The following is a 72,089-nucleotide window of genomic DNA, read 5'->3' on the forward strand; positions in this document are numbered from 1 at the left end:
ATCACTCCTCCTCCACCGAACCCAGCCTCACCGGCGACCACTCCCGACGGCCACCCACTCGTAAACCCAACCCACCGCTGTAGCCCTCATTTTCTCTGCTTCGCGAACCATAGCTCGACCGCGACCACCATCGGCTGTAGAGAAGGAATTTGTTGACGATAACGTGGGCTTTCAGGCCATAGATGAACCAGGTTCGTCCTCCAAACGCTGAAATAAAAAAGTTAGGGTTGTGATTCACAAAATATATTTGAAAATTACTGTTATGCAGATAGATAAATGGTATGCTTGAAAAATGCGGCACATATTGTGACGAACATTTATGCATTTACCTTTTAGAGTTAAAGTATAAATTTTGCAGAACGTAGTATGAATACGCAGAAACTGATCCAACATAAAATGAAAGGATCACATCTTTGCAGAACATAGTATGATTATGCAGATTGATAATTAGTTGAACGAATGCATATAGTTGTGTAATTTTCAATGTGTGATTGATAATGTGATTTTGCTGAATTTGTTGTCAATCACGCATGAATTGTTGTAATGAACTGCTATCAACTAATGTGTTAGCTGCGTGACTTGAATTAACTATTATCAACATTGGTAACTATTATCAAACTGAACTTAAATGTTCATAACTATTACTGATTTGTTGATAAGTATTTCAGTGTGCTTTGTTGAAAATCACATGTGTCATTTGTTGATAACTATTTCAGTTTGATAACTACTGAATCACAGTCTCCAACAATCTGCCCCTAATCATTTCACTTCAGCATGATTTGTTGATAATAGTTGTTTAACATGTGTGATTGATAATTTACTTGACATTGACCTGATATGTTTGTAAAACTGCCATGTTTGTTCAGATTGAAAATGCTATGTGTGTAACATGTCTGTAATTAATCACAAATGCTATGTTTGAAACTGCTGTATTTGTTCAGTTTCAAAATGCTACGTGTGTACATTGAGCTGCGATGTTTGTTCAAATGCTATTAACAGTTTAGTCTGTGTAACCTCTGTGCAAATGCTATTAAACATGGCAGTTTGAACAAATAGATGTTTTCAGTAAAGACACACTCTGTCCCTCAAATTAACCTAGACCTGCTATTAACCCCATCAAACAGAAGCATAGCAGACCACTACAAATTTCTCATGTATGCGGATTTTAAAAATGGCTTCTTCTTCTAACATTAGCAACATAAGATTACAAACGAGGCTGTGCAATTGTGGAAGAACCGCTGCCATACGTATTGTCAGAACAATAAGAATGGAAATGAAGGGCATTTGTGCTTTGTTTGCCCATCAAAATATGTAAGTATGTATTGGAAATTTTAATCCTTTAGTAGTCACAGTAATATTTGTCGTATTCAACTAACTGATTGTCATGCATTGTAGAGTACCACTCCCACTCCCCATTGCAATTACTTCAACTTCGTGGCTGAAGATGATGAAGGCGTTATGTCCACAATCCCTTCCAACACTAGAGCTGGTGATGCTTTAACAGTAGAACACTTCAACGATGTAAGGACGAGGCTTCATGACTTGGGAAATGACCATGGTCGAAGGCTTGAAAGGATAGAAAATATAATCAAAGCGATGGTGTATTTCATTATTTTTTCTAGGGCCTTGCTACATGCCCCTAATTTTTGGCCCCCTAATCCCCCTAAATTTCAAACCAAGGCAAAAAAAAAAAAAAAACGGTAAAAAAAAAAAAAAAAAAAAAAATTTGCCCAAAACCACGTCGTTTGGGGCATTAGGGGGATTAGGGGGCGGCATTTTTAGGGGGACAAATCATTTTGCTATTTTCTATCATTGAGAAATGATTTGTCCCCCTAAAAATGCCCCCCCTAATCCCCCTAATGCCCAAAGCAACGTCGTTTTGGGCATGTTTTTTTTTTTGCCTTGTTCTGATTTTTCGGGGGATTAGGGGCCCCCAAATTCGGGGGATGTAGCACAGCCCTTCTATCATTTTGTACTTGATCATGTAACTTTCGTACTTGTTTGTATTTTGGGAAATTGAATGGAAGTTTGTACCAGTTTTTGTTGTATTGTACTTCATTATGTAAGTAATGTTTATGGAATGAATTTTATTATGATGTAACTTATGTAACTTAATAGCTTTGTGGAATGAATTTTATTATGGAATGAATGTACGGAATGAATTTTATAAGTTATTATGATGTGACTTATAATGTTAGTCTGTAATGAATTTTGGGAAACATTGGTGTCATTGTAAGAGCTTTGTGGATGCTATTTGGCAGATCTGTGGACGAATTTTGTGGATGGTATGTGGATTCATTTTTGTGGATGCTCTGTGGATGAATTTTGTGGATGCTTTGTGGATGACTGAATTTTTTCGGTGCATTGTCACTTATCTGTGGCCTGTTTTCTGTTGCAGGTTCTCTTATCTGGGTGCATCAATTTTGGTTGTAATGAACAACTTCTGTTATGTGTTGCAGGTTTGTTTGTAATTAACAGATTTGGCAAATCTGTTATCTGTCAACTAGTATCTGTTTGTCACTTATCTGTGGCCTCAACTATTATCTGTTAGCAAGTTGAAAGCAGATGTAGGATGCGTGGTACATTTCTTCACCATCGTGCTGACTTCTTCATTAATGAATATCAATACTCTGTTTCTGCATGGTCTATTGTATATTTTTTTGTTTGAAGGGGAGCTGATTAGTTCATAACAATGCACAATGGGAGAAAAATTGGTAATGCACAGGTTGACCCCATGGGGTATGCTTCCACACAACCGTCGTCTTTGAAAAAACAAAACATTTTGTGCCCATATTGATGGTAAGAGTGTATGAGACCGTTGGCTGGTTGTGCACAATTTTTGTTTGCAATTACAGCTTGTGATTCCAGGCAATGATTCCGACACTTAAACATTGTTGTCCATATTGAACGATTCACAAACATGAAGTAATCAACAAAACGTAGGTTAATGATAGTTTCTGATATCGGTCATTGACATTACAAAAATATTACCTTGTCATCGTACCAACAAAAATCATAAGACAGATTTTAGTCGAGGACGGTGAGCCAAAAAAATACCTTCAACAAATCATTTTGATGAAGACGTTAATGCATGCACCGTTGCAATGGTTAGCAGAGTATGACGGTCTGTTAGTTTCTAAGTCGTTTATTTTCGCGCGACGATGCCATCTCACAAGACTACGCTTACTATGTCATACACATGTCGAGGTCTGCTAATCCTCGCTCAAATCAACAACTTCGGAGTCTGAGTAATCTGAAAGGTCAGGGTCCGACACCAGTGCAGGATCCTCCATTATAGCCTTTATCGCAGATGCCGGGTTCGATCCATGTATCTTCAACTCTGCCTTTGCGTCCTCTATCTGTGAGTTCCTAATGAGTCGACGAGTCATTTGATCAACCTCACTTTGCAAACGATGCCTAAGTTGGGAGTCGCTGACATGAGGGAATTGCCGCTGCATTTCAACCGATCGGGCTTTTGTGACCTTCAGGAAAGCACATCGACAGTGGTGTTCACACTGAACTCGTTTGGCAAACAGTGAAACTGGAATTCCAAAATACTTCCCCAGGCAAGCATCTTGTATTGGGGTGCAGTTGTAATCCCGTAGAGGTTCAAAACTCCACAGTGGGAACCCTGTTTCAAAGAAACGTCGATCACCGAAGGAATCAATATACCCACCTGCATAATCCAATTCTGGTGACTTCGGTCGGGAGCTGCCAGCCGTTGCAAGTGATTGTCCACGACCACGTTTACCGTGGTGTGCATCCATAGGTGTGAAGCTTCTTGATTGAGTCCAACTTTGTTTTCGCAGGTTCACGAAGAATATATGGACGCAAAAACAAACCCAAATGCAAAGGAAACAACACTGGTTGCAACCTTTTTGTGGTTGGTTGTAAATGTTAAATTACCTTCAACCCATAGTCATTAATACGTTGGTGGTAGGTTTAAAGACGTGAACACACTTATTGTTGTTTGGTGGCAACAACTACCCAAACTGCGTAAAAGCAACTTAATGACTGCGGGTATTGCATTTAAAGGTTCGGTGCAATTGGAACGGCATATGTATCTGATAAGAGCAATTTTGCTAACCTTTATGGATGAGTAGACATGTAATTGGCTTGGGGCACAAATACAAATGACGAATGTGACTGTATGATGAACTGTGGGTGTGGAAATCAATGACAGTGGGCTAGTACTGATGGAAGGTACAATGCATGTGTGTTGGAAATGCCAAATAATGGACGATCAGGGGTACTGAACGGATGACTTGGTGCATGCAAGAAGGAACGAATTTTTGCAAGATGAATTCGGCCAGTTTGAGAAATTAATACGATGTATGTCACAATGCATGAGGTCTTCTGCAAACATACAAGTCATGTACCATATATTACAAATACTTACAGCATAGTGTTGTGTAATATTATGAATCTGTACATTCCTTTAAAAAGGTAGTCAGTAAAATAAACCATACACATATTCCTACAAAATGTCCGATTCGAACAAGATTGAAGCTATTGTTGAAGCTCATGTTGCTTCTGTATTCCAGCAGTTGCAAGCTATCTACGAAAGGCTGAATGAAGTGGACACACGGTTGTCAAGTTTGGAGCGGCAAGTCGGCGCTATCAAGCAGAACGTTGATTGGCTGACCGATGACAAATTGGCGGCGGACGAAGCGAAGTCTGATAAGACAATGGATGAGGACAGTCAGTCAGACAGTACGGACAACTCTTCAGAAGACGCTGCTGATGATGCAGCAGATATGTAGATTTGATTTATTTTTTTTTTATCCTTCCCTGTAAGCCATGAAAGTTTTTTTTTTGCTGGAGTCATATGTGCTAATGGGCTGATATATAACTTACCTACGAAGAGTATTGAGTTTTCATTTATAATGTGGTTTCTTTCATTTTTGAAAATTAATTTTGCCTTTTTTGTAATTAAATTATAAATTAACTTCGGTAACAAAAGCAGCCGTAAATTATATACAGTTACAGTCGCATTCATCCGAACAAGAAACATGCGTAAACAAAACAGTACTAAGTCAGCAGCCACGTCGACATGTTTGATCCATGTTTACATCGACATGTTTGATCCATGTTTACAGTTGGTCCATATTTACATCGTCCAGCAAAAACAATACTGGGGACCCATAATTAACATCCATATTGAAATCAAAGAATAAAAAATTAGTTAAAGTCCTATTGCCACCCAAATTAGTGGCGTACTGGCAGCCCATTCCCATCACTGGCCTAGCTTGTGGCATTGCTCATATGAAGGCAGTCCCGGTACTCTGCGATCTTTGCATTATTGACATCCATAACGATGTCAACCAACAACTTATGACGCACAGAGGGAGCGAACTTTGTCCACAAAAATCGTAAGACAAATCAGTTAAAATTGGAGGACGTACGAGGAAGGATTTGATTGACAAATGGAAATTAAGCGGTAGAATGTACCTTGTGTGGACCGGGGCTTAAATCAGGTTGCTGCATGAATTTGATGACGAACATCCCACAGTCAAACGTGCTACAAAAATAATTTCACATTAAAGTTGTCGTCAATACGTAATAGGTTCATTAAGTCAGTCATGCAGCTTAGACATTAATGTGAGGGAGGGATTGTGGATTACTCATCCAGTTGTTGTACTGGCCTCTCGTCTAACATGCAGCGGTGGAAGGTACGCACGTCTGTAACATAATCATTTCCAAAGTGTAGTTGCAGCAAGTCGTGCATAGTTTCAACCTGTTCCACAAGGTTGAAGTTGGTTTACGTAAAGGATGTTCAAGTTTTTTGTAGTGTTCAGAAATGCACCAGAAGGACATACCAAAATTTTAGCTGCATTTAGCTTCCTTTTGTTCGGTCGGTTGGATGGGACTGAGTCGAATAGGTAGGCTACACGGTCCACCATATCAATTTTAACGCACAACCAATGCACTCCTCTGTAATTGAAAGGCACGTAAATCTACACGAAAACACAACGGCAGACCTTGTTTAGAGGCCATGCAAACATGTAATGGCTTTCATATTTTCGTTTTAATATAACGGGATGAACATTGATATTACCCTCTGGCATGCATCAATCGCACCAGTGTATCTGTCATGTCCGAAAAATGATGTGACGATATGTTCATGGTCCAGAGGTTGCATATCTTTATTTAGAATCATAGTCTGCATGTGTAATGCGTAAAGGTCATTGACGGAAACATTTGTCAAAATATGTCATACACAATACACAACGTAGCTTTAAACACTTACTTACCGACAGATATACGGGAAAGAACCAATCAGTGTGCCTCCCGTCATTGTGTAAATCCCTCTGTCGATTAGTCAATTGCACCACCACCAAGTTGATTGGCTGGAACATTGTATGCAAGACACAAGGCAAGTTGATTAGAAAGGTTTCTGAGTTAGGGGTACTGAAAAACGCAGATTCATATTTGTGCAGCCAACACTTACAGTGTCGGATAGCCACGACCCTGGTTTGAGCGTGCGCATGTCACGCCGGGTGCCAACTTCACATGCCCGTCCATGAAGATTCATGGAAACAACAATGTCCCTACAAGCAATAAATGATCCTTAGAACGATAGTTATTTCACAGTGGACTGTCATTGAAAATTTGCAAGTAGTAAATGAAACAATACATTTCATTTTTGCTATCGTCAAATACATAGTGAAGAAGTTTTAGTTCCTCCGCCGATAACAACCCTTCGCTGTCCAACATCGTCAACGAGTCCTACAAAAATAAACAGCCAACTAACAGTACACATTTCATAAAAGTATTGAAGCTTATATTACAAGGTCTGTAGTCATAAAAAAAACGTGAAATGATGTAAAAACTGTGAGCCCCAGAGTTTTCCCAACTTGTGATGTTTGGTGCGGAGTTTGTTAGAAATGTGTACTAACATATGGCAGCAGTCATAACTGCAAACATGCAATTCTTTGACAACTAGTACAATACAACACAGATGATTGTAAAATTACTGATTCACATTATTGATGTGGGCATGAATTGGGTATTCACAACTTGTGGGGCATTAAAGGCAGTATTTGTACCTTGTTCACGTTGTCCACACCATCAACATCCACAGGTGAACTGCTGTCGTCAACTCCACTATTTGTTTTGCTATCGATGCACAATTGCATATCCCCGATCTCAGTGGCTTGAACTCCACTTCCGCACATTTTTCCTTTTCCTTTTCCTTTTCGTCTTCCCTTTGCACTTCTTCTAACGATTCCAGTTGCTCCCAATGGTTTGCCAAGCTTAGTAGGAGAAGTATGCACATCGCACGCCACGTTCTTCACGCCCACTGACTGAAGGTCAGGACTGTATTTATCTTCAGTTTCATATGTTTCCCCTGACTGAAGGCCTCCCTTCTTGTTGTTGTCGCCACCTTCTTCGATGTTCAGCTTGTGCCCATCATGCAAATGACTTTTGTCCCTTGCCAAGGTTCCCTTCAAAATATGTTGTTGGTGATCCACCCCTTGTACATCTGAAATATTACACTCCATTGGGTTAACTTCGTCCGATGGTTTGACCACGCCATCCTCATGCGCCTCGACTCCAACAGCAGGGTCCACACCCTGTTTGGCCACGCCTGCCGGTTGCGGTGTAGAGAATATACCTTCGATGAGGTGGTGTAGCATTTGCTTCAGTTCACGTAAATTGGTTTGTTCAGTGAACGGTTCGTTGCAGCCCAAACTGAAACGTTGAAGCAGTTGCTTCAGCATGTCCTTCAGTTGAGCAACATTGGAGGAGAGGTTAATGATACACACATCATTGCCTTCCACCTAATTATACATACACATTCGTGAACTTAGTCTTACAAACCATCTTCAAATGATGTGGCTCAACTGTGTGAAAATTGCGTAATGCTTGGATGGATTACCTTGTCATTGCGAACAACTTGCTTGCCTTCGAAATGTCGCAACATCTCCATTAAATCTGTTTGGTTGTGGAGAACTTGCTTCATCATTTCCTTCAGTTCACGAATGTCGGACTCCAAATTGCTCATACGGACTTCATTGTACTGTCCTGTTTGTTGGTTCTCGACATGGCATGCATCCATGTCAGCATCATCGGCGTTACTATAATCAAACTCCACCTAATCATAGAAACGCATAAATGAAGTCTGACATTGTATGTTGAAGACAAGTGGGTCGATGGTGTGAAATGTGCACAGTGGTAGGAGTGCTTACCGCAATTGTTGGGAAATTTTGCTTCCTTCTGATACGTCGCAGCGTCTCCCGTATTTGGGTATCACCCCAATAATGAAGCCGAGGTGTGGACCGCGTCGTAGTCGAGCTCAGACAAACACAATCAAGGTACAATAGCTGTGGACATTAAGGGGCATACCATAATTAAGTTGTTCTTCCCACAGAAATGAACTATATTCAGTAACAATGACATTCATTATTCTCAATTTTGCAGTGGAACGTACATAGCATACCGATTTTGTTGAGGATGCTGTCAACTTTATAGGCACATATCATGCAATGTTTTTTGGGGAAAAAATTGTACAGCACACCAAGGACTTTATTGATGAAACCAAGAAAAATTTTTTATGTACATGTTCCCCTCTTCGCAACGTAGTTTTAATTGGTTCCTCCATTGAGGTTCAGCATACTTTTTGCCCTGTACTCTTTGTTCTTAAATTCATGACGGTAGTCACACAAAATTTATTTCTGCAAGTACCATACTTGGTCAGGAAGAGTGCTGTTTGTCGTACTCACAAAGCAGGTACCATTGTATGTCCCAATCAAGGCCAATTTGTTGAACCATGACAGAACAATGCATGAAACACATGAAGGGGGGAATGGAAAAAAAAAATTCAAGGTATTGGCATACCATTAGCAGGAAAACACATCCAGTTGCACCGCGATGACCTTTATACTTGCGAACACCGTTGTGAAGGAATTGCAGTGTCAACTTTGCCCAATTACAAGCTCGCATACGATTCACGTCCTTCACGGCATGAATGAACGATGGCTTCAACCCGGTCATTGTGGTAGGACACAACATGGCCCCCAACACGTACAGCGCAAATTTCCGCCGAAACTCGTCCTCCGCACCAGCAGTCTCAGTCAGATAAAGTCTCAACTTGTTCAAAGGAATGACTCCGTTAACAACTCCAACCTCATCGTAGATATTGGGATATGCTTCCAATGACCCAGCCAACTGCACGTCATCGCCTTCACACCGTATTCCCAATAAAACATTAACTGCCTTACACGTGAGCCTCACTTGACAACCATGGACATTCAATGAACTACTGTCAGGATCGAAGTTCTGTACCAACCATGCGCACAAGTCGTGATCTATACGTGTACACTTCATCCCCAGGAGGCCAGCAAACCCAATGTCAATGACTGCCTGCTTTTGTGCTTCGTTGAACCGGTTAACTAGCTCAACAATTGACTTCAATGATATGCGGAGTTGTCTTTTACCCTGCACATTTTTTACCCTTAAATTAATAAAAAAATACAACCAACAATGTCAGCAAAGCAGGACCTAGGCAAATGCATTTACGAAAACATGAAGTACGTAATGACCTTTTCAGACTTCGGTGCACATGGTACTACTTTGGCGTGTTCCTCAGCGCTCGCCTTAGCCATTTCGACAAACCTCTTTTTCTCATCAGAGGGGAGTGCCTTCCACCTTTCCCCAATCTCCTTTCTAGTCTTTAACCAAGAAAATGACAGACGTACAAGACAAGTAACAACTATGAGTCCGAAATTACTGTAACTACAACTTTATGCCAAACGCAATCCGCGTGCATTGTTGCTAATTAAATAAGATTGCAAATACAAATAACAGTTGCAGCAAAAAGTCAGCGACGAAACGTAGCTGGACTTTTACAACGAATTGAAATTTACAAAAACAATAGGAAGGTGACATTATTACATGCTACAATCCTACAAACGCGAAACAATCACAAGCCCACTACGACCATTCAATACAACGTGTGGATAGCAACCCAGCGATGTGTTTCCATCATACTGTATTATAGAGAATACAGATTTCAACACTCACCATTTTTCGTCGAGTGTTGTCTGGCCCTTGCATTTCCTTGAATTGTTGCTGGCTGCATGCAAGCATCGTCAAGCTTATCATCACTAAATGTGAAATATGAATACATATATATATATATATATGCAAGTTTTTATGTCACGCTGGCCCTGAAATCGGCATAAGACAGCTTTCGTACATCCGGGACTGAATCGACACCAAGTTAAACATTTTCAGACATGCGGAACAAAACCAATTTGAAACATCACAAACTGAACTTCGACGAGGCGCGTAATTTCAGTACGAAATATGTAATTCCAGATTGTCAAAATAAAGAACTAGTACCTGTAACAAATGAATGGTGCAACTGGCCGCTTTCGACAAGAGCCAGCGATAGTGTCAGACATTTGGATATGTTGTTCGGCAATTGTCTTCAATCTTTTCCTTCCCCTTATGAAAGAGCAAATCATACAAATTAGATTGAAGGGAAAATTACAGGGGTGGTGTACACATTTTGTCCGTCGTCTAATTTCGATCGATGCACTTTAAACTACCTAAATTGTGACAGTCCATTTCAAATTTCGTGGACATTTTCGGTCAAATTGCTAATGCCGTTTGTCATTTTTAAAACAAAGATTGTAATGTCAATTGATTCAGATTATGTAAGTTCAGTAAAGTTATAAGTTGACTACAACAAAAAATACAGTTGCCACGTATATGCATATTTTCTGATACAAAACAGTGAAGAGTTGAAATCAAATGGACGTAATTGAAACAAAAGTTCAAAATTGATGGTGCAAAGCGAGGCCATTCAAAATTTCCTACTGCAAAACAAATAACACAAACACAAAAGTACAAGGGCTGCTGTAAGAATTGATCCGGAAAAAAATCAGCGTATTCCTTGGTGATGGATTTCGTTTGTTTACAAACATATGTACCAAACCAACTGGTAGCAAGTCTTTAAGGAGAAAACTAACATTGTTGGTGCGAGGTGACCAATATCCATCAGATGCAATGACGACAACTCCTGCAAAGTATTGCAATCAATATTTACAGGAACACAAACAAACGGCTGCAACATGTGGCTGTTAACCTTAAAATTTTGCGTAAACACAGACAACAACACGCAGAATTTCCCAACACATACAGATTTTGAAACAGACAAAAGAAAGGGCACACATGGAAATTTTGCATTTCTTTCACACAGCTTACAATTAAAACAATTATGTGTAGAAGCGATAAATGCATAATTTCACAAATATTCAAGAGGAAGGACTACATTGTGTTTTTCATTTAGGGCTGAAGGACTACACGCACATACTTTTATGAAGGCCCGCCTACAAATGACAAAGAAGCAACTGAACTATTTCATGACGGGGTTAAACAATCAGGACACGATTCTTCTGTGACAGAAATTGGTGCTCATCCTAGGCACAAAAACCAGATGAAACCCCATCCATCAAGTTGAGGGCTTCAATTTCCTACTGAGCAACTTGGTTGCAGAGAATCGAGGTGGCTGCATCGTGGCCCGTGCTCCATTACCTTTGGGTGGTCAGACAGTGGGCAGATCAGAGAAGAATACTTTTCTGTGGTTGACGTGTCTGTAGGTGAAATCTTTAGGAGGGATCTCAACTATGCGTGCACATACAGTGTGCTCCCATCGTAGGTGATGTTCAACTGCTTAACGAAGTTGTTCAGTTCTTCAACTTCACGAACTGTCGTAAGGGTGAGGTGAAGAAATTCAGAGAAGTCAACAAGCCCAGGCAATTCACGAAGAAAATCTAATTTCTAGAAATGGACAACCTTGCCTGTCATTGCACGCAACTTTTGAATGACGGTTACCTTTCTGTTGAAGTTATCATCTTGCATATATATACAGCAGTTACATTTGAAGAGGAAGGTAGCTGTCATTCATGAGTTGCGGGCTGGTTAAACTTCATTGAGCGTAGAAATGAAATGCGTACTCTCATTTGTCTTTTTTATGACCTTCGTGCAGAATGAGAATGGATGGGTACGTTAGTAATATTTTTTGGCAGGCAGTGGCAGTCTTGCTTGTTTCATTGTCGCATACAATTGATGAAACTTGTTTGTCAACCACAGAAAAGTATTCTTCTCTGATCTGCCCACTGTCTGAGCACCCGAAGGTAAAGGAGCATGGGCCAGGATGCAGCCACCTCGATTCTCTGCAACCAAGTTGCTCAGTAGGAAATTGAAGCCCTCAACTTGATGGCTGGCCTTGCCAACAACTTAAGCGGCCGGAGAGTGCGTGCACACTGTATGTGCACGCACAGTTTAGATCCCTCCTAAAGAGTTCACCTACAGACACGTCAACCACGGAAACAGAGGGCATTGACGATGCCCGGATGGACCACATCTTAGAAAAGTTGGATATTAGACAAGGACTGAAGGCAAACTTCTTCCTTAATCTGTTAGGGTTCTCCGACTCAGATGGGGAGAAGGTATTGGTTTTCAGCCATCGTCTCCGGCCACTTAAGTTGTTGGCAAGGCCAGCCATCAAGTTGAGGGCTTCAATTTCCTACTGAGCAACTTGGTTGCAGAGAATCGAGGTGGCTGCATCGTGGCCCGTGCTCCATTACCTTTGGGTGGTCAGACAGTGGGCACGATGCAGCCACCTCGATTCTCTGCAACCAAGTTGCTCAGTAGGAAATTGAAGCCCTCAACTTGATAGTTGGCCTATCCAACAACTTAAGTGGCCGGAGACGATGGCTGAAAACCAATACCTTCTCCCCACCTGAGTCGGAGAACCCTAACAGATTAAGGAAGAAGTTTGCCTTCAGTCCTTGTCTAATATCCAACTTTTCTAAGATGTGGTCCATCCGGGCATCGTCAATGCCCTCTGTTTCCGTGGTTGACGTGTCTGTAGGTGAACTCTTTAGGAGGGATCTAAACTGTGCGTGCACATACAGTGTGCACGCACTCTCCGGCCGCTTAAGTTGTTGGCAAGGCCAGCCATCAAGTTGAGGGCTTCAATTTCCTACTGAGCAACTTGGTTGCAGAGAATCGAGGTGGCTGCATCCTGGCCCGTGCTCCATTACCTTCGGGTGCTCAGACAGTGGGCAGATCAGAGAAGAATACTTTTCTGTGGTTGACAAACAAGTTTCATCAATTGTATGCGACAATGAAACAAGCAAGACTGCCACTGCCTGCCAAAAAATATTACTAACGTACCCATCCATTCTCATTCTGCACGAAGGTCATAAAAAAGACAAATGAGAGTACGCATTTCATTTCTACGCTCAATGAAGTTCAAACAGCCCGCAACTCATGAATGACAGCTACCTTCCTCTTCAAATGTAACTGCTGTATATATATGCAAGATGATAACTTCAACAGAAAGGTAACCGTCATTCAAAAGTTGCGTGCAATGACAGGCAAGGTTGTCCATTTCTACAAATTAGATTTTCTTCGTGAATTGCCTGGGCTTGTTGACTTCTCTGAATTTCTTCACCTCACCCTTACGACAGTTCGTGAAGTTGAAGAACTGAACAACTTCGTTAAGCAGTTGAACATCACTTGCGATGGGAGCACACTGTATGTGCACGCACAGTTGAGATCCCTCCTAAAGATTTCACCTACAGACACGTCAACCACAGAAACAGAGGGCATTGACGATGCCCGGATGGACCACATCTTAGAAAAGTTGGATATTAGACAAGGACTGAAGGCAAACTTCTTCCTTAATCTGTTAGGGTTCTCCGACTCAGGTGGGGAGAAGGTATTGGTTTTCAGCCATCATCTCCGGCCACTTAAGTTGTTGGAAAGGCTAGCCATGAAAGTGAATGCTTCAACTCTTGATTCAGAATTGGGTGTGGGAACGAATAGCTCTCTACAAAATTTGGAAATCGTCATCCTCATTTCAACTCTTTCAATTGGCTTTCCTATGTTTTAAGTTGAATACCGTCAACTATGCATGAACTTCAGCACTGAAAGAAAGAGTTGTTTACTGTGTTACACGGACTCGGGTACGGGTCCCAGGTGCGGTATGCATGTACAGGTCCGACTCATTATATCTTAACCCTACATTCAATGGTACACGGTGTGGGGAAAAAATATCATATTTTTAATCTAATATGTGCCATAAAATGGTACTATATGTAACTCATGGTGTCAAAATCACATTTATAGTAATTTCACAATAATTTGCACATATAATAATTGTGTTTTATACAATTATATAAGAAGTGTCCGTTGAAAAGTATCCGACACATATCCCATACCCTTGTCCGACTCTCAGGTGTCCGACACGGGTATTTGATCTATTTTGAAGAGTCCGTGTACCACAGATTGTTTCTAAACATAAGTTCCGGCAATATAAAATCACCGAGTACAGCAAAATTTAAAGCACAATTCAACCGAGTGTGCTACCTGTTGCGGAAACAAGATTAGTCATTGTTTGTTTATCGAGTTTCTTATTTTTGCTTTTTTGGCTACTCGAAAAGAAAAAAAAAATTTGTTTTTCCCGTGCCAACATTACACAAATTTCTTTTAAAGTCTTCTTTCGTTATATATAACCCAACATAACAAGTTCGCCATGTAAATGCAGAACACCTTTTATTCTTGTTGCTAACTACTATCATACCTATGTTCAACTTGCAGCACTGATAGCAGAGGGAAGACTTCCTATTCGGAAGGGAGAAAATACAAAAAATCGAGTACAGAACAGTTCCTATTGGGTTCATTTCGGTTAGCAGAGGGAAGAGTTCCTATTCGAATAGCACAAAATACCAAAATGGAGTACAGAACAGTTCCTATTGGGTCGATTTCGGGTTGGGTGTGAAGGTATATGCGAATGATAGAAGACAAACAAGGAGACAGATAATGTACCAGCACGAAATAAAGGAAATACCAACCGGATCAGACGAACCGACGGTGGTGCTCGATTAACCCTTGCGGTTGTGCTCCACCGACAAAAATCAACTCAAAAAAAGTATTTACGCATCCACTTCCATGGCTAGCCTTCCCAAGAACTTAAGCTCAGCACTCAAATATTGTTCTCTGTAAAACCCTACAGCTACGGGGAAATGGAACAACGGAGAGACGGGCAGACAGAAAGACAAACAAAGAGAGAGGTCCGAGATGGAAGAGAGACGGACGGGCCGACGGAACTTACACCTCTTCTGAACACTTCGGCAATTTTTTAAGTTTTATACTTGTTCTGACAACCTACACCTTTTAATGAAAACTTACATCATTTATAAATTAATTTTCTTCATAAAAGTTACACCTTGGAACTTTATCTTTACATTACATTAATTTTCTTAGTAAAAGTTACACCTTGGATCTTTTCCAAAAACGAAACATTCAGCTTTAATTCGGATTGGTCTTCTTTGGGAACTTATATCTTTTGTAAAAACGAAACATTCAGCTTCGATGGTTGCTCTTATTTGGGAACTTGTACCTTTTGTAAAAAATCACAAAGTTTACAACTATTCCTAAAGTTTACACCTTTCCTAAAAATTTACACCTCCTCTCGGAAATATTTACAACTTCTTGAAAAATGACACATTTTGTGGAAAAACCTTTTTCGTAAAATTTACACTTATTATTTCAAGTTACACCTTTAGTGAAAAACAAAACTTACATCTTTTCTATGGTCATTTACACCTTCTACGGACAAACATACACCATATTTGAAAAGGTTATACCTTTTGTCAAATAATTTCTTGGTGTGTTTGGTAACGTTTACGTTTTCAGTTTATATTTACAAAAAATTTATAAACTAGTTTTTGTTTATTTTTTGAAAAACATAAACTACAAACGCGTTTCGTAATTGACAAAATGTTTTAAAAAAATTTAAAATATAAAAAAGAGTGAGAAATGGCGAGTGGTGGCAAGTGGCAGCGGAAGACGGTGGTGGAAAGTGGTGACGGTGAGTGGTGGGTGGTGGTGGTGGTGGTGGTGGTGGGTGGGTGATGGTGGCAGGTGGTAGCGAGTGGGTGGTGGTGGTGGTGGTGGTGGTGGCGGGTGGTGGGTGGTGGTAGCGGGTAGGTGACGGGTGGTGGTGGTGAGTGGATGGGTAACGGTGACGGGTGGTGGGTGGTAGCAAGTGGGTGGTGGTGGCAGGTGGGTGGCGGATGGCGGGTGGTGGTAGGTGCTAGGTGGTGGCGAGTGGTGATGGTGGGTGGGTGGGTGGGTGGGTGGGTGGGTGGGTGACAGCGGCGGGTGGTGGGTAGTAACGAATAGGTGGTGGTGGTGATGGTGGCGGGTGGTGGTGGCAGGTGGGTGGCGGATAGCGAGTGGTGGCGGGTGGTGATGGTGGGTGGGTGGGTGACGGTGGCGGGTGGTGGTGGCGGCGGGTGGTGGTGGCATGTGGGTGGCGGATGGCGGGTGGTGGTGGGTGGTGGCGGGTAGGTGACGGATGGTGGTGGTGGTGGTGGTGGTGGTGGTGGGTGACGGTGGCGGGTGATAGGTGGTAACGACTGGGTGGTGGTGGTGGCGGGTGGCGGGTGGTGGTGGCAGGTGGGTGATAGGTGATGGTGGTGGTGGGTGGTGGGCGGTGGTGGTGGCAGGTGAGTGGCAGGTGGTGGTGGGTGGCTAGTGGTGGCAGGTGGTGGTGGCAGGTGGGTGGTGGCAAGTACGTGGTGGTGGCGAGCGGTGGATGGTAATGGCAAGTGGTGGGTGGTGGCGGTTGGATGGCAAGTGGGTGGTGGGTGGTGGGCAGTAGTGGTGGTGGTGGGGGTGGGGTGGGGGTGGGTGGTGGTGGCGGAGGCGGAAGACGGTGGTGGAAAATGGTGGCGGGTGGTGGCTAGTGTTGGGTGGTAAAAAAAAAAAAAACTGAAAGCTCAAAATGGAAACACATTTTTTGTGTTTTTATTTTTTGGCCAAATCTATAAACTGAGACCACTGATTTATAAATCAAAAATTTTGCCAAACAAGTTTTTAATTGAGTTTTTTAAATTTTTGTAAATATAAACAGAAATTTTACTCCTTCTGTGTTTACGAATATTTTGAAATGAACGCTTTGTTACTCCATTTGTGGTTTTGAACACTTTGAAATGTTACTCCTTCATACTTTTCGTGAAAATACTTACACCATTTTTGAAAAGTTACTCCTTTAAGTTTGTGAGCGGCAACTTAAAGCTTCGTCAGAAGTCACTTATAGCATTTGTGATAAAAAAAAACAAAAAATTTACACATTTAGCTTGTGCTTACACCTTTTCGTGGCAGGGCTTACACCATTTTTGAAAAGTTACTCCTTTTGTGTAAGAATTTTTTTCATAACATTTATACTTTAACTTCCAACTTACACCTTTTGTGAAACCCCAACTTAAAGCTTTATTCGGAAGTCACTTACACCTTTTGGGAAAAAAAAAATCATCAAATTTACACCTTTTTCTTAAGCTTACACCTTTTCGAGAAAATACTTACACCATTTTTGAAAACGTACTCCTTTTGTGTAAGAATTTTCGGCATAACATTTATACTTTTTCTTCCAACTTACACCTTCTGTGAAAGATTGTATAAGCACAGAGTAAATGTTATGACAAAAATTCTTACACAAAAGGAGTACATTTTCAAAAATGGTGTAACTATCTTCCCAAAAAGGTGTAAGCTTAAGCAAAAGGTGTAAATTTCATTAATTTTGTTTTTCACAAAAGGTATAAGTGACTTCCGAAGATGCTTTAACTTGGTCTTTCACAAAAGGTGTAAGTTGGAAGAAAAAGTATAAGTGACTTCCGAAGATGCTTTAACTTGGTCTTTCACAAAAGGTGTAAGTTGGAAGAAAAAGTATAAGTGTTATGCCAAAAATTATTACACAAAAGGAGTACCTTTTCAAAAATGGTGTAAATATGTTCCCAAAAAGGTGTAAGCTTAAGCAAAATGTCTAAATTTTATGAATTTTTTTTTTCACAAATGGTATAAGTGACTTCCGACGAAGCTCTAAGTTGGGCTTTCCCATAAGGTGTAAGTTCGAAGACAAAGTATAAATGTTATGCCAAAAGTTATTACACCAACTGAGTAACTTTTGAAAAATGGTGTAAGCACTTCCACGAAAAGGTGAAAGCTTAAGGAAAATGTGTAAATTTGATGAATTTTTTTTTCCACAAAAGGTGTAACTTCGGAGCAAAAGTATAAATCTTATGAAAAAAATTGTTACACAAAAGGTTTAAGTTGGGCTTTCACAAACGGTGTAAGTTCGAAGAAAAAGTATAAATCTTATGCCACAAAGAAATGTCAGTAACTTCGCAAAACGTCTAAGTTCGGTTTTTTCCCCCGAAAACCTGTAAGTTCCTAAAATCGAATCACACTGTATTTGTCTTGTTCAGATAATGGCAATGTGAGAGAGAAGGGCATTTCGGAGGGCTTGGCCTTTCTCCCAGTAGAACTCCGTTTCATACAAGACGAGTCTGGGAAGGATTCCAATAGCGACTCCGAGTCCAAATCCAACCAAGTATGTCAATGTAAAAGAGAACCGTTGATAGACTGAGGTCAACAGACATAGAGACCTAGATGGACACTTATCGACAGAGGGACCGAAATCGACAGAGATCGACAGAGAAGAGACCCACGCTGGAGACAGACCGAGATAAACAGGGATCGACAGAGACAGACCGACATCGACACAGAGAGTCCAAGATCGATAGGCAATCTTTCAAAAAATCTTTGCTTTGCGGCGGCGGTGCAAGTGGAGTTGCCGATCTCAGAAGGCTGTGAGGACCGGAGCCCACCGACGCTTGGGTGGTCAGCGGGGGTCACGAACCCTTTGATTTGTTCAGTGGTTGTCTCAATTGGGTTTATGAACACTTCGAAATGTTACTCCTTTTGTGTTTACTACTTTGAGATGAACATATGTTACTCCTTCTGTGTTTACGAACATTTTGAAATGAACCCTTTGTTACTCCTTTTCTGGTTATCAACACTTTGAAAAGTAACTCCTTCGTTAATATATTTACACCATTTTGGAAAAGTTACTCCTTTTGTGTAAGAATTGTTGGCATAAGATTTATACTTTTTCTTCGAACTGACAGTTTTTCTGAAAGCCGAACTTAAACCTATTTCGGAAGTCACTTATACCTTTTGTGAAAAAAAAAATTCATTAATTTTGCACCTTTTGCTTATGCTTACACTTTTTCCTGAAAATACTTACACAATTTTTGAAAAGTTACTCCTTTTGTGTAAGAATTTTTGGCATAACATTTATACTTTTGGGCTTATATACTCTTTCACAGAAGGTGTAAGTTTGAAGAAAAAGTATAAATCTTATGAGAAAAATTATTTCATAAAGGAGTAACTTTTCAAGAAAAATATAAGCAGTTTCATGAAAAGGTATAAGCCGATGCAAAAGGTGTAAATTTGATGAATTTATTTTTTCACAAAAGGTATAACTGACTTGCGAAAAAGCTTTAAGTTGGGCATCCACAAAGGTGTAAGTTCGAAGAAAAGCTATAAAAGTTATGCCAAATATTTTTACAGAAAAGGAGTAACTTTTTAAAATAAATATATGCACTTCCACGAAAAGGTATAAGTGACTTGCGAAAAAGGTTTAAGTTGGCCTTCCACAAACGGTGTAAGTTCGAAAAAAGGTATAAATCCTATGCCAAAAATTCTTACACAAAAGGAGTAACTTTTCAAAAAAAATTATAAGCACTTCCACGAAAAGGTATAAGCTTCGGCAAAAGGTGTAAATTTCATGATTTTATTTTTCCACAAACGGTATAACTGAATTCCGAAAAACCTTTAAGTTGGGCTTCCACAAAAGGTGTAAGTTCGAAGAAAAGGTATAAATCTTATGCCAAAAATTCTTACACAGAAGGAGTAACTTTTCGAAAAAAATATAAGCACTTCCACGAAAGGTGTAAGCTTAACCAAAAGGTGTATATTTGATGAATTTATCTTCTCACAAAAGGTATAAGTGACTTCCGAAAAGGGTTTAAGTTGGCCTTTCACAAACGGTGTAAGTTCGAAGAAAAGATATAAATCTTATGCCAAAAATTCTTACACAAAAGGAGTAACTTTTCCAAAAAAATATAAGCACTTCCACGAAAAGGTATAAGCTTAAGCAAAAGGTGTAAATTTGATGAATTTATTTTTTCAGAAATGGTATAACTGACTTCCAAAAAAGCTTTAAGTTGGACTTTCACAAAAGGTGTAAGTTCGGAGAAAACGTATAGATCTATGCCACAAAGAGATGTAAGTAACTTCGCAAAACGTCCAAGTTCCGTTTTTTTTGTAAGTTCCTAAAATCCAATCACACTGTATTTGTCTTGTTCAGATAATGGCAATGTGAGAGACAAGGGCGTTTCGGAGGGCTTGGCCTTTGTCCCAGTAGAACTCCGTTTCAGAGAAGACGAGTCTGTGAGGGCTTGGAATAGCGACTCCGACCCCAAATCCAACCAAGTATGTCAATGTAAAAGAGAACCGTTTTTAATATAGCGCAACGGACAGAGAGAGAGAGAGAGAGAGAGAGAGAGATAGACTGAGATCGACAGACATAGAGACCTACATGGACACTGATCGACAGAGGGACCGAGATCGACAGAGATCGACAGAGAAGAGACCCACATGGACACCGACAGACCAAGATCGCTGGAGACAGACCGAGATAAAAAGGGATCGACAGAGAGAGACCGACATCGACACAGAGAGACCAAGATCGATAGCCAATCTTTCAAAAAACCTTTGATTTGCGGCGGCGGTGCCAGTGGAGGTGCCGATCTCAGAAGGCTGTGAGCACCGGAGCCCACCGACGCTTGTGTGGTCAGCGGTGGTGACGACCCTTTCATTTGTTCAGTGGTTGTCTCAATTGGGTTTATGAACACTTCGAAATGTTACTCCTTCTGTGTTTACTACTCTGACATGAACATATGTTACTCCTTCTGTGTTTACGAACATTTTGAAATGAACCCTTTGTTACTCCTTTTCTGGTTATCAACGCTTTGAAATGTTACTCCTTCATACTTTTCGTGAAAATGTTTACACCATTTTTGAAATGTTACTGCTTTTGTGTAAGAATTGTTGGCATGAGATTTATACTTTTTCTTCGAACTTACACCTTTTGTGAAAGGCCAACTTAAACCTATTTCGGAAGTCACTTATACCTTTTGTGGAAAAAAATAATCATCAAATTTACACCTTTTTCTTAACCTTATACCTTTTCGTGGAAGTGCTTATATTTTTTTTTAAAAGTTACTCCTTTTGTGTAAGAATTTGTGGCATCAAGTTTATACTTTTCTGGTTATATACTCTTTCACAAGAGGTGTAAGTTTGAAAAAAAGTATAAATCTTATGACAAAAATTATTTCACAAAAGGAGTAACTTTTCAAAAAAAATATAAGCACTTCCACGAGAGGGTCAAAATGTGTAAATTTGATGAATTTATCTTTTCACAAAAGGTATAAGTGACTTCAGACAAAGCTTTAAGTTGGCCTTCCACAAACGGTGTAAGTTCGAACAAAAGGTATAAAAGTTATGCCAAAAATTGTTACACAAAAGGAGTAACTTTTCAAAAAATTATAAGCACTTCCACGAAAAGGTATAAGCTTAAGCAAAAGGTGTAAATTTGATGAATTTATCTTTTCACAAAAGGTATAATTGACTTCCGAAAAAGGTTTAAGTTGGCCTTACACAAACGGTGTAAGTTCGAAGAAAAGGTATAAATCTTATGCCAAAAATTCTTACACAAAAGGAGTAACTTTTCAAAAAAAATATAAGCACTTCCACGAAAAGGTATAAGCTTAGGCAAAAGGTGTAAATTTGATGAATTTATTTTTTCACAAAGGGTATAACTGACTTCCGAAAAACCTTTAAGTTGTGCTTCCACAAAAGGTGTAAGTTCGAAGAAAAGGTATAAATCTTATGCCAAAAATTCTTACACAGAAGGAGTAACTTTTCGAAAAATATATAAGCACTTCCACGAAAGGTGTAAGCTTAACCAAAAGGTGTATATTTGATGAATTTATCTTCTCACAAAAGGTATAAGTGACTTCCGAAAAGGGTTTAAGTTGGCCTTTCACAAACGGTGTAAGTTCGAAGAAAAGATATAAATCTTATGCCAAAAATTCTTACACAAAAGGAGTAACTTTTCCAAAAAAATATAAGCACTTCCACGAAAAGGTATAAGCTTAAGCAAAAGGTGTAAATTTGATGAATTTATTTTTTCAGAAATGGTATAACTGACTTCCAAAAAAGCTTTAAGTTGGACTTTCACAAAAGGTGTAAGTTCGGAGAAAACGTATAGATCTATGCCACAAAGAGATGTAAGTAACTTCGCAAAACGTCCAAGTTCCGTTTTTTTTGTAAGTTCCTAAAATCCAATCACACTGTATTTGTCTTGTTCAGATAATGGCAATGTGAGAGACAAGGGCGTTTCGGAGGGCTTGGCCTTTGTCCCAGTAGAACTCCGTTTCAGAGAAGACGAGTCTGTGAGGGCTTGGAATAGCGACTCCGACCCCAAATCCAACCAAGTATGTCAATGTAAAAGAGAACCGTTTTTAATATAGCGCAACGGACAGAGAGAGAGAGAGAGATAGACTGAGATCCACAGACATAGAGACCTAGATGGACACTGATCGACAGAGGGACCGAGATCGACAGAGATCGACAGAGAAGAGACCCACATGGACACCGACAGACCAAGATCGCTGGAGACAGACCGAGATAAACAGGGATCGACAGAGAGAGACCGACATCGACACAGAGAGACCAAGATCGATAGCCAATCTTTCAAAAAACCTTTGATTTGCGGCGGCGGTGCCAGTGGAGGTGCCGATCTCAGAAGGCTGTGAGCACCGGAGCCCACCGACGCTTGGGTGGTCAGCGGTGGTCACGACCCTTTGATTTGTTCAGTGGTTGTCTCAATTGGGTTTATGAACACTTCGAAATGTTACTCCTTCTGTGTTTACTACTCTGAGATGAACATATGTTACTCCTTCTGTGTTTACGAACATTTTGAAATGAACCCTTTGTTACTCCTTTTCTGGTTATCAACGCTTTGAAATGTTACTCCTTCATACTTTTCGTGAAAATGTTTACACCATTTTTGAAAAGTTACTGCTTTTGTGTAAGAATTGTTGGCATGACATTTATACTTTTTCTTCGAACTTACACCTTTTGTGAAAGGCCAACTTAAACCTATTTCGGAAGTCACTTATACCTTTTGTGGAAAAAAAAATTCATCAAATTTACACCTTTTTCTTAACCTTATTCCTTTTCGTGGTAGTGCTTATATTTTTTTTTAAAAGTTACTCCTTTTGTGTAAGAATTTGTGGCATCAAGTTTATACTATTGTGGTTATATACTCTTTCACAAGAGGTGTAAGTTTGAAGATAAAGTATAAATCTTATGACAAAAATTATTTCACAAAAGGAGTAACTTTTCAAAAAAAATATAAGCACTTCCACGAGAGGGTCAAAATGTGTAAATTTGATGAATTTATCTTTTCACAAAAGGTATAAGTGACTTCCGACAAAGGTTTAAGTTGGCCTTCCACAAACGGTGTAAGTTCGAACAAAAGGTATAAAAGTTATGCCAAAAATTGTTACACAAAAGGAGTAACTTTTCAAAAAAATATAAGCACTTCCACGAAAAGGTATAAGCCTAAGCAAAAGGTGTAAATTTGATGAATTTATCTTTTCACAAAAAGGTATAATTGACTTCCGAAAAAGGTTTAAGTTGGCCTTCCACAAACGGTGTAAGTTCGAAAAAAGGTATAAATCTTATGCCAAAAATTGTTACACAAAAGGAGTAACTTTTCAAAAAAATATAAGCACTTCCACAAAAAGGTATAAGCCTAAGCAAAAGGTGTAAATTTGATGAATTTATCTTTTCAGAAAAAGGTATAATTGACTTCCGAAAAAGGTTTAAGTTGGCCTTCCACAAACGGTGTAAGTTCGAAAAAAGGTATAAATCTTATGCCAAAAATTCTTACACAAAAAGAGTAACTTTTCGAAAAAAATATAAGCACTTCCACGAAAGGTGTAAGCTTACGCAAAAGGTGTAAATTTGATGAATTTATCTTTTCACAAAAGGTATAAGTGACTTCCGAAATGGGTTTAAGTTGGCCTTCCACAAACGGTGTAAGTTCGAAGAAAAGGTATAAATCTTATGCCAAAAATTCTTACACAAAAGGAGTAACTTTTCGAAAAAAATATAAGCACTTCGACGAAAGGTGTAAGCTTAAGCAAAAGGTGTAAATTTGATGAATTTATCTTTTCACAAAAGGTATAAGTGACTTCCGAAATGGGTTTAAGTTGGCCTTCCACAAACGGTGTAAGTTCGAAGAAAAGGTATAAATCTTATGCCAAAAATTCTTACACAAAAGGAGTAACTTTTCCAAAAAAATATAAGCACTTCCACGAAAAGGTATAAGCTTAAGCAAAAGGTGTAAATTGGATGAATTTATTTTTTCACAAATGGTATAACTGACTTCCAAAAAAGCTTTAAGTTGGACTTTCACAAAAGGTGTAAGTTCGGAGAAAACGTATAGATCTATGCCACAAAGAGATGTAAGTAACTTCGCAAAACGTCCAAGTTCCGTTTTTTTTGCAAGTTCCTAAAATCCAATCACACTGTATTTGTCTTGTTCAGATAATGGCAATGTGAGAGAGAAGGGCGTTTCGGAGGGCTTGGCCTTTCTCCCAGTAGAACTCCGTTTCATACAAGACGAGTCTGGGAAGGCTTCCAATAGCGACTCCGAGTCCAAATCCAACCAAGTATGTCAATGTAAACGAGAACCGTTTTTAATATAGAGCAACGGACAGAGAGAGAGAGAGAGAGATAGACTGAGATCAACAGACATAGAGACCTAGATGGACACTGATCGACAGAGGGACCGAGATCGACAGAGATCGACAGAGAAGACACCCACATGGACACCGACAGACCAAGATCGCTGGAGACAGACCGAGATAAACAGGGATCGACAGAGGGAGACCGACATCGACACAGAGAGTCCAAGATCGATAGCCAATCTTTCAAAAATTCTTTGATTTGCGGCGTCGGTGCAAGTGGAGTTGCCGATCTCAGAAGGCTGTGAGCACCGGAGCCCACCGCGCTTTGGGTGGTCAGCGGGGGTCACGAACCCTTTGATTTGTTCAGTGGTTCTCTCAATTGGTTTATGAACAATTCGAAATGTTACTCCTTCTGTGTTTACTACTCTGAGATGAACATATGTTACTCCTTCTGTGTTTACGAACATTTTGAAATGAACCCTTTGTTACTCCTTTTCTGGTTATCAACGCTTTCAAATGTTACTCCTTCATTAAAATATTTACACCATTTTGGAAAAGTTACTGCTTTTGTGTAAGAATTGTTGGCATAAGATTTATACTTTGGACTTTTTCTTCGAACTGACACCTTTTGTGAAAGCCCAACTTAAACCTATTTCGGAAGTCACTTATACCTTTTGTGAAAAAAAAAAATCATTAATTTTGCACCTTTTGATTAAGCTTACACTTTTTACTGAAAATACTTACACCATTTTTGAAAAGTTATTCCTTTTGTGTAAGAATTTTTGGCATGACATTTATACTTTTGTGCTTATATACTCTTTCACAGAAGGTGTAAGTTTCAAGAAAAAGTATAAATCTTATGAGAAAAATTATTTCACAAAAGGAGTAACTTTTCAAGAACAATATAAGCAGTTTCACGAAAAGGTATAAGCCGAAACAAAAGGTGTAAATTTGATGAATTTATTTTTTCACAAAAGGTATAACTGACTTGCGAAAAAGCTTTAAGTTGGGCATCCACAAAAGATGTAAGTTCGAAGAAAAGGTATAAATCTTATGCCAAAAATTCTTACACAAAAGGAGTAACTTTTCGAAAAATATATAAGCACTTCCACGAAGGTATAAGCTTAAGCAAAAGGTGTAAATTTGATGAATTTATCTTTTCACAAAAGGTATAAGTGACTTCCGAAAAAGGTTTAAGTTGGCCTTTCACAAACGGTGTAAGTTCGAAGAAAAGGTATAAATCTTATGCCAAAAATTCTTACACAAAAGGAGTAACTTTTCAAAAAAAATATAACCACTTCCACGAAAAGGTATAAGCTTAAGCAAAAGGTGTAAGTTAATGAATTTATCTTTTCACAAAAGGTATAACTGACTTGCGAAAAAGCTTTAAGTTATCCTTCCACAAACGGTGTAAGTTCGAAGAAAAGGTATAATCTTATGCCAAAATTCTTACACAAAAGGAGTAACTTTTCAAAAAAATATAAGCACTTCCACAAAAAGGTAGAAGCTTAGGGAAAAGGTGTAAATTTGATGACTTTATTTTTCCACAAAAGGTATAACTGATCGACAGACTGTTATCGACAGATATAGATACCGTTTTTAGTATAGAGCAACGGACAGAGACATATAGAGAGAGAGAGAGAGAGATAGACTGAGATCCACAGACATAGAGACCTAGATGGACACTGATCGACAGAGGGACCGAGATCGACAGAGATCGACAGAGAAGAGACCCACATGGACACCGACATACCAAGATCGCTGGAGACAGACCGAGATAAACAGGGATCGACAGAGAGAGACCGACATCGACACAGAGAGACCAAGATCGATAGCCAATCTTTCAAAAAACCTTTGATTTGCGGCGGCGGTGCCAGTGGAGGTGCCGATCTCAGAAGGCTGTGAGCACCGGAGCCCACCGACGCTTGGGTGGTCAGCGGTGGTCACGACCCTTTGATTTGTTCAGTGGTTGTCTCAATTGGGTTTATGAACACTTCGAAATGTTACTCCTTCTGTGTTTACTACTTTCAGATGAACATATGTTACTCCTTCTGTGTTTACGAACATTTTTAAATGAACCCTTTGTTACTCCTTTTCTCGTTATCAACGCTTTGAAATGTTACTCCGTCATACTTTTCGTGAAAATATTTACACCATTTTTCAAAAGTTACTGCTTTTGTGTAAGAATTGTTGGCATGAGATTTATACTTTTTCTTCGAACTTACACCTTTTGTGAAAGGCCAATTTAAACCTATTTCGGAAGTCACTTATACCTTTCGTGGAAAAAAAAAATCATCAAATTTACACCTTTTTCTTAACCTTATACCTTTTCGTGGAAGTGCTTATATATATTTTGAAAAGTTACTCCTTTTGTGTAAGAATTTTTGACTTCCGAAAAGCTTTAAGTTGGGCTTCCACAAAAGGTATAAATCTTATGCCAAAAATTCTTACACAAAATGAGTAAGTGTTCATAAAAGGTGTAAATGATTTATACTTTTCAGTAATCAGTTACGCCTTTTCTGAAATTCCTTACGCCTTTCTTGAGACCATTTACACCTTTAGTCATATAATATATTATTTTATTAATTTACCTGGAAACTGACCTGCTTAGCAGGTCACCAATGTGTAAGTTTCCAAATATTTTGATATAACCCAATACATATAAATGTGTAAATGCAAAATGGAAGGGTGTAACTGCCTTGCATACCATATGCAAGGCACACATGAGAAAAGTCCTACCTATTATCATGCCAAAAAGTAAGAAAAAAATGTTACCTTTATATCTATACATATTATGCCAAATTGGCCTCCAAAACCTCAAATAAAATTCTTATCTAAATAAAAATAAAATAAAATAAATCATCAAATAAAATTTGATAAATTAAAATTTTTAAAAAACATTCAAAAAGTACCTGTTGGCTAACCTCCTTTAAAATCTTACTTTGTTACAACTTTATTTAAATTATTTATTAAATAAATAAATACTTATTGGCTTACAACAAAATTTATAGATTTTTTTTTTCCCCCAAAAAGTGCATATATTAGCCAACCTCCTTTAAAATCCTACCCAATTTAAAAATCTATCAAATTAGCCAAATTTAGAAAAAAATTAATTGACTGACTAAACAAATATTGAATTCAGAAAGTAAAATAGTATACAAGTCCATTTTCAAGGAGTCAGGATCCTCTAGAGTGATTTTTTGGAAGTTTAGTTATCACAAATATCATAATTAATTTTTTTTTCAACTCAGAATTAGAATAAAAATGAATTATAACCAAACACCAACAAAAAGTATAATTAAGAAGCTCTTGTATCATAACCAAAATAATCAAAATGTACATCTATTATTATAACATTAGCAATTAGAGTCTATTTGAACTAGCATTCTACCCGTGCTATGCACATGTTCTGTTTATAATTATTTGTATATATGTAAATTGCAATTTTTGTTTCCACACAAAAAAAGGAATATAACAAATGAAGCAAATCTTCAATCAATTATTTTATGTTTGTTTTTATTCAAAATTTAAAAATAAGGTACGGGGCAAAATTTATAACTGAATTAAGAAAAAAATTATTCCTAACGACATTTTTTTACTTCTATATAAATACTTAAAAAAATAAACCTAAAAAGATAGTCAATATAAATATTATACATTAAGTAAAAAAATGTGGTTAGCAATTATACTTACATAAATTTACTATAGTTTTAATTTCAAATTTTAAAAAAATATATTTTAAAAGTATTTTTTTTAGCTAGTACCAAATAGATTTTTCTTAGCAAAAATGAAAGTTATAAAATTTTGTTGCAAATTTTCAAATGTCTATTGTTATACATTCTATTCTACTTGCTTGTTTATTTGCTTGCTTGCTTGCTTGTTTTGAGAATTTTGATCTTTGATTTTTGCTCCACATTCATCGTATTGTTTTATTTATTTTTCTTTTTCATGCTTGATTTTCGCATATACTTCTTTTATAGTGCATCTCCGAGTGTATTAGTGAAAATATCACACTTAAAATGTACAAAATTACAATATATAGAAAAAAAAAAGTAAGTAATTACCCAAAACTAAAACTACTTTAAGAAAAAATAAAAAATAAAAACAAAAATGAAATCGTTTGAAATAGAAAATGATTTATTTATTAATTAATTAATTTTTAAAAATAAACTTTTAAAGAAAACAAAGAAAAATATGAGAATAAAAAAAAGTACATAAACTAAACATAAAATGTGATACAAAATATAAATGAATTGTAGGATTTTCAAGAAGTGAGACTTATAAACAAATTTTATAAAATCTTGTGTATTCATTTACTTTATGCGTATATTTTTGGTACTTCTAATTCTAAGAATGACATTGAAATAATTTGCACTTCTTTCATTAGGTCCATCTAATAGTTTTAGCAAGCACATATGTAATAAATTTTATAACACAAAACACAGACAATTGTGAGACAAAGAGATGTGGTTTGAGACATTTCAATTGTTGAATTCTATTAATTAATAGTTATTAGGCTTCAATGATTGGGCTTCTAATATTTGTTAGCCATTAAAACGGAGTTTTTTTATTCTATCTATATTCACTTGATAATTTGAGAGTGGACACATCTCAAGTTTTTATACAAATACTTGGCACATTTTTTTAGCATTATTAATGAAATGCACAGTGTAATTTTTTTTTCTCTTTTTTTTTGCAATTGCAACATGTTATTTTTTTAATAAGAATTTATATTTGTTTTAGATATTTTTTTTAATATAAAAATTATTTTTTTTAGATTTTAATGAAATACACAGTATAATTTTTTTCTTTCTTATTTTTTTTATTTTTTATTTTTACAATTACAACTTGTTATTTTTTAATAAAAATTTATATTTATTTTAGATATTTTTTTAATATACAAATTATTTTTTACAGTGTAATTTTTTTTCTTTTTTTTTCTGCTATTACAACATGTTATTTTTTAATAAGAATTTATATTTGTTTTAAATATTTGTTTAGTATATACATTATTTTTTTTAGATTTTTTATAAAAATTAAAAATAATTTAACAATCCCGTCCCTAACTATAGTGTATGGGAGAAGTTGAAAATGGTGCGGCAGCAGGTATGGAAGAAATCAAAAAGGCTCGTGGATTGAGAAAAATCAATAAATGCTGACATTTTTTTTAAATCAAAAAATTAAAAAATTAGGGCAAATTACATATACCCCCTCGAGGTTTGGCTAAATTACAGATACCCCCCTGAGGTTTCGGAAATTACGAATTCCCCCCTGAATGCTATATTTGCATAAGAAATTAGGGGGTAATTTGTTATGAAATATAAACCTCAGGGGGCAAATTGTTATGAAAATACAAACCTCAGGGGGCGGGATGTAATTTTCGAAACCTCAAGGATATCTGTAATTTAGCCAAACTTCGAGGGGTATATGTAATTTGCCCAAAAAATTAAGATTAATGTATTAGAACTCCTATAAAACTTGTGAGTTAAAATCTCATTTCTCTTGTATTATATATTGATAGATTATAGTTGCGAATGTATCACTGATTGGTTACAAAAACTTTGTGTGAACCATTGATATCAACTAATTACAGGCCCTGGCAACCCTTCTTTGGGACTAAAATAGCCTTAAACCCTAAAAAAGTTAAATAGTCTTAAACAGTAGCCTAAGCCACTAATTTATATTTTTTTTTAAAAAGAAAAAGAAGTGAGATTAGGGACAACCACTATCACATCGACAACCTATCCCACAGGTAGTAAATGAAAATTTTGCCCCTTTTAGACCAATTTTGAAAAAAAATGAGGTTATGAACAAATTTGTCATTTCAGTTTCAAATATCATTTCAAATACATTTTTTAATAGAATAATTAATCAAAAAATTCAACCCAACTTCCCTAACACAAAAATTAAAATAACCTATTAAAATAATCAAATAACTAAAAAAAAAAAAAAAAAACTACTTCCGAAACTAGGCCTAAATGAGAAATTATCATGTTAAAGTAGGCCAAATTGGCTAAAGCATGGGCCGAACCAAAGCAATAAAGCTACAGAAATTCAATTTTAAAACAAAAGGGTAGCTTATGTGGTATAAGGACCCCCAAACTTGAGATTTGAGTGCGAATTTCATCTCCTCTTCGAAGTTAGAATATATATTTGTGTTGTAAATAATATAATATTTCTAAAATAAATTTTTTTTAAAAAAAAAACTCTTAATTTTAAAACTTTTGAAATAACAATTATAATTTAAAAGACGATATTACCTTCAACTATAAAAATAAATTTTCTTCTCATAAAATAAAAAATAAAAACAGTACAAAGTAATTACTAAATCTATGTGGGAATATAAAACCCTTTCAGGAATATAAATATATTTTTTTTAAAAGTAATTCCTAAATCTAGGGTAACTGCTATGTTTGCCAATAAACCCATACACTAAAAAAATAAATACATAAATAAATAAAATAACATGTTCAATTGTTGTTAAGCTAAAATTGTTCAAGAGGTACATGCAACCACAAATGAATGAGAGAGGGCGTGCATTAATACCGTAACTTACTACTATAAAATATATTATGAACTTACCCTTATCAGTTCATAATTTATTCTGAATGTGTTTGTATGGTGGAGATTAAATTAATAAAATGTGGAGTCTATGAATAAAATAAATTTAAACTATTAATTCATTTTTCTGAATAAATTTTGGGTTAATAAATCGAAATTTGTAGTGTTGTATTACTATTATTATGACTAATAACTTGTGCAGGAGGAGCCATGGATGAAATTGAGTTGTAAAAATCTAGGGAGTAATCCATTCTACTTTCAATCAATTTTGATATTCTCCTGCGTTATTTTTAAATCTTTATCCAAATTTATAGTCCAAACACAGTTTAAAGAAAAAATCCAAGTGATCAGCAACCAAAGATGCATCTCGCTAGCTTGGAGCAATTGCAACTGGTATCTTTAGAACAAATTTGAAATTAATTAAATCATACATTCAGTGACATGATTAAATGACATTGGTTAATAAATTGGATAAAATAAACTTGGTTAGTAAATTTATAGTGAAAAATGCAAAAGTTTAAAAAATTTAAATAAAATTTGAATTATCAACTAGTTGAGTTCTGTCAACAAAAAAAACAAATCAGTTCATATTAAAATTCTGCTTTTGGACATTTATGTATATGTATGTATGTATAAGAGACCTCATATTAAAATTTTGCTTTGAGCCCCGAAAAAAACAGAGCCGATCCTGCTGATATAAATTTATGAACAGTTTCCACAGGCCACCAGCTATGGAGGGACTTGCAGGAAGGAATGTCAATCATATGAAAAACTTCAATTTCACCCTCTGTTAATAAGGTGCTGCTGAATGTTAGAATACATGTTCAAGTTTGAGGGTAGCCTTCTCTGTTGCAAATATAGGTTAGCCCCTACACCCAACCCAACCCAACCCTTTCGGTACTTGATTGACAGGCACCGATAAAGGTAAGAGTGACTTTAAGTGTCATTGCGTGGTTACAATGTTAAAAAGTCAACAAAAAAAAAATTTAGAAACAAAGAGTACAAAAGACTAAAGCCAAGTTTGGAAAGACTAAAAAAATACACTTTTTGTCTTTTTGGACTAAAAAATTGAGGTTGAAAATATGGATGTTTGGGTTAACTTTTTGACTTTTTATTGAAAAATGTGTAATAAAAAATTGTAAAAATTGATTTGTAAGGAAAAATTTGAATTGGGAGTTGTGCAGCCGTAATTGTTGACTTTTGGTGAATAGTGTTAACTTTTTAACTTTTTGAGTAACTTTTTAACTTTTTAGCTTTTTTTGAAGTCCCCAAACTTGGCCTAAGTTGTCACTCCGGTAATGCTCATTCATCATTTTCTAACCAAATATTAATTTCTAATTTCAACCCTTTTCAACTACTATATTCCAAAAGTCAAAAATGTATCAGTAGGCTCTTGAGGCCATGCATGACAGCTCTGAAACATAAAATACGAATCAGTAATCAAGAAACAGAGTAACCTTTTTAAACATAGCATATGGCAGTTCTAATCTCCAATCCTTCTGTTTACGGCTTAACGGTCTTCCTTTTGCTGACGGGTCTCTGTTTTCCTTCACACCTGCCAGCCTCCATACGCAGCTCCCTGATTCAGTTTTAATCGAGTCCAAGTAAAATATGTTGGAACAATCTTCTGTGTAAAATAAATTAACTAGAAATAAATTCAAACAAAACAAATAAATAACATACCAGATTTATTTATCGAACCGAATTAAATTAAGACCAAGTCGAGTGTGTGACACTCTGTCCTTAAGACAGATTCGCCCCGCTACGGTACTTACGGTTGAATGGCGTCTATCTCCCAGGATACAATGATCTTCACAAATTTATAGAAGCACTTCAAATAAATTTGTTCAGCGAACCAAACCTGCGATCTATACTCTCTTTGATTACCCTAAAATAATATGAAGAATAAAGGACGCAAGAGAGCAAAATGAAGGCAAGGAAAATGAATTTTCGGAATCCTCAAAATTGGAATGGGGCTGCCTTTATATAGGCTTTGTTGGCACCTATTCAAATTGAATAGAAAAGGTATGAAGAAGGGACATACCCCTTCCTTTAAAATAAAGAGACACCATGAAAGGTTTGCACCCTTTCATTCAAAATAGAGACCCTTCATTTAAAACAAAAAGACACCATGAAAGGTTACACCCTTTCATTCAAAATGGAGTCTATTTCAATTCACAACTACCTCTTTATAAATTTATAAATTTTCCAACAAAATACTCCATTTTTTTCCGGACATTTAGATTCTAGATCTTCTACATAGCTTACTCTCATAGGCATGTCTTTGAATCGATTCATGTCATCTGGAACTTTCAGTAACCGCTCTGCACTGGGAGATGACACCTTCAAAATAAATAAACAAATAAATATTTTTTCTTTAAATATCTAAGTGCTTCCTGGAAGATTTCTTTATATCACTTGTATAATAATAGGGATGTGCATGTATCCCAGCAATTAGGACCACAAATGAGCCAAGCAGAGCATTGGAGTGTTTGAGCTTGGTTTGTTAAAAATTAGTAGAACTTGGGCTAAAGTCGAGCTTAAAAAATCAAGCTCAATCTCGGCACGTCAAGTATTTGAGAAACTCGAGCTTGGACTCAATTACATAAGCAAGCCAAACTTGAACTCAAAGGAAAAATCAAACTTAAATTAAATTGCATATTAAGAGAAAAGGGGGGAAAATTATGAGTAAAATATAAAAAGAATGTTCATGTTAACAATAAATTCCATCAATCAAATATGTAAATTTACACAATCATCAAACATACAGAGAGAAATAAAATATATTTAATAAATTATTAAAAATAAATATTAATTCGTATTCCTTGTATTCACGAGCCTAAAAATCGAGTTTGAACTCATTCATTTAGTAAACGCGCCAAGCTCAAATCAGCTGAGCTCTTCATGAGCAGATCAGTTCGTTTGCAATACTACCCTCCAATATTGAAGAAGCAATGTGTAGAAATTTAATGTATAAAGAGAAATAGAAAATTGTATTATTGATTGATATAAGGTTGATTTCAAGATTGTTGTTGTATTACAAGATAGATTAATTACAATTCCTATACAATCTATATATAGAAGAAAATGTGGTAGTAGGTGTAGTGGAGGTGATAGTGGGTTAGGTGAAGTGGAGTGTGTGGTGAAGTGGAGGTAGGTGAAGTGGAGTGTGTAGTGGAGTAGGTGAAGGTAAAGATGGGAAATTCTAACAGCCCCCCGCAAACTCAAGGAGGAGAGAAACTAACCAACTTGAGTTTGGAGAGAATAACAAAACAAGAAAATACATAAAAATAAAAAAGGATAGGAGACACTATATGGTCATGTCAGACCATTGGTGAAGACACTGAATGGTGGTGTCATAACGTTGTAGAGGACACTGTATGGGGGTGTCATAACCATGTAGAGGACACTGTATGGTGGTGTCATAACGGTGTAGAGGACACTGGATGGCGGTGTCAGACCGATGTAGAAGACAGTTTATGGGGTCATGTCGGACCGTTGTAGAAGACAGTTTATGGGGTCATGTCGGACCGTTGTAGAAGACAGTTTACGGAGTCTTGTCGGACCCTTGTAGAAACTAACCGGAATCTATGTCGGGACAGTTTACAGAGTCTTGTCGGACCCATAAAGGAGCTAACCGGAATCAATGTCGGGACAGTTTACAGAGTCTTGTCGGACCCTTTAAAAGTCGCACCCTCAAAAGGCGTGCCCAATTTATCAAAAGGCGTGCCATCAAAAGGCGTGCCCATTTTATCAAAAGGTGTACCGGACATGATGGCGAGGCGCGTGACTTGGCTTGCGCGCCCAGGTTGTCGTCTAGCGCCGAGCGGCGCATGATACGCGTGGCTGCCTTGGCTATATAACCAAGACGAAGGCAGAGGCTGAGGCAGAAAAAAACTGAGAGAAACCTCTGAAAAATCCTTCGTGTTGCTGAGAAAGAGAGTTCCTTGTGCTGAGAGAGATAGTCGGTAACACTTTGTTGCCCAGAAAATGGCCTCGTCTTCCCGTGGACTGCTCACCCTCTTTCCCGACCTCAACGAGTCAACAAGAGAGAGAACTGGAGCGGTGGCACTGGAACCTCAACCGAGTGCCCCGGAGTTTACTCCGCTGAACTTTCCGATGCAGTCTGTGGAGCAAAGAATGGCAGTGCTGTCAGATGTGGAGGCCAATCAGTATACTCTGAAGGCATGTGTGGAAAGCATGACGGCGGTCACAAATTTGTCGAACCGGCTGCAGAGTAGGGCAAATGAGGTGCAGCAGTTAAACGCCCAACTGGCTCTGCTCCAACGCATGTATAAGGATGCGCGAGCAGAGATAAGTGTGCTAAAGGCGGAAAACAAGGAACTGAAGCGGAAGGCCACCGTGATGTTCCGATTTGGAGGGCCGCCATATGCTGTAGTGGAGGAGCAGACTGGAGGCAAAAAGAAGAGGCCGGCGGCAGAGTAGAGAAGAAAATCCTGCCTGTGGATGTGGTTGTTCTGTTTTTTTTTTTTTTTTTTTTTTTTTTTTTGGGGTGTAAAATTGTGATCGGGGTTGATCCCTTGATATGAATAAAATGAGTTTGGTGTGCAGTTTCGTCTTCTTCCGGGTTTTTTTTTTTTTTTTTTTTTTGTAAAAATAAAAATAAAAGGAAAGAAAACAAGAGATAAAGAAAATAGATAAAAAGAATTGGTAGATGGATTATATGAAAAACATCAGTGTGGGAAATGAAATAAAATAAAATAAAGAGTTGAAAAAAGCAGAGGTGGGTGAATAATATAAAAATAAAAAGAAATGAAAAGAGAGGGACAAAAGTTGGTGTCTGGTGTGATGATAAAGAAATAAAAAAAGAAAGTGAGTGGTATCCATGTTGGGTGAGTAAAGATATTAAAAATGTTCTCCTCATAAGAAAAGGAAGTGAGTGGGTCTAGTGTGTCTTTACCTTTCAAAACTCAAAGCTTCCGAAAAAAAAAGAGAGAGTCAGTGCATAGAGAGAGAGAGAGGTTCGTAGCCCCTCTCCATTTGTGCTGGGTTTGCTGAGAGAGAGAAGAGAGAAAATCAGTTTGTGTACTTTAGACACAAGATGTTGATGCTAATGGTCAGGCTTAGCTTCCAGATCCATTTGGAATATTCTCTTCTTGTTTCATGGTTGCAACCAGTAGACAGAATCACTATCATCACTGCCAAACCAGCGCATGCTGCGTTCCCAATCACTGAGAGGGGCTGCCACACTGAAGGCAAGGCTGGAAAAGGGGTATGGAGCTACAAGTATATCCCTGACTGACGAACAGGTTGAAGAAGCAAATGTCTCAATAGCATTGAACTTTGTTTCTAAAGGGGGCGAGCTTCTTAAACGCACCAGGAAAGGAGCTCTCCACTGGAAGCAAGTTTCTATCAACATAAATTCAAATTGGCAGGTGGTAGCTAAAATGAAAAGCAAGCACATGGCGGGAACATTCACAAAGAAAAACAAGTGTTGCCGTGTCGTCACCTTTGTCAATGTTCAGAATGTGTAGAAAAGAAACGGAATAGATTAAGGTCCGGCGGACGGCTAAGGTGAGGTTGCCGCCCGCCGGTGAAGCGAAAAATATTAGGTTCTAAACCTGCTCTGATACCATGTAGAAATTTAATGTATAAAGAGAAATAGAAAATTGTATTATTGATTGATATAAGGTTGATTTCAAGATTGTTGTTGTATTACAAGATAGATTAATTACAATTCCTATACAATCTATATATAGAAGAAAATGTGGTAGTAGGTGTAGTGGAGGTGATAGTGGGTTAGGTGAAGTGGAGTGTGTGGTGAAGTGGAGGTAGGTGAAGTGGAGTGTGTAGTGGAGTAGGTGAAGGTAAAGATGGGAAATTCTAACACAATGAGAACCTTAAAATAAGTTTTACCTCAAGAGCCAAATCATCAGGTATTTCTCCCAATGCCCCAACTTCGTCTAATCTTCTTTTGTATTGGTGGCTGTAACTCTCAATTTCCTCCACACCGGGACAACCATATCTGATGAAAGATGGTGCTTCAAACAAAATGAAACGAAAGCCAAAAGAGAAATAATATTGCAACTGTGATGCTTCAGGATGACTACAATATTTCATGAAATGAAAATTAACTAATAAAATCATGGAATTTTAGCGTCGAATTATTAGTAATAATAGGTTCTTCCAATTGACATCACCAAGCAACAAGGTTCAATCTAATTTAATGGGTGGAGTACTTACAAAATGCCATGGTTGCATGAATGCTTAATGTTGTTACTCCACATTCTTGAGGAAATTCATGACAATAATGATTAAGATATACGTTTTGATGAATTTTTATATGCGTAACATTTGAAATAGGATTTGTCAGATAACAGTCCCACAATCTTATGCTGCATAGAGCAGATCATACAAAAATATGATTGACTACCCATGGTTTCTATTCTTCTCGAATAGGAGAAAAAGTTGATTGGGGCTCCTGTGAGTAGGGATGGCAATGGTGGGCAATGGGACAGATATTCATTCTCCGTCCCCATTCCCCTATTATAATTTTTCCCCATCCACCATGGGGATTACCCTTCCCATCCCATAACAGATTTGGGTTTTCCCCAACCCGAATTTTTTAATATTTTTTTTATTTTTAAAAAAACAATTTATTTTTTTTTATAAAAAAATATTTTTTTTAAAATTTTTTTTATTTTAAATTTTTTTCTAAAAAAATATTTTTTATTTAAAAAATAAACTTATTTAAAAAAATTTAGAATTGGTGGTGGAAGTGGTGTCAAAATGTATGGAGAAATGGGTGAGCACCCATCCCAATGGAGTTTTAAATCATGCCACTGACCTGACCCGATGGGTAGAAAAACTCGTCTATTTTGGGTCAAGTCTCCATGGGTAACCACTAGGTAGGGTCTCCATAGCCATTCCTACTAGTGAGAGGCTAGGAAACTACACCAAAATTGGGTAGGGGAAATTTTGAGAGGAAAGTGGAAATTTTCCTTTATTTTTATTTACAAAATGAATAATCTCCGGGAATTCAATATCTAGTATGTAAAACTGTAATGCAACAAAGATGCAAGTATCCATGGGAGCATAGAAAGCTTACTCATTTGAAAGTTTGTCTAGTCTCACATAAATGTATCCCCGAGGCGTAGTCTTAAAAGCATAGAGTTTCATATCATCACCAAACTGCAGCAGGATTTCATGGGCTATTGATAGAGCACGTTCACCCCAAGGGCAATTTTGCAGGACAACTCCACCACCATCCCCTCCATCGCCAATCTAAACTTTTTCAAATGACTAATATCAACTAAAATGGAACTGGAGATGGCTAAGGTTAAATTGAGCAGCCAAAGTAACTATCCCAAAACAGCATACCTCAGGCTCAGCATCGTCTTCTTCTTCCCACAAATCAATGGGTTCTACCTCGTCATCCAGTTCATCTGAAAATCTCAACAAACTCAAGTAAAGCAAACATCCAACTAATATCAAACTATTTACAACAACAAACCAATAAATTAACATCAATACTGTAAAATGTCAAATAAGAAAGAACTTCATCATATAAGACCTAGTTGTTAATTTCCAGCTCCATATCTAAGAGAAAAAATTAAATATACAAGGTCCTACTCTACAGTTCATTATAACTTAAAGAATGACATAATTGCAGCTGCTGCTGCAACAGATACTAAGTGGCCAGTTTACATTATCTAAACATCAAGAAGGGAAAGAAAGACAAGTTTCAACAATTTAAAATCGTAGAGATGAAGCGAGTTCACTGATGTCGTCTGGATCATAGTTTACAATGTCACGAATCAGACTCCTAACCACTTCTTATTTGATGTGTTCATTAACGGGAAAGCAACGATTCTGGGTTGAATTTGTCGAAAGCCACTAGTCCAGTGCCTTTCCTGAAAATGTGGATGTAAGCAAGTCATCACTAACAAAATCATAATTGAAAGCACTACAATCATTCAAAAAAATAGCTAAACCAATGCCTGAAGATGAGTAATTCACGTTTGTTTCTAACTCTGATATTACCAATGAAGGTAATAAGTCAGTTAACAAATCAAAACTATTTCTAGTTGCCAATATAGCACTTCCTTATTTTTTTTTTTGGAAGACACTGATTAATTCAATTGAGGATGGAAACAGATGTCTAATATTTCAGTATTTCACTGTGGTGCCCTTTAGATGATTTCAAGGTGATCTTAGGGATAGAGAAAGAAAGACAACTTCGTCTCCTTACTCTGCTCAAAACCCCTAAAAACAAAAATCAAGGGCAAGCATAACATACAGTCTTGAGAAAATGGATCTCCATAAGCATTCCTTTCTTTTTTCACAACCATTTATGAATTTCAAAATATGTTTTATTGTTCATTAAAAAGTTACAAGCCAATCAATTGGTACCAGCTCATTGCTCCAATTTTTGTGATGACATTGCCTAGGTAAAAATGTCTACAAGCTGTTCATTATTATTGACGAACTCCAACTGAATTTCTTCTTTACCAACCAAATGCCTGATAAAGTGATGACGTAATTCAATGTGCTTTGTTCGAGCATGAAAAACTAGATTTTTTTGTCATGGCAATGACAGGTATGTTGCAATAAATTGTTGTGGGATCCATTTGCTTTTGATGTAGATTTGCAAGAATTCTTCTAAGCCATACAGCTTCACAAACAGCATCAGTGGCTATAATCTATTCTGCTTCAGCTGATGAGAGAGACACTGTCTTTCACTTTTTGGAAGACCAGCAGATTACTTTTGAACCGATGCAAAACACATATCCAGATTTTTTTTTCTATCGTCATTGGAACCTGCCCAATCACCATCCAGCAAAACTGTTGTTTTCTTCACATACTTGATCACAAATTTTTCTGTGCCTTGCAACGACTGTAGTAGTCACTTGACTGCGGGAAAAATGGATTTGACTGGGTTCAGTCATGAATCTGGAAATTATGCTGACTAGATAGACAATATCTGGCCTAGTGTTGGTGAGATACATAAGTGAGCCAACCAGGCTGCGATACAGTGTTGGGTTGACTTTTAGCACTCCATGGTTGTTGAAATTGGCTTGCATGTTGACATCTTGAATCCGTTCAGCAAGTCTTTTGTGTAATTGTCTTAAGAAATAACAATTTCTCCTTTTGCCTGTCACAATTGAATGCCAAGAAAATATTTCATAAGGTCAAGATCTGTCATTTCATATTCTTTCATTATAGCCTTTTCGAAATCATCTAGCATCACAGAATTAGTGCCTGTGAAAATTAAATCATCAACATAAAGGCAGACGATACGAAAATCTTTGGTACCTTCCTTTTTCACATACAGTTATGGCTCACTAAGATTTCTTGAAAACCACTATGAAGGAAGTATTTGTCTATCTTATTGCTCCTAGCATGTGAGGCCTATTTTAGGCCATAGAGTGCTTTTCTTACCAAATAGACCATATCTTCTTTTCCTTCCACCACATAGCCTTGTGGTTGCTCCACATCTACTTCTTCTAGATCTTCATTTAAAAATGCTAACTTTACATCCAGCTGGTGGACCGGCAATTCCAGTTGTGCTACCAGGCCTAGGACTGTTCTGATTGTCTCCATTCGAACAACTGGTGCAAAGGTCTCATTGAAATCTACTCTAGGTTGTTGTCAGTAGCCTTTTGCAACAAGATGAGCTTTGTACTTTTGAACTAAGTTGTTTTCATTTAGTTTGGTTTTGTAGGTCCATATTAACCCGACCACATCTTTTTGTTTAGGATGATCCACAAGCTCCCAAGTGTGATTTTTGAAAATTGTGAACATCTTTTCATCCATTGCTTTTTGCCAAATTTGATTTTGAGCTACTTCTTCAAAATTTTGTGGCTCACAAGAAAAAAATGCAAAATTGCATGAATCATAAATTTCTCTTAATGGCCATACCTTTCTAATAGGCGATTCTGAATTAGTGTTTGAGTCACTTTCTTCAAAAGGTCTTTGTTGTGGAACTAGTGAATTTGAATAGGAAGAGCTTAGCTCGCCTTGGTCTGGATGTATGAATTTTTCTATCTCGTGGGAATTTTCCCAATCCCATCCTTTCATTTCATCAAAATGCACATCCCTTGAAGTCACCAATTTGTTGGTTTTTGGATCAAAAAGCCGATAACCTTTTGATTCCTCGCAATAACCAATGAAGATAAATTTGTCTCTCCTTTGGTCAAAATTTTCCCTATGTTGAGAAGGAACGTAGGAATATAAAATGCATCCAAAACTTTTGAAAAAATTTACCATCGTCTTGTGGTTGTGTCTTGTGGTTGTGCCAAGTTTTATAGAGAGTTTTGTTGACAAGAGCTTTTGTTAGAGACCGGTTTAGGATGAAAACAGTATTGTTGACTGCTTCTGCACAAAGTCGATAATGGTAGAAAAACAAAGTGGCCATTGTTTGAAGGTGCTTAGTGTTAGCATATTATATTATTATCTGAGCTTCATTATATTATTATCTAAGCTTCATTTGGTTTGTAATTATTCTATGCCCTCAGGGCTCGACTTGTAATTGTCTCATCTTGTAAATCCTAATCTTCATTTATAAATAGGGAATGATATTCTATCAAACCCTAAGCTGGTTACTCAAGCTTCATGGTATCAAAGCAGAACCTCTAGGGTTTCAGCTCACCCTTGCTGGTCGACATTTGCACCAACGACTCTAGGGTTCGAAACTTACCTAAGTTGATCATCTACTGCGATCTTCAGCTCGCTGTCGTCACTCAATCGCCTTCCTCTCATCGATCTCTGCTTCGTCTTCCTTACTCAGTCGCCTTCCTCCGTCGATCGCCACTCAGCTATCTCTCAATCGATCGTCACTCAACCGCCTTCCTCTGTCGCGATCGTCACGCAGCCGCCTCCCTCCGTCGATCTCCTCAGCTCGTCGACCTCCTCAGTCTCAACCCGTCAACCTCCTCAGTCGATCTCCTCCGCCAATCGATCTTCCAGCCTTCGTCGATCTCTCTCTGGTATACTCTCATCACTGTTTGGTATACTTATGTCGTGTATATAGACTGTACCAATACATATATAAATGAATAACTAAAAAAAACAAAAAAACAAAAAAAACACAAATGGTTTCTGAATTTTGTTATGCTTTTATAGTGGTCATTGTACCTGTTCTTTCATCACTACCTTCCGGATTTGTGATTGCCACTAGTTTTGTTGCGGGTTCGGTAGTATAGTATGCATGGCAGATTCCACCAGTGTGTCCCCTCCTTCTCAAACACCGAGGAGTGAGAGTCTCATTATACCTACTACCATGACTGAGAACCCCAACCCTAGTCTGAAAATCACCACCTCTCTATTTAACGGTCAGAACTACCTAGCATGGTCTCAAAGTTTGACTATATTTTTGAAGAGCCAAGGGAAGATGGGGTATGTTGATGGCAGGATACAGGCACCTAGTACCACTGACTCGGGGTATGACCAATGGGAGATTATCAACTCTTTGATTATGGGTTGGCTTATTCATTCGATGGTTCCTGAAATTGGTGAGGGCTACTTGTCTATGGAGACTGCACAGGATGTTTGGGATGTTGTGGCTGCCACCTATTCCCGCAAAGGGAATTTCTCACAGGCATTGAGTTGCGCCGCTCTATTGAGAGCTCACTTCAGGGGGAGCAGACTATTCTTCAGTATTTCACTTTCCTCACCAACGGCTGGAAACGCCTTGACCACCTAGAAGACTATAAGCCCATTTGCCCTGCTGATTCTGTCGGGTACAAGAAGTTCATCGCACGGGAACGGGTCATTAAATTTCTGGCAGGCCTAAATGTGGAGTATGATCCAGTTAGGGGTCGAATTCCGGGAATGGACACTCTTCCTTCACTTCAGGAGGCATTTGCCTATATACAGAATGAGGAGAGTCGCCAGTCTACTATGATGTCCCCTGTCTCTACTGACCGCTCAATATTACTGTCTACTCCTCGAGATGGCCTCAGCCTGACTCCCATCCCTCCATCTGCTGCTAAGGAGTCTGTATTCTGTGATTATTGCAAGAAGTCGCGGCATACTTGTGAGACGTGTTGGAAGCTTCATGGAACTCCATCCGGGGGTCGAGGTGATCGGTCTGGTTCTCGAGGAGGTCGGTCAGGCCAGTCTAGAGGACGTGGTTCCTATTCCCGGGCTCATCAGTCTAGTGCAGTTGATACATTTGATTCTAATTCTGCTTCTGTAGGCCAAGCTTCTGATACTGAGCTGGAGGATGCTTTGCGCCAATTGTTGGACCGCCGGTCTTCTACTACTTTCAGTACAGCTTCCTCGTCCTTTGTCGGCTCAGGTAACTTAGGCCTCGTTTGGGAACAGGCTAATTTAGTAACTTTTTGGCTATTTGGCTAAAAAGGTAGGTAAAAAAAACTTGTATGTTTGGGATGACTTTTTGGCTAATTACGAAAAGATGTGCAAAAAGTAGAGAGAAAAGAGAATCTTTGACTTTTTGGTATGGGTTGTTGGCTTTTTAGCTAATTTAGTAACTTTTTGGCTAATTGACTAAAATAGCCTCTTGCCAAACGAGGCCTTAGCCTCTTCTCCTTGTGTTTTCCTGTGTCATAAGTCTTTGCCTTGGATTATTGATTCTGGTGCCTCCGATTATATGTCTGGCTCCTCTGATCTTTTCTCTGTCTATAAGCCCTCTTCAGGTCAGGACAAAATTAGGATTGTAGATGGTACTGTTTCTTCCATTTCTAGAAAAGGTTTAGTCCAAGTCACTCCTACCATACATCTATCTTCTGTTCTCCATGTTCACAATTTTTCTGTTAATCTGTTATCCTTGAGTCGTCTTACCCAGGATTTGAATTGTAGTGTGACGTTTTTTCCTGATCATTGTCTTTTTCAGGACCTTGTCACGAGGACGATTGGCAATGGTAGTGTAGAAAATGGTCTCTACTTCCTGGATCAACCGAACAAACTTGCTTATTCTTCCACCACGTCTTTTACTACCCCTGCTGATTTATGGTTGTGGCATCGGCGTCTTCGGCATCCTTCTTTTTATTTACTTAAGCATTTATTTCCATCTGGTTTCGCAAATCATCATGTGCCTGACTTTCTTTGTGAGTCTCGTCAACTTGAAAAACAACACAGCTTCTTTTGCTCCCAATTTGAAGAAAAGTTTAGTTCTTTTTTATTAATACATTCTGATGTTTGGGGTCCCTCTCGTATCATGTCTGTGAAAGGTCATCGATGGTTTGTTACATTTATTGATGATTTTTCTCGTGCTACTTGGGTGTATCTCATGAAAGATAAGAGTGAGGTTTTCTCTATGTTTCGCAATTTTCATAAGATGATTTGTACTCAGTTTGGGGCAATTGTCAAACTATTTCGTTCTGACAATGGCGGGGAATACATAGATTCTGGGTTAGGACAATATTTCTCTTCTCATGGCATTATCCATCAGACCTCTTGCACCAATACCCCTCAACAAAATGGGGTGGCAGAACGTAAGAATCGGCATCTTCTTGACATGGCTCGGTGCATGTGTTTTTCTATGAGTGTGCCTCGGCCCTATTGGGGCGACGACGTTCTCACCGCTGCCCATCTTATTAATCGTCTCCCTACCCAGGTCTTGCAAAAACAAGCTCCTCTTCACGTCCTCCTAGGTTCTCAGTCCTTGTTTTCTATTCCTCCCAAAATTTTTGGTTGTGTCTGTTTTATTCATAATCACTCTCCTTCTCGTGGTAAGTTGGACCCTCGCTCCCTCAAGTGTGTTTTCCTTGGTCACTCTCCTACTCAAAAGAGGTATAAATGTTACCACCCTTCTTCTCGTAAGTGGTTTGTGTCCATGGATGTTACTTTCTTTGAGTCCCAATCCTATTTCTTGTCCTCTCCAGTGTCACCGTCCTCATTTCCGGGGGAGCCTTGGTGTGAAGTGAGTCCTGTGCATCCTATGGTGGACCCAGTTATTCTTGCACCACCCTCTTCTACTGTGCTTCCTATGGTGGAACCAGTTGTTCTTGCACCACCCTCTTCTACGGGGACTATAGAACCCAATGTCACCAAGGATAAGGACGGACATGTTTATGTCCAGGACATAGACAGACAACAAGTTAACTGCATACAAGGGACCACTTCTGCTCCTCCACTGCCATCTCCTGCTTCTGATGAGAATCTAGGTAACTTTGAATCTCTTGAATCCATTGATCTTGATGTTCCTATTGCCAAAAGGAAAGGTGTGAGATCTTGTACTCAACATCCTATCTCACAGTTTGTGTCCTACTCTCATTTGTCATCCTCATATAGAGCGTTTGTGTCCAATATTTCCTCTGTTAGCATTCCTAACCATTTTCAGGATGCTCTTGCTACCTCTGAGTGGAAACTAGCCATGATTGAGGAAATGAAAGTACTTAGAAAGAATGGCACATGGGAATTGACTGAGTTACCTACGAGCTGTGTTACATGGACTCGCCACTTTGGGGCGAAGTACCCGTGTCGACACGACACGACACAGGTGCGGGTGTGGGATTTGTGTCGGATTCGTTTATTCTCTATCGGACACGGCTCACAGCAACAGAAATGAAAGAGGTAAGAGTAAGTGATAAGAGATAACCTGGTCAAATGATCCAGTCGAAGCTCCATCCGGTCGATCCAGTCGAAGATCGAAGCTCCGTCAGTCGATCGAACAGCCGACCACCACAAACGACTTCGAAAGGCCTCTCTCTCTCTCTCGCCTTCTCTCTATCCCTCGCGATCGCGATCTATGGCTTCCCTTTTCTCTCCCTCTCTCTGTCGTTCCTCTCTTGATTCCTTCGTATCCATCTATACATAATAATAATAATAGTTTATATATAATAATAGTAATAGTAAAGGAACTGAACAATAAATAATAATAACTATTATTATTATATATTATATAATAATTATTATATAACATATAATATATTTATAAGATAATATATACTTATATATATTAATTAAATAAATAAATATATGTATGTAAAATAAAATAAAAAAATTAATTGGAACATATTATTTAAAAAATATAATAAATAAATAAAATAATTAATGTATATTAAAATAAAAATATTTATAAAAAAATTAAAAATTTTGACGTGTCCCCTGTTGTGTCAGTATTCCCATTTTTTAGAAATTGTCGTGTCCCGTGTTTGCGTGATAATAAATATATATTTTTTTAAGAACTATTTAACATATCCCCGTATCCGTATTCAAATTTGGATACATATCCACGTATCCTTAATTTTTAATTTTGAAGTGTCCGACCCTTAGATACGCACCCGCACCCGACACCCGTACCCGCGTCCGTGTTACTTAGCCTACGAGCAAACGACCTATGGGATGTAAATGAGTATATACTGTGAAACACAAAGCAGATGGGTCTATTGAGCGTTACAAGGCAAGACTTGTGGCAAAAGGGTTCACTCAGACATATGGCATTGATTATCAAGAGACCTTCGCACCCGTGGCTAAGATGAATTCAGTCAGAGTACTTCTCTCTCTAGCAGCTAATCTACATTGGCCACTTTATCAGTTTGATGTCAAGAATGCCTTTCTCCATGGTAACCTCGAAGAAGAGGTATATATGGACATTCCTCCTGGTTTTGAGGATCATCTGACAGAAGGCAAAGTATGTAAGCTTCGGAAGTCATTATATGGTCTCACACAGTCTCCAAGGGCTTGGTTTGAGAGATTCACTCAGGCTATGTTTAAATATAGCTTCAAACAGAGTCAGGTAGATCACACCTTATTTATGAAACATTCCTCACGTGGTAAGACTACAGCATTTATTGTTTATGTAGATGACATAATTCTTACAGGCAATGATAGTGGAAAAATACCTCTGTTGAAGAAATATTTAGCTAATGAGTTTGAAATCAAAGACTTGGGAAGCTTGAAGTATTTTTTGGAAATTGAAGTTACTTGCTCTAAGGATGGGATATTTATCTCACAGAGAAAATATGTGCTTGACCTATTGAAGAAAACTGGGATGCTTAGCTGCAAGGCATGTGCCACTCCACTGGAACCCAATCAGAAATTGGGGGATGATGAAGGAGAAGCAGTTGACAGGGGGAGCTATCAGCGATTAGTGAGTAAGCTCCTTTACCTATCTCACTCCCATCCTGATATTGCTGTTGCTGTCAGTGTGGTTAGTCAGTTTATGCATGCTCCTCATCAGATTCACTTTGAGGCTGTCATGAGAATCTTGAGGTACTTGAAGTCTGCTCTTGGTAAGGGTCTTTATTTTTCAAAGTATGATCATCTTCATGTGGAAGCCCATACAGATGCTGACTGGGCTGGATCAGTAACTGATAGGAGATCGACTTCAGGGTATTGCACCTTTGTTGGAGGCAACCTAGTTACTTGGAGGAGTAAGAAACAGAATGTGGTTGCCAGGTCAAGTGCAGAAGCTGAGTTTAGAGCTATGGCATAAGGTGTGTGTGAACTTTTATGGATCAAGTTATTGTTGAGTGATCTAGGTATTGATCAGACGAACTCCATGCGGTTATACTGTGATAATAAGGCCGCCATCAACATCGCTCACAATCTAGTTCAACATGACAGGACAAAACATGTTGAGATTGATCGTCACTTCATTAAGGAGAAACTCACTAGTGGTACCATTTGTACTCCTTTTGTCCAGTCAGGTGAACAACTTGCTGACATTCTCACCAAGGGGGTTGGGAATAAACCGTTTCATGACATATTAGGCAAACTGGGCATGAGAGATATCTTCGCACCAGCTTGAGGGGGAGTGTTAGCATATTATATTATTATCTAAGCTTCATTATATTATTATTTGAGCTTCATTTGGTTTGTAATTATTCTATGCCCTCAGGGCTCGACTTGTAATTGTCTCATCTTATAAACCCTAATCTTCATTTATAAATAGAGGATGATATTCTATCAAACCCTAAGCTGGTTACTCAAGCTTCACTTAGAACAGATCGTGGTGGAGAATTCTTGTCTAAAGAATTCACAAGTTACCACAAAAATGAAAGAATCAGGCACCATTTGCCACACTCGGCAAAATGGAGTGGCAAGAAGAAATAACAACACCATTGTCGAGATAGCAAGGAGTATGCTCAAGGCAAAAAGTCTTCCCAACAATTTTTTTGGCAATAGTCAACACTATTGTTTTCATCCTGAACCAATCTCCAACAAAACTCCCTTGAAGCTTGGCACAACCACAAGCTGATGATAAATTTTTTCAAAGTTTTTGGACGCATTGCATATTCCCTCATTCCTTCTTAATATAGGGAGAAATTTGACCAAAGGAGAGAAGAATTAATCTTCATCGGCTATTGCGACGAATTAAAAGGTTATCGACTTTTTGATCCAAAAACCAACAAATTGGTGACTTCAAGGGACGTGCACTTTGATGAAATGAAAGCATGATGACTTGCATACTTTTAAAAATAAAATTAATTTGTAATACAAATTGCCAAGTTGACATCTCAAGTTCATTTATGTGTGAGATTTTGAAAGATCTTTGTTAGCAACTTGTAGATACTTGGCTTATTTTTATTGGTGAAAGGGGTGGCAACAATGCCTATATAAAAGCATATTCTTTCACTTGTAAAACACACAAACAACGGAGTAATAGCAATACAAAGCAAAGCACTCTCTCTCTCTCTAAATTTCTCTCTCTAGAATATTTGGTCCCACTAAAATTCATATTTACACTTTGCACCAAACATATTTTTGGTATTAGACAAGTGAAACTTTTGCTCACCAAGCAATCTTAGGAAAAGGTAATCGGTGCATTTTTCTAAATATGCATCATTCACATGTTTTGTCATTTTGTTCAATCTTTGGAAGCCCAATTACCATGCCTTTTTGTATCAATTGTTCCAATCCTTTGTAGTTTAAATGACCATATCTAAAATGCCATAGTATGGAATTATTGATTTTGTCAACTTTCAACGCAAAATTTTCACCTAGTGGCATTATAAGTGGAAACAATTTGTTTGGTGCCATTTTGACAGTTGCCACTAGTGAATCTTGTTTTTCTTTTATTTTGCGCTCATCTCCAATAAAATTTACTAGGTATCATTTTTGAATCAATTGACCAATAACACTCAATCAATTTTGAGCCAAATCAAGGACATATAAAACATCATCAATGAGTTTTGTTTTACCTCCCTTGGTTTGTACCATACTAGTTTATTTGCCTTTGAGACTGGTTTTTGCTTTCCGTCTCCCAATTTGACTTGGAGGAGATTTGGTTGTCCACTTGGACAACGCACTTCCGGTTCCCTATCATGTTGTTGCAACATCCACTGTCCAAGTACCATGTATTGAGTGCATCATGTTGTGTGCTCATGCAAGAGAAGAGCACTTGAGCTGGGTCATTTGAAAATTTTGCTTCACTTTTTTTCTTCTTTTTTCTGATACTAGTAGTCCTATGAATGGTTTTGCACTTGGTGCGTCTAAAATTACAGCCCTTAGATTGATGATTAGATTTACTACACACTTGACAGCTAGAGCCAAATTTTGTGTTACCAGCTCGATTTGTTTCTTGGTGGAAATTTCTTCTCCCTCTTCCTCGGTTATGGTTATCAAAATTCTTATGTCCCGTTCATTGTTGTGGTTGAGCTATTCCACGACTTTTGTTTTTTGGAAGTCTTATTTCTGTGGTTTTGGGCTTTGATTAGAAAGCTTGTTCAATATTTGCTCCTGCACTTGGTCCGGTGAATCTAGCTATTCTTTTTTCATGGGCTTCAAGAGAACCCATAAGCTCATGAAAAGCGAATTGAGACAAGTCTTTTGATTCCTTAATCGCAGGAACAACATGTTCAAATTTTTGTAGCAAACTTCTTAATATTTTTTCAACAATTTTTCTCTCTTGGATAGTATCTCCATAACTTCTGATTTGTTTTACAATTTATGCAACTCATTTGGAAAAAGATTGGACAGCCTCATTTTCTTTCATGGCTAGATTATCAAAATCACACCACAAAGACTGAAATTTAATGGAGATAACTTCTTCAGAACCTTGGAATTCCTGTTTTAAAATTTTCCAAACATTTCTAGAATATTTTGCACCAATTATTCTAGGAAAAATAGATTTGCTTACCCCCTATTGTATGTTGAGTGACGCATTTGCATCTTTTTTTCTTATTCTCTTTGTACTCCTTTTGTTTGCCTTGTGTCCATGATGCTAATGTTTCCTGATCTCCTGGAGGCTGGAATAAGGAAACCTTCACCCACTATCACCCATTGATCTTGAGAAATAAAGAGGGCCTTTATTTGAATACTCCAATAACCGTAATTTTTCCCATCAAATAGGGGTATTTGATATGAAGTATAGTTAAGGTACATAGACAAGGTTTAGAGTAAATAGTATGAACCAAAAAAAAAAGGGTTTAGCTCTGATACCAAAAATATGTTGGGTGCACAGTGTAAATATAAATTTTCATTGGACCAAAATTCTAGAGAGAGAAATTAAAAAAACCTAGAGATAAATTTAGAGAAAGCGTCGAGAGATAAGGAGAGAGAAAGCAAGAGCTCTGCTTTGTATTCTTATTGCTCTGTTTGTTGTTGTTGTGTTTTACAAGTGAAATAACATGCCTTTATATGGGCATTGTTGTCAACCCTTTCAACCAATAGAAATAAGCCAAGTATTTAGTAAATACAAGTTGCTAACAACGATCTTCCAAAATCTCACACATACATGAACTTGAGATAACAACTTGGCAACTTGTGATTGCAACTTGACAGTTTATATTACAAATTAATTTTATTTTTAACAGTACGGAAGCCATCACTAACAAAATCAATATTGAAAGAACTACTATCATCCAAGAAAATAGCTAAATCAATGCCTGAAGATGAGTAATTCACTTTTCTTTCTAACTCTGATATTACCCATGGTTATCAAAATTGTGATCCAGATCGTAGGATAGTACAATCCTATGGTCCTAAATTGTCAAAACCATCCAAATCATTGCATGATTGATATTATAGTAGGATCACAAGTACGATCATATGGGATCGTAGGATTGTTGGATTATCATTTTTCACCTTATTTTTAACATGTAACATCCTGATTTGTATTTTTACCTTATTTTTATTAGAAATTAGAATCTTACGATCCTCAATCCTATCCACGAGACCCTCTCACCGAACCTATGTAAGATCCCAATTTTAACAATCTTGATATTACCAATGAAAGTAATAAGCCAGTTAACAAATCAAAACTATTTCTAGTTGCCAATATAGCACTTCTTGTTTTTTTGGGAGACACTGATTAAGCCGATTGAGGATGGAAAGAGATCTAACATTTCAATATTTCACTGTGGTGCCCTTTAGATGATTTCAAGGTGATCTTAGAACCTTTAGACGATTTCAAGGTGATCTTAGAAATAGAGAAAGAAGGACGAATTCGCCTCCTTACTCTACTCCAAGCCCCTGAAAACGTAAATTAAGGGCAAACATAACATACAGACTTGAGAAAATGTATCTCCGTAAGCATTCGTTTCTTTTCACAACCATTTATGGATTTCAAGATATGTTTTCATTGTTCATTAAAATGTAACAAGCCAATCAGTTGGTACTACTAGCTCAATTGGCCAGAATCCTTACTAGTATATACATCTATCTTTCACAAAAGTATGGGAGGCAACAATTTTTCTCGTGAAGATGAGCATTTGAAGCTTGGGGGAGTTGGTTTGGTAAGTTTATATGGGTGTAACTAAAATAATACTAAAGTTGGAAGTAAAAGATTGAGCCAATCTTACGCACCAGATATTAACCCATACAACTTCCCAATGGGTTTTTTTGCCATCAACATGCACATGAAAAGAGAACTTGTTTGGATTGAGTGATTTGGTGAGAAATGAAGAAAAAGAAAACTCTTTTCTCATGTTTGGTTTACAAGTTAGGTAAGAAATTATGAGAAATAGTTAATAGGTTTCATTTCTCACCAAAAGGTGAAAATTGGTGGAATATGAATTTATTGGTTCTGTACTTTTTATAATACCAAGATTGTCTATTAAAATTTACTAAATAAAAAAAAAAAGTATAAAAAAATCACCCATGTACTTATATTAATAATTACATACTTTGTTTTCCTACACGTCCAAAGATGATAGTGAAACATTTCTTTTGTATTCTCACCTAGATGAATTTTCTTTTCTCAAAATAGATGACACCAGAATCATTTATTTTCTTTTCTCCCACCATCCAAACAGACCGCTAGAGTACAGGCTCCCTTCGGACAGCATTTGCTTCCCAAAGCGGGAAGAGAGGGAAAAAAAAACAACAACAACAACAATTTTGTGTCAAAAGCAATATCGAAAAAAATGCTTTCCCAAAAACTGGGTTACTAGGACTTTAATCAAACACTTGGACGACATACCGTAGGGAGAGAAAACCAGAAAATATTAATCAATCAAAACAAACTCAATCCACGGTTCTTGAACAGTGTATATATGTATATATACACAGAAATGCATAAAATTAAACACGCAAGAATAATTAATCGGCGACAATAACAGGAAAGAAATGAACTTACGGTCTAGTAAGGTTTCCTGATTTTGATCATCAATATCTTGAGGCGTAGTAGTAGTAGTGGTGGTGGGTTTTGAAGGAATAGAAAAACCCACATGGAAAGCGTGATGGTTACAGTAACAACTAGAAGAAGAAGAAGAAAAGGGAGAGTGAGGGTTTAGGTTTGTTGGTGGGTTGAGAGAGAGGAGCTCGTGATTGAGGACAAAGGTGATTGAGGAGCTCTGTAACTTCTTTTGTAGACTGGTTGTAACAAACTCTTAATCCTCATGCTCATCCTCTCTCTCTCTCTCTCCCTCCCTTCCTCTCGAACCTCTAATAGGGTAACAAACAGCAATTCTTACTCCATCTATATTTGAACCATTTATTTTTGGCTGATCAATTTATGTGAACATTTGTCTTTTATTTGAAAATTTATATATGAACAAAACAAATTACTTATATTTAAATTTGTTGTAAATATGTGAATAGAATTTTTTATTAAAATAATAATAATAATACTAAAGGTAATTTACACAAACCACTTTTGAAATTTATCAAAAATTATCAATTTTTTTTTGTTTTTGGTACATCGAAAATGGAAATCAAAACAAACATACAAAACAAACAAACAAAAAAAGAAAAGTTAGGAGTCCCCAGAACGATGTCTGAGATAACTCTGGCCAACCATACCCGCAACTAATTGACCTCGAATTTCTTTAGGAGGATCATCCATCACAACTAGCACTTCATTTTGATTTGCCCCCATTTTAGCAAGACCATTAGCACTCATATTCCCCTCCTCTTGACATGTTGAATCGAAAAGCCACATCTTCGAATGAAAAACTTGGAATCCTCCACTAAACTTCTCAGAGGGGAAAAAACATCAATGTTTCCCTTTAGCATATCAATAGCATATTGGGAATCTGTCTCGATGCTAAGATCCTTATAGCCTTTCTCGAAAGCTATCATCAAACCCCTGTATAGAGCCCAAATCTCTACTTCAATGCAAGTACAATTTGTGAGCTTTCCGAAATAACCACAAAGCCAGATGCCTCTCTCGTCACGGATGAGGCCCCCAAAGCCACCATCACCTAAATCTCCTTTCGAGCTACCATCCGTGTTCATCTTTAATCTACCTAGAGGAGGAAAAGACCAATCAATTAGCTCATTATTCAAAAATTATCATATATGAATCAAGAACCCATGTGGTAAAGAAACCACATCTCTCATTCCCTTCAATTTATTAACATATTGGTTTATGTTTCCTTTTTCATCTCTCTCTCTCTTTCCTTACGAAATCTACCACCCCATAGTCCACCACCATGTCCCCCCCCCCCTTCCTACACCACCCTCACCTCTGTGCGCCCAAAAGAAATGATGGCTTTTATAAGAAGAAAGTGACAATTAAAAGACCAGAAATACTACATCCTCCTAATTAAAGTCTCTAATTCCATTCATAATGGCATGGTTAAGAAGAATTAATTATTTTTCTTAAAAGACATAAGTGCAATAGAAAAAGAAAATCTCGAAAGGGATGGTGAGAAAGTAGCAGGCGGAGAGACAAAAGAGATTGTGGAATATGTGCAATGAAAATAGTATTTTCAATTTTGGAACTGGAGTGCTTCTAGTACTTTTAGATAAAGATAAAAATATGACAAAAAATAAATAAAAGTATGAGGAGATATGTTTGTTGTCTAAATAGAAACTCCCAAATTTTTTTGAAACTTCTATGTCCTTTGTAATATTTTTTTTATTCTCCAAATCTTTGCAATTTTTTTCTTACCATTTATATGCAATTTCCATTTTAAAAATAACAAAATATAAATATATTGCAATTATTCGGCACATTATGAAAGAAAAAAAAAATTGCTACATAAAATTACAATTTTAATTAAAATTGCACTTGTGTTAAAAGTGGCCGTAAGGCAACTTGGAATTTTTTTTAAAATCAAACTCGAGCAATTTTGAATCATATTTCAGTTTAAAACTTATTTCTCAAATTAATATTGTTTTATGCAGTCCTATTTTTACATGTTTTACACATAAAAAAACTGCATGAACAAGATGGGCTACTAGAACTTCTACATATAAGTTTTCTTAAACATGAGTAACTAATACTATAAACGTAGAATAGATCGAAGAGTGTAAGATAAATTGATAGAGAGAGATACAGACAGAATGAATTATGTATATTGATTTATGTATTGAATGTATTTTGTACAATGGTTCAGGAGCTCCTTATAAAGGAGAAGTTTACAAACAATGCACCCAAAAGCAACCGAAAGCAAAGACATCATGATCAGCTAGGACACACTTTACAGCTAATAACAACATAGAATACACTAACAATATAATGCACTAACAGCCCCCCTCAAACTCAAGGAGGATAGGCACAAACCAACTTGAGTTTGAAGAGAGTAACAAAATAGAAAAATAAACTGACAAATAAAATAGGATATGAGACACTGTATGGTCGTGTCAGACCGTTGTAGAAGACTGTATGGTTATGGCAGACAGTTTATGGGGTCATGTCGGACCGGTGTAGAAGACAGTTTACGGGATCATGTCGGACCGTTGTAGCAGGACAGTTTACGACGTCATGCCGGACCGATGTAGCAGGACAGTTTACGAGGTCATGCCGGACTGATTGTAGCAGACACTGTGTGGTCGTGTCAGACCGATGTAGAAGACAATTTATGGGGTCATGTCGGACCATTGTAAAAGCTGACCGGGATCAATGTCGGGACAGTTTACGGGGTCATGTCGGACCGATGTAGAAGCTGACCGGAATCAATGTCGGGACAGTTTATGAGGTCATGCCGGACCGATGTAGAAGCTTGTGGTGGTGCACCAAGGGGGCGACTTAGGGAGTGCGCCATGGGGTGGCTTGGGTGGTTCCCATGATGTGTAACCATGCTCACCGTGATACATGATATATGTATGATATATGTATAACCCCCCCTCAAACTCAAATAGGTGTGAAGATAGAAACCTATTTGAGGTTGAAATAAAGGGATTGATAAAAGCTGACCGTTGTAGAAGACACTGGATGAGTGTGTATATAGGCTGCCCAAAAGATATACATGGATATATATATCGAGCCCTCAAAAGTCGCGCCCTCAAAAGGCGTGTCCAATCTTTCAAAAGGCGTGCCATCAAAAGACGTGCCCAATTCATAAAAAGGTGTACCGGACATTATGGCGAGGCGCGTGACTACCTTGGCTTGCGCGCCCGTTTTGTCGTCTGTCGGCAAGTGGCTCGCGATGCGCGGATCGGCCCTGGCTATTTAAACCAAGGGTGAGGCGGAGGCTGTGCAAACCAGTCTGAAACCTCTGAACTCTCGGAGAGCTTGTCTCTAAGAGCTGCAAATCTTGAAACACTCTGTAACCAACCCTGTCTGACAGTACCAATCGGTAATCGCTGCTTCTCTGAAACACTTAGCAACCCAAAAACATGGCCTCGTCTTCCCGTTCAGCTACCCAGAATATGGCCTCTTCGTCCCGTGGTCTGCTCACTCTCTTTCCCGACCTCAACGAGTCAACAAGAGAGAAAACTGGTGCGGTGGCCAGTGAACCTCAACCAAGCGCCTCTGGTTTTGCTCCGTTGAACTTTCCGATGCGGTCGGTGGAGCAAAAAATGGCGGTGCAAACTGATATTGAAGCCAATCAGTATACTTTGAAGTCATGTGTGGAGACCATGACGGCGGTCACAAACCTGTCGCACCGACTGCAGAGTAGGACAAATGAGGTGCAGCAGTTAAACGCCCAACTGGCTCTGCTCCAGCGCATGTATAAGGATGCGCGAGCAGAGATAAGTGTGCTAAAGGCGGAAAATAAGGAGCTGAAGCGGAAGGCCACCGTTATGTTCCGATTTGGAGGGCCGCCATATGCTGCAGTGGAGGAGCAGGGAGTAGTGATCGTGCCCAGTGGAGTGGGAAACACGAAGGCAGCACCGTCAAGGGCCGTCCAGGACGGAGGCAAGAAGAAGAGACCGGCGGCAGAGTAGAGAAGAAAAATCCCGCCTGTAGATGTGGTTGGTTGTTGTTTTGTTTTGTGATTTTTTTTTTTTTTTTTTTTTTTTTGTGGGTGTGTGTGTGTAAAATTGTGATCGGGGTTGATCCCGGAGATGAATAAAATATGGATTGTTGTGTAAATTTGTAAATTGTTGTGGGTTTTTTTTTTTTTTTTGGAACCGGGGTTGATCCCCGGCATGAAGAAAGGACAAGTTTGTGGAATGGTGGTGGTGTTATTTTGTGTTGTTGTTTTGTTTAATAAAACAAAATAAAATAAAATAAAACAATGGAGAAAGAAAATAGATAAAAAATATTTGTGGATGGGTCATATGAAAAACATCGCGCATTTTTTTTTTTATTATAAAATATATATATATATATATTCTATATACTCGAGTGGGATGAAGGATGGGTTGTATGAAAAGATGGGAACAAGCCCATGTGGGTTGAGGAATGGCGATGATAATGTTTTGTGGGTGGTGGAAAAAGTAAAGTGAGAGAGAGAAAATCTGTTTCCCGGATTTGAGAGAGAGAGAGAGAGTGAAAGAGAGATGGTCATAACCCCGCGTGAATCTGTGATGAGAGAGAGCATCGAAAAATGTGAGTGGGTTGTGTGTGTATTAAGCTCTGTGTGTATGCTCAGCTTCCCCTTGCAAAATGCAACCCGAGAGAGAGATAAGAGAGAGAGTGTGGGTTGATTCGGAGATGAAAGTGGAAATATGAGAGAGATAGAGATAGATTCGGAGATGAGGCTGAGAGAGAGAGCTCTCCTCCTGGATAACAGCACAAAGCTCCTTGATAATAGACTAGAGAGAGATAGATGTGCGTGGTGGTTCGTCCTGCGGCACCACTAGAGAGAGATAAATTGTGGCGTTGTGGCTGTATAACACCTTTAGCAGTGAAAAATGAAGAAGAAAAGGAGGTTGTCTACCACCACCATAGCTGCTGTGTATATGGGGCTACTATCGTTGATCGGTTGAAGAACGGTTGTCCACCCTGTGTGCTGATGTTGAGGTGCATGGCAAGGTGCTTGTGGGGCGGGACATCACGGTCCAAGTGTATGAAGAAATGTGACTGCAGCAGTGACGGCGGGTACCCGAGGCTAGCGGATTGCAAGAAATGGAGGGTGGTTGGAGGAATTGGACCTGCCACCGTCGCTGGGCGATGATGATGGAAGAAGGGTAGCTTCCGAAGCTACCGTTGCCGACTCGTGTGACGCTGATGGGTGGGTCTGTGAATTGATTGAGTGATGATCATGGTAGTGTGTTTCAGTGAATTGGTTGAGATCCGGCGGGCGGTCAAGGCAAGGTTGCCGCCCGCCGGAAGGCGAAGAACACCAAGATCTTTAACCTATAGCTCTGATACCATGTAAGATAAATTGATAGAGAGAGATACAGACAGAATGAATTATGTATATTGATTTATGTATTGAATGTATTTTGTACAATGGTTCAGGAGCTCCTTATAAAGGAGAAGTTTACAAACAATGCACCCAAAAGCAACCGAAAGCAAAGACATCATGATCAGCTAGGACACACTTTACAGCTAATAACAACATAGAATACACTAACAATATAATGCACTAACAAAGAGTATCACAAAGGTTTTGAATTGTTTGTTGCTCTTGCTCTACTTGCAGTTCATGAATTGCCATCTCTTCATAACACCTGCAACAACCACAAATTAAACCAATTTTAAATACTAGTTTTTATTTTAAAAACTCGAGTGCTTATAAAATGGGAAGAATCCAACAATGACGACCATCCCCGGTAAAAAGCTCGTGCACTGCTTCCACAGCTATGATTCCACCACTATCTCGCTGCCATCCTCTAAGCACATTATTGTCTGATTGCAGCTCTATGGGTGATATATCTGTAGTGTAGCCCTCAAGAATGGAATAGAGACTGCTTTACGAGCTATGTATATTGACTGCAGCTACAATGAAACAAACCCTGAGTAATCAGGCATCGAATTCGGACTCACAAATATAAGAATACTGGTAAATTACTTTAACTTTTCTTGAGATTTGAAAAAAATATAATAAGTCTCACAATTTTGATATAATTACAAATTAAAGGGACTAGAATTAATGCAGATGGCATGAAGATAGAAGAATAAATAAGATAAAATACACATTTTGGTACACGACAAACAAATTACTGAAAAAATAGGTCTAAATATCGTGTAAATTAAAATTTTACGAGAGTCTAATATAATTATGCCACACTTGTGAACCTTACTATATTCTCTCCAAACCTCTCCCGAGGTCAATGTAATTTATCCTAAGAATTATGAAAAGCCTTCAGAGAGGGGAAAAAGAGCTTATTAAAGAAGCTAAAAAATCCATGCATAACCATCCTGCACTAAAGCTTCATTTATGAGGATGGGGTTGAGCTTGAGAGTCAACATTTGTAATTATTGAGCCAAAGATTTCGACACAATCCAAAATGGATTGACATAAAAACAATGGCAGATTCAGCAGTGAAAAAATGGAGTGATAGAAATAAAGATAAATTACTTTGACCTCCCTTGACAATTGGTATAAATACAAATAACCCCACTAGTTTGACAAAAAATACACTGCCAATCCCTAACATATTACAAACTTACCTTTTCTTTTTTCTTTTTCCTTTTCTACTTTGTTCTTCAGCTCAGGCAACCATCCTCTATTCCCTCCACCACCACATAGTCCACCGCCACCTCCCTTTCTCAGCAATTCTGGCCGACCACCACCTCCCCAATTTTTTTCAACAATACTCTATGGTCATGTTTGATTCACAAGACTAATAGTGAAGTATTAATAATCCTATTAAAATTAGTGTGGTATTCATTATCCAATTGGATTAATAGGATAAATTATCCATTGGATTAATAATCCTACCCCTACCCCATTACTAATAATCTTACAAATTTGTTGAATTAATTATCCATTGGATTAATAATCCTAAACCAAAATGTTAAAACAAACACAAGATAATTGGGCCCACAAATTAATAATCTCAATCCCATACTCTAATCCATCCAATCAAACATGCCCTATCATCTCTCTACTACAAGTCTACAAACCCCCCACCCCGCTGCCAACCCCCCTTTCAAAAAAAAATTAGATATTTACATAATAAAAAATATATATAATAACTTATTTAACCAGAAGTCAAATTTTTGTTTCTTTATTTTGTTTTTACGGATTATAAAAAACTGCACCAAGCAAATTTATCTGTTATTTTAATTTTTTTAAATAATAATTAAAAAATTATAATAATAAAAACTATCATCTTTTTTATAGCAAACAAGACTATTATATATAGTCACTAATGTTATACAATTTTTTCTTACTTACATGAGTTTAAAAATTATTACTGTATGACAGATTTATAAATTTTTTGATTAAAAAAAAAAAAAAACACTTGTAAAACTTAATAGTTTATATAATAATTTCCTTGTATAGCCTATCAGTTTTGAACTATATATATGTAATCTATTTAATTATATAAAGCTAGCAATTCACTTGGTGTAAATAACAAATTGAAACAATGTCTCTCTTTTTTCTCCAAAAAAAAATGTACGAATAACTCCTCATTTTTTGTTGATCAAAATGAGTTTTGTTAATTTAATTGAAGACTGGGTTCTTGAAATAATTCCAACCGTCGTCGTCCTCAGTATTTTTGCTCCAATATCTACAAGAAATAGAGTACATAAAGAAAGACTTTGATCATCTCCATTTCATGTATGTAATGAAAAAATTTCATTACAAATCTAATGGTTATAAAATAAGAATGTAAATTTATAATTAATTTAAATTAAAAAAGATAATTACACTCACCATTAGATGGTGTAATAAAACATCTCCATTACAAACATGACATGGAAAATATCACAATCCCATAAGGACACCGAAAAATCGAACAAACTACCCATTACAATACCAAAACTAACCCTAACCCTAAGCTAGTATTACGCGTTGCGTATCAAATATGTGACCAACTACCTGCAAGACCGGGTTTGCTATAAGCAAAACAAACTAAACTGTTCGAACTTGACTTATATTTGGCTCATTAAAAACTTCTTCGAGATCGGTTCGTAAGGCAAATAAAACCAAGCTTGAACACATTTTAAAACTCAGTTAAGCTTTCATAGGCTCTCTTTGCAACAATAGCCCAATGGATGTATCAAGATTGCAGTCCATCGGAGTCCAGTAGCGGAATGCAATTCAACAAGTCCCCTCCAAACAAACAGCAACCTATCATCTGCAAAAGAAATACCTATCCTCAATCCCTCATTTTCTTGCTGCTAGACATAAACAGTACATCAAACTTTTTGATAGGAAAATTTCAAGTAGAATAGAAGATGAGTAAACTTTAGTCGATAAAATAAATATATATATTCCTATACAGGTAACTTGAAGTCAGCTTCTGTTTGAACGTTCCATTTGAGGCACAGGTTCCATTCAGATATAACAAGTTGGGAGTCTGAAAATTGAACGGTTATCCAAGCTAGAACCTAGGCAAAAAGAAATGATAATAAGAAGTCTGTCTTACCCTTAAAATTAAGGCCATGAATTCTACTCCTGCTCCTGCTCTTGCAAGGTATAGTACTGAGGAGCGAGCTCAGCTAACCACAAGTAATCAATTCTAGTAACATTGCGCACGTAATTATGAGTAGTTCGGACAAACTCATCAAAAATTATGCAGTCTGGCTTTGTCCGGAAAAATACAGAAGAAGGATGGATCTGCACCACCTGACCACTTGACAAAACCCTGCCATTTGTGAAGTAACTGTGAGAGGTCATACAAAAGGAGATATGGAAGAGGGTTTCCAGATTAATAACAAAGATGAGATACAATATAAGAAATTTGCTAGTGAAGATGAATAAAAAGAATAAATCTATGAACACAGAAACTTGTCACAAAACCACACAACCCCTCACATAGGTTTGTGTGGGACCACAAAAAGGTGAGAACCGTATCATGTGAGGATTCTGTCCATGATTGGTTTAGTGTTCCTAAAAGAACTGGAAAAAAATGATTAAATATTTACGAATTACATGAAAGAGTAAAGGCTATCCTTGTTAGAAGGTAGTATAGTCTGGAACTAAGAAAACCAGCCAGATAAAAACTAAAACTCATTACAGTGTTTTCAGTACCTGTATGTACCATCAGGCTGCTTCAAAGCTGCATTGAGGAAAAAAGCAGCAGCAAGGCAACGGCGAAATTGAAGCATGTCATCTCCACAAGATGCAATACCTAGACCCATTTGTTCAATATTTCCCTGAATTTGCCTGCAAGAAAGCACAATGAATTAACTCTTGAGAATTCTTGAAGCACTATCATAGAGATCAGAGAATATCATGAGTCAAATAAAAGGTGAAAAACATTTCAAAAAGGAAAGTAAACAATAAATTATAAAAACTTTATTTAGTGATCAGTTTTCAAAGCATTTTTGTTTTAAACACAAGGGGGAGAATGTAGCTTGCCTGTGAATGTCACGAGCATGCCTTAGGGCACGGCTATTGATGAAATTTTCCTTGCACCATTTTCTGAGATTTTTTTCAGTTTTTTCTCTACTGTTCCCCAGATTGCTCTTTTCCGAGAACTCATCAAAAGCTCGATATACAGCAATCAAAGTCGGATGATCTCCCTCTAGACTTGAGAAGCACTTCGCTGCAGTTCGTGCCTGGCCAAGGGGAAAATCAATTGGGACAGTTCTGGTTTCCAAATTGAATGCTCTCTCTCTCTCTCTCTCTCTCACACACACACACACACATGGAGTGCCACACACAAAGGCATTAACAAAAGGAAGGCATCACATCAACTAAATCAACTAGGTGGAAAGAGCTGAGAAAACCCAAATCAATTAATAAACAAGCAGAAACGGCAACAAGAATTGACTATAACAACTTCAACAAAACTGTGCTGCAATAACAATTGTGTCAAAATCCAGGTTATCCATGCCTATTAATGGTCTAAATCATTGGTCCTACTCCAGGTTTTCCTTATAATTAACCACAAACATGACAACCCATTACGGCCCTTCAAAATTATCCACCATAATTTGATTTACTTTTATTTCCACATTAAATCATCTTGCTGACTGAGAATCAAAAGGCCCTTTGCCTTTATTTATAGTAGTTCATCAATTCCAATTGCAAACCCAAGTCAACAATGCCTAAATTCAACTATTTGGGGTTGCAGTTGGCTACATGAATCCTATTGTAATTTCCACTCTATCTAGGCCACAACTTACAGTTCAATACATAAATTACATGCTACATCTTTCTACTACCTTTTTCACGTAAGATTGGTGTAGTACAGCGTTGAAAGGAGCTGTTCTGGTGCTGTAAAAGCGCTGAAATTTAAGAAAGAAAAAAAAGAGAAAAAGAAGAGAGTTCTAAGCATCACTTCTAGAACCCCTTCACACATAGGGTTTGATTGCATCTCACAATTTGTAATAAAGCTTCAAAGTTTTGAAATTCTCTAAAATACCAATTCCATTAAATAAGAAGTATTACATGACTAGAACTAACAGACTTCCTAAACCAACTAGAATTCCAAAATAAGAAACTATTAAAATTTTGACTTTTGAAACCAATTTAAGACCAAATAAGAAGCATAAATAAAAACCAATTAAATAACTTACCCACAAAACGACCCATGGGTGACCCCTACACGTCACGTCATCAAATATGAAAATTACCAAAATATCCCTAACTAAAAAATCCTAAAATATATAAAAATAATCATAAAATAAGACTCTAATAATACTAAAAACATAATTATATAAGATTGCTATCAATTTCTTTTTGAAATCATGCCAATGTCCAACTATCTTCAGTGTGTTTGGTTTCAATTTTTTGAGTTCAATTCTTTGAAAATTGAGTTTTTTATTTTTCATGTTTTTTGTTTTTAGTGAATCTTTTTTAAATTTTAAGCAATTTTTATACTTCTTTAGATGCACCTTACTTAGATGTATCTAAATGGTAAAATATTTGTGAAAAAATATTTAAAAAAATTAATGAATACAAAAAAATGTACTAAATTTTTGTATTTTTTTAGTATTTTTTGGTATTTAGAGGATTTTTTAAAGTTTTTTTTTCACAAATATTATACTTTTTAAATATATTTATGTTAGGTGTGTCTAAAAATTTTTAAAAAAATGCTTAAAATATCAAAAAAAAATAATTGAAAACATTAAAATAAGGAAAATAAAAAAGTAGAATTTTCTGAAAACTGTTTTCTGAAAACCAAAACCAAACAAGTTTTACTTTTTTGAATTTAACCTTCCTTGACCTTCTTATACTCTGCATCAATTGGTCTACCCATTCTAGCATTTCCTTCAAAGTAGAGCACACCATTCATTTCACTCAGTTTCATCTGGTTATGGTTCTTCGTTGCACATCACCGAACCAACTTAGTAAGTTTTCTCTCCTAATCTCCTATCTGTTGGCTTCCACTGTCTCATGAATGTGCTGGAAGTTGGAACATAGTTCTAGTTTTTTGGGTTTTTCCATGTTGATATTAACAATCACAATTTCAGCCTAGTGTCATTTCATGAGCATGTTCTGTCCCTATCTATGACTCATCTTATAGTGGTTTAATAGATTTTTTCACCTTCATGGGTATACATGAACGATACAGTAATCCAGAACCACCCTCCACTTACCCCATATACTGCTTCAATTATTTAAGCAACTACCAAACTCAGTGGAAATAAAGTATCCAAACTTCGAACATTATGATTCAAATATTTATCAACTAAGTGATGGTTAATTTATTGCAGATGATCTTGGCAAATAAAATTACTTACAATCACTTTATCGTGTAAACTTAACAGCTGCAAAAACACAAGCAACATACATTAGAAAAAGATCATGCAGCATACCTCCTCTAACTTCTCACGAGGGTTATAAAATACAGATTCCACTGACAGCATTGCAACAGTTATTAACATTTCTTCCAAGCAATTGAACTGACTAGCCAGGATAAGTGCCTTGGAATAAATAGGCTCTAAGGGTAGCCGGGCCATTTGATGCCCAACTGGATCTGACAATTTATATTCCTCTGTTAGAGCACCTAGCAAGACCAGTAACTCCAATGATTTGACAACAGCTTCACTGTTCAAATGACAATTAATGGGATAAATTTTCTTTAACCATATAATACTATTCTGTGACATAAAAATGAAATTCAGCAAATGGAATGAACATTCAGCAAATGTCAAAAGCCAGCAGTTTTCTGGTAAATATTGTAGGCTCCTTGAGAAAGCAGACAAGATGGATGATATACAGATAATTACAGAAATTACGATTAACAATTAACAGACAACAAAGAAAATCAAGAAGACTGGATTAAAGTAAATAAGAGAACAATTACCAATATGAATAGAACGTTATGCCTATATATATTGTTGCATTCTAGACCAAAAACAACCAGTTTGATTATCTCACTTCAATTATCCAAGGAGAGGGTAAGTAGATGTTTCCTATAGAATCATAATGAGGTTAATTAATGTAAGGGTGCTTGTCAGGAATATTTTGTCAAGTTGATCAAATTAACAACAAAATTATTTGAGAGGCAATTTTTCTCGATGTCGATTGATATAGGGATGCTTGTCAGGAATATTTTTGTCATATGAATCCAATTAACAAGTAAATTATTAAAAAAACTGTATAACACATATTATACTGCTCAGCCACGAGGATATAGACGTATACCTGAGTGGCAAATTAGGAAACAAATCAAATTAGAAATAAAAGCATTGAAGAAACTACAGTTAGCACCGAATGAGGACAATAATATAACTAATGGAGACAAGTTACAGTACATTATCAAACTGTACAAACTGCAAGAACAGAGGTTCCCGAGGCCCAAGCCTTTGGCATGTTATTTATGTGGCTTCAAATTGGGAGCTTGTATTTTACTTTTAAAATCAAATTTAATCTTATTTTATGTTTGAAGTCAAACATTTCTATTTCAGTTTTTCAGATGTGTTATTATGTTTTTGGAGTCAAGGATCTTTTAATAATCTTCTAAACTTTCTTTCAACATGGACTGCAATATTGGTATGCCTGTAAGATTTTAGGTTATTTGTGGTATTTGGTCTTCATTAATAGACATTGGCAGGTTTTTATGAGTTTTGCTACCAAGTCTTTAAGTTACTAAATATGAAAACACAAGTTTTAGAGAAGTTGAAGGTTGTGCAATGCAAGCTTACCCCCACACTGATGCCAAAGGGATTCAAGTGGGGAATGAGAATTTTCTCTTATTCTATCTATTTTGCTCTCCTTGTACCTAGATCTGGTTATAGAAATTGCTCCACTAAATTGTAGGCATAAATATGCATCATAATTAACCCAATAAAACCTTCCTGCAAATGCAATGAAAACTTAATTTGCACTTATTCACCCAAAAAAAAAACTTAATTTGCACTACCGAGGAGCAATATAATTAGACAAATCAAAGCAAATCCGACCAAAAAACATGCTTTAATCCAAGCTTTTACAATAAGATGGATGGATACAAATTATGCTTTGCAAACCTCATAAGCTAAAAACATTAATTGACTTTTTTTAACATCATTGCTTAATTAACAACATTTTAGTTGTATTCCTAACATTTTATACTTTTTACTTCCAATCAAGTTGTTTGGATAGTACAACAAGAAAAATGAGAAGGAATGAAGGACTTTTGTTGAAATAGTTATATATAAAAAAAAAAAAAAGAGGCCAGACAGACAGTTAAATACGACACAAAGTACATAAGCAAATAAGATGAGGTGATCAACCCAAAAAAGCCATCATTGGGCCTAGTAAAGTTGACATAATCAGAACTTTATCAAAAAATGCATGCACAAACAGCCAATCGCGAAACGCTAAGTGTTAAACCATTCTCATTGCATTATTTCTTTCACCTTGATGGTTTTTCCATGAAGTCAAACCCAATAATATCATCAACACCAAGAGCCTTGAGTTGCAAAATGACATTTGAAAGGTTGCACCGGCTAATCTCTGGATCTGTGGAATCACTGAGTTTCTCAAATTCACTCTCAGGATAGAGGCGGAAGCATTTTCCAGGTCCTTCACGGCCTGCACGTCCACTGAAATAAATATAGTAGGCACAGGATTAAAATCCATTCATCTATTCTTCAGTTAGGCTCCGTTTATTTTGACGTAAAATGTTTTTGTTAAAACTATTTTACTCATTTTCCGTTGTTTGGTAGAACAAAAAGTAAAACATTTTTTAAGGAAAATATTTTTGCATCATTTTTTCAAAAATGACTTACCTTTAAAAATTCCGTAAGTCCATCTTTACAAAATTGACTCTCACTCACTATCTTTTCAACACATTTAGCATTTTTAAATAAGTATCTTAGCTCACTAAAAATTCATAAACAACACTTCTATTAAATCAAAATTTCTCTTTTAGGTAATAAAATGTGCTTGTTTCAAGTGTCAACCAAACGCCAAAAAACAAAAATAAAAACATTTTTGTGTAAAATCAATTTACAAGAAAAATAATTTTTTGCGTAAAATACTTTACTTCAAAACAAACAGAGCCGTAGTGAAAATTGTGTGGAAGTAAACAAAAGGACTATTGAATGAATTCACAAAAATTCACTCATTATTTTTAAATGTTTTAAAGATATGATATACTGAATAAGAAACATACTTAAAATAATAAATGAAAATAATAAAAAAAAAAAGCATAAAATGGATTTTTTCCGTAAGCTATAGTCCAGTATGCCTACCTTCTTTGAAGAGCCTGTGCTTTTGAGGTTGGAACAATGTTCAATGATTCCATCCCTGTATGAACACAGTAGGTGCGTGCTTTCACGAATCCAGGATCTATCACATACTTGATTCCAGGTATTGTTACAGAAGTTTCAGCAATATTAGTTGCCAGTATTACCTGAACAGAACATGTAACTGGTGCTTAGACACACAGACACCTTTAGTTGTTAAGAGCAGTGCATCAGCAACAAAATAGATGACACAAAATGCAAGTATAGCTCGCACTTACAATGTACAACATTGAAAATCATGCCCAATCCAAATATTAATACCAAAAGAACAACAAAAAACAATAGTGATCAAAGAAATAAAGAGTGCCCATTAATTGGATTATCACAATATATTTCATCTTAAACATCAATATACATGATCCAGTATTTTAGAGGATTAGAAGCATCTTAAAATATATGAAAACATCACTAGGGACAACCTCTACCAATAAGGCAGAGTCTGATTCAGTATATACACCAGAGACACCCTTTCAAAAAGGCAGAGAACTCTATCAGACTGTCCTACCAACACCTGTGACAGTCGTGCAATATACAAGAGTAACCGTTTTTAGCTCTGAGCAAGTGCCATCCTGATGCACTTGGATGTACTTTTTAACACCCTTGTATGCTTCAAGGAGCATTTGAGTAACCAGAAGAGTAAGGTACGTTGCAGGCACTCACCAAAACCTTACGCTGGAAAGATCATTGTCAATGCACTTGGCATGCAATCACTGATCAAGGATATGGACTTCTTTCAATCTTCACATAACTTAATTTTGTCCAATTATTGATAGCAAGTTAGCAACCCATTGATATTTCATTAATCATGCTCATAGGGGCTTCAGACAAGCATAGTTGCCTATAAAAGTTTCAATTGCATGACTGCCAATAATATTGTGGCATTTCTTATGACAAGTTGCCCTCTACAGCGTGAGATTATCCCATTATTTACAGAATCAGCTTCAACCATGGAGATCACACTACAATGACACTCAGACAGACTTGAATAAAGATCCATTAATTGTTTTCCCTCTAAAAATTACAATAAAAGTTATTGAATTAGGCATTTATAATGACAATAATATATATCCGCTCATCCCCTACCCAAAAGAAATCTACCATGCACCAACAATCTACCTTGCGAAATCCAGTTGGAGCTGGCATAAAGACCTGCATCTGCTTTTCTGAAGGGAGAGATGAGAATATCGACAAAACTTTGACCTTCTGATTGTCTTCTGGCAATTGTCGAAGTTTTTCTTGGACAAGCCTCTCAACAGATTCAATCTCTTCTTGGCCAGTCAAGAATACAAGTATATCACCAGGACCCTCCTCCAAATGTATCTACTGCTGGAAATTTGTGATAATGTATATAATATGATAGTGGTGTTGGTGAAGGATAGTGGCATGTATAGAATATGATAGTGGTGTTGGTGGTAGATAGTGGCATGTATATAATATGATAGTGGTAGATAGTGGTAATATATAATATGTAAGTGGCATATAATGGGTTATAATGATGTTTGTAATATCTCCTATATAAGGAGTGTCATTTGGTCTTGTAAGATAAGAAGTTTTGAATATAACAAAAATATATTCCTTCTTCCTCATATTTTCGGAGTTCTTCTTCCTCATATTTTCTAAGTTGGTATCAGAGCCACAAAAAACACAGCAGCCCTAAAACCGTCATAGCCATGTCGGAAGTCACGTCTGAAACCACTTCAACCCCTGCCGCTGCCATTCCGGTGAAAACGTCCAACTCTCACTCTGTCCAAATCACCACCATTCGCCTAAATGGTGATAATTTTCTCCGCTGGTCACAATCTGTCCGGATGTATATCCGTGGGCAAGGAAAGATCGGTTACATCACTGGTGACAAGAAGGCTCCTGCTGTTAATGATCCGCTGTTCGACAGTTGGGACGCTGAAAACTCCATGGTTATGACATGGTTGGTCAATTCCATGGAGGAGGATATAAGCTCTAATTACATGTGCTATACTACTGCACAAGAATTGTGGGATAATGTTAGTCAGATGTATTCTGACCTAGGAAATCAATCTCAAGTTTTCGAATTAACTTTGAAGTTGGGAGAGATTCGTCAAGGAGATGATTCCGTCACCAAATATTTCAATTCGTTGAAAAGGTTGTGGCAGGATCTTGACATCTTCAACACATACGAATGGAAATCGGTTGACGACTACAACCACCACAAGAAAACTGTGGAAGACAGCCGTATTTACAAGTTTCTTGCCGGCCTCAACATTGAGTTCGATGAAGTGCGAGGAAGAATTATTGGCAGACCTCCTCTCCCATCCATTGGCGAAGTATTTGCCGAAGTCAGAAGGGAAGAGAGCCGAAGGAGCGTCATGCTTAAGAAAAAAGGTACTGGTGAATCAATTGAAATTTCTGCTTTAATTAGCGATGCTGCGGCCAACAAGGCTGCAAATTACCAGCGCAGGTTTGATGATAAGCCACGGGTCTGGTGTGATTTTTGCAACAAGCCTCGCCATACACGCGAAACGTGTTGGAAGATCCATGGCAAACCTGTCAACTGGAAAAGCAGCAAACAAGGAGAGAAAAATCGTGGCTTTCCTACCGCTAATGAAGCCGATTCAGGTCCCTTCAACAAACAGCAGATTGATCAACTCTTAAAGCTGATAAAATCCAACTCCTCATCCGGTACTCCTAGTGTTTTGTTGGCACAAACAGGTAGAAATCCTAAAGCCTTCTCTTGCCTAAACTTCTCTCCGTGGATCATAGATTCCGGTGCCTCCGATCACATGACTAGTTTTTCCCATTTATTTAGTACCTATTTCCCTTGTTCTGGTCATGACAAAATCAGAATAGCCGATGGTAGTTTTTCACCTATTGCAGGAAAAGGATTTATTAAACTAACTGAGAAAATTAATCTCAATGCTGTTCTTCACGTCCCCAACTTAGCCTGTAATCTTTTGTCTGTCAGTAAACTATCTAAGGATTCTAATTGTCGTGTTACATTTTTTGAATCCCATTGTGAATTTCAGGACCAGAACTCGGGGATGATGATTGGGCGTGCTAGGATGCTTGAAGGTCTTTACTACTTTGATGAAGTACCTGCTAGTAATAAAAAAGCTCAGAGCTTTAATAGTACTAGTTCAATCTCTGTTCAAGAAAAAATAATGCTATGGCACTATAGGCTGGGACATCCTAGTTTTCTTTATCTGAAACATTTATTTCCGGAATTATTTAAAGGGATTGATTGTTCTTCTTTTCATTGTGAAAGTTGCATTTTTGCAAAATTTCATCGCTCTACTTATTTGCCAAAACCTTACCAGGCTTCCAAACCTTTTTATTTGATTCATAGTGATGTTTGGGGCCCTTCTAAAATCACTACTCTTTCTGGTAAAAAATGGTTTGTTACATTTATTGATGACCATACCCGCTTATGTTGGATTTATTTGATGAATAAAAAATCTGACGTGAAAAATTTATTCACAAATTTTTACAATATGATTGAAAACCAATTTCAAACCAAAATTGGTATTTTACATTCTGATAATGGAACAGAATATTTCAATGAGCAGTTGGGTGAGTTTTTGGAAAAAAAGGGAATTTTTCATCAATCTACATGTCGGGATACCCCTCAACAAAATGGCATTGCAGAACGAAAAAATAAACATCTACTTGAAGTAGCACGTGCTATAATGTTTTACATGCATGTTCCTAAATATTTATGGGGTGAAGCAATTTTAACAGCCTCTTATTTGATAAACAGGATGCCTACAAAGGTGTTAACACACAAAACACCTTTTGATTGTCTCAAAACTTTTTTTCCTGACACGAGGTTGTTTTCTGATTTACCCGCCAAAGTTTTTGGATGTACTGCCTATGTTCATGTTCCCAGTCAATTTCGTTCAAAACTTGACCCCCGTGCTATCAAATGTGTTTTTTTGGGTTATTCCTCAAACAAAAAGGGGTATAAGTGTTTCGATCCTCAAACCAAGAAATTTCATGTGAGTATGGATGTGTCATTTGTGGAAACAAAATCCTATTTCCCCAACACTTCTCTTCAGGGGGAGACAAGTGGAGTAGAAGACCGTTTTTGGGATATTTCTATCCCGCTCCCCAATGTCATTTATCCTACACAAAAACCACATCTGTCTGATAATGATCACTTAGGAGAACCAAGTTCTATAGTGCCTAGTCAAGAAGATTCTTGTTTAGGGGGAGAAGTACTACAAAATGATCTAAATCCTGAGCTTCAAGTTTATACTAGGAAGCGATTTCATCTGAGGAATAATGACCCGAATGTCCATCCTAATGACCCGAATGTCCACCCGAGTTCTGGCATCGAAATTTTAGGTCATCCTATTCCTTCTATTTCTGACCTTGATGTTCCTATCGCAATTAGGAAAGGTGTCCGAAATTGCATTAAACATCCTATTGCAAATTACCTCTCCTATAAAAGACTGTCTAAAAACCATAGAGCTTTCACATCTAGGATTTCACACTTGTTTGTTCCAAGGAATATACAGGAAGCATTGGATGATCCGAATTGGAAATTAGCAGTCATGGAGGAGATGAATGCTTTAAGGAGAAGTGGTACTTGGGAGATAGTTGATCTACCCAAAGACAAGAAAACAGTTGGG

At 37.3% G+C, this 72,089-nt stretch overlaps 2 protein-coding genes across 5 annotated transcripts in view; both read right to left on the reverse strand.

Annotated features, from left to right (window-relative positions):
- Nucleotides 1-32,601: 32,601 nt before the first annotated feature.
- LOC145814984 (uncharacterized) lies at nt 32,602-53,466 on the reverse strand. The gene is made up of 6 exons (XM_082911954.1): nt 53,367-53,466; nt 52,702-52,953; nt 38,595-38,659; nt 38,323-38,498; nt 37,131-37,239; nt 32,602-33,596 (listed from the first exon to the last, which is right to left on the reverse strand). Exons 1-6 carry the CDS (start codon nt 53,464-53,466, stop codon nt 33,435-33,437), a joined length of 864 nt encoding a protein of 287 aa, XP_082768080.1. The 3' UTR covers nt 32,602-33,434.
- A 6,985-nt stretch (nt 53,467-60,451) lies between these two features.
- Nucleotides 60,452-72,089, reverse strand: part of LOC114268307 (pre-mRNA-splicing factor ATP-dependent RNA helicase DEAH10) — an 18,337-nt gene continuing 6,699 nt past the window's right edge. For 2 of the 4 annotated variants that reach the window (XM_082911917.1, XM_082911919.1), the window contains 9 exons: nt 68,602-68,805; nt 67,432-67,592; nt 66,595-66,780; nt 64,567-64,798; nt 62,971-63,033; nt 62,162-62,361; nt 61,832-61,966; nt 61,227-61,445; nt 60,452-60,935 (listed from right to left, as the gene is read on the reverse strand). In XM_082911917.1, coding sequence (XP_082768043.1) covers nt 61,250-61,445; nt 61,832-61,966; nt 62,162-62,361; nt 62,971-63,033; nt 64,567-64,798; nt 66,595-66,780; nt 67,432-67,592; nt 68,602-68,805 — 1,377 coding nt within the window. In that variant the 3' untranslated portion in view covers nt 60,452-60,935; nt 61,227-61,249. The remainder of the gene's footprint in view (nt 60,936-61,226; nt 61,446-61,831; nt 61,967-62,161; nt 62,362-62,970; nt 63,034-64,566; nt 64,799-66,594; nt 66,781-67,431; nt 67,593-68,601; nt 68,806-72,089) is intronic. The other 2 variants (XM_082911918.1, XM_082911920.1) reach the window with 1 other exon arrangement.

This window comes from Camellia sinensis, unplaced genomic scaffold (assembly GCF_055761805.1).
Source record: "Camellia sinensis isolate YWXY unplaced genomic scaffold, ASM5576180v1 Unanchor14, whole genome shotgun sequence".
Lineage (NCBI taxonomy): Eukaryota > Viridiplantae > Streptophyta > Magnoliopsida > Ericales > Theaceae > Camellia > Camellia sinensis.

What these genes read in the sequence shown, in the direction of transcription:
- LOC145814984 (XM_082911954.1), bottom strand. Translation starts at nt 53,466, where the DNA reads ATGAGTGCTAATGGTCTTGCTAAAATGGGGGCAAATCAAAATGAAGTG. An exon ending in TCGAGGTCAATTAGTTGCGG is followed by an intron (nt 52,954 to 53,366) that starts GTATGGTTGGCC and finishes ATGAGGATTAAG; the next exon opens with AGTTTGTTACAACCAGTCTA. An exon ending in TCAGGAAACCTTACTAGACC is followed by an intron (nt 38,660 to 52,701) that starts GTAAGTTCATTT and finishes TGAGATTTTCAG; the next exon opens with ATGAACTGGATGACGAGGTA.